The sequence below is a fragment of the Glycine soja genome, chromosome 18 (genome assembly GCF_004193775.1).
Source record: "Glycine soja cultivar W05 chromosome 18, ASM419377v2, whole genome shotgun sequence".
NCBI classification, from domain to species: domain Eukaryota; kingdom Viridiplantae; phylum Streptophyta; class Magnoliopsida; order Fabales; family Fabaceae; genus Glycine; species Glycine soja.
The window spans coordinates 3483178-3555266 of NC_041019.1; the positions used below are offsets into that span (position 1 = coordinate 3483178).

At 29.1% G+C, this 72089-nt stretch overlaps 4 protein-coding genes across 9 annotated transcripts in view; 2 read left to right on the forward strand and 2 right to left on the reverse strand.

Moving 5' to 3' along the window:
- Nucleotides 1-4902: 4902 nt before the first annotated feature.
- Nucleotides 4903-7040, reverse strand: LOC114395205 (nudix hydrolase 18, mitochondrial-like). The gene is made up of 5 exons (XM_028356922.1): nucleotides 6819-7040; nucleotides 6153-6264; nucleotides 5957-6040; nucleotides 5525-5653; nucleotides 4903-5398 (listed from the first exon to the last, which is right to left on the reverse strand). The coding sequence occupies exons 1-5, from the start codon at nucleotides 6914-6916 to the stop codon at nucleotides 5222-5224; spliced, it is 600 nt and encodes a 199-aa protein (XP_028212723.1). The 5' UTR covers nucleotides 6917-7040; the 3' UTR covers nucleotides 4903-5221.
- An 18694-nt stretch (nucleotides 7041-25734) lies between these two features.
- LOC114397637 (condensin complex subunit 3-like) lies at nucleotides 25735-33981 on the reverse strand. The gene is made up of 12 exons (XM_028359779.1): nucleotides 32876-33981; nucleotides 32404-32607; nucleotides 31812-31957; nucleotides 30940-31208; nucleotides 30414-30511; nucleotides 29790-29937; nucleotides 29259-29698; nucleotides 28191-28705; nucleotides 28039-28099; nucleotides 27647-27925; nucleotides 26824-27085; nucleotides 25735-26341 (listed from the first exon to the last, which is right to left on the reverse strand). The coding sequence occupies exons 1-12, from the start codon at nucleotides 33398-33400 to the stop codon at nucleotides 26028-26030; spliced, it is 3261 nt and encodes a 1086-aa protein (XP_028215580.1). The 5' UTR covers nucleotides 33401-33981; the 3' UTR covers nucleotides 25735-26027.
- A 19752-nt stretch (nucleotides 33982-53733) lies between these two features.
- Nucleotides 53734-58119, forward strand: LOC114396645 (glutamine synthetase nodule isozyme). The gene is made up of 12 exons (XM_028358733.1): nucleotides 53734-53953; nucleotides 54863-54902; nucleotides 55009-55112; nucleotides 55240-55288; nucleotides 55568-55674; nucleotides 55791-55878; nucleotides 56235-56363; nucleotides 56543-56617; nucleotides 56706-56759; nucleotides 56918-56955; nucleotides 57064-57223; nucleotides 57644-58119. The coding sequence occupies exons 1-12, from the start codon at nucleotides 53880-53882 to the stop codon at nucleotides 57794-57796; spliced, it is 1071 nt and encodes a 356-aa protein (XP_028214534.1). The 5' UTR covers nucleotides 53734-53879; the 3' UTR covers nucleotides 57797-58119.
- Nucleotides 58120-66302: 8183 nt separating this feature from the next.
- Nucleotides 66303-72089, forward strand: part of LOC114394555 (kinesin light chain 3-like) — an 11952-nt gene continuing 6165 nt past the window's right edge. The window contains exons 1-9 of one of the 6 annotated variants that reach the window (XM_028356171.1): nucleotides 67109-67207; nucleotides 67355-67406; nucleotides 67604-67685; nucleotides 68764-68951; nucleotides 69057-69161; nucleotides 70252-70352; nucleotides 71005-71083; nucleotides 71889-71900; nucleotides 72059-72089. The exon at nucleotides 72059-72089 is cut by the window's right edge and continues 35 nt beyond it. In XM_028356171.1, coding sequence (XP_028211972.1) covers nucleotides 67649-67685; nucleotides 68764-68951; nucleotides 69057-69161; nucleotides 70252-70352; nucleotides 71005-71083; nucleotides 71889-71900; nucleotides 72059-72089 — 553 coding nt within the window. In that variant the 5' untranslated portion in view covers nucleotides 67109-67207; nucleotides 67355-67406; nucleotides 67604-67648. Of the gene's footprint in view, nucleotides 66482-67102; nucleotides 67208-67354; nucleotides 67407-67603; nucleotides 67686-68763; nucleotides 68952-69056; nucleotides 69162-70251; nucleotides 70353-71004; nucleotides 71084-71888; nucleotides 71901-72058 lie in introns of those variants that run through there. The other 5 variants (XM_028356168.1, XM_028356169.1, XM_028356174.1 and 2 more) reach the window with 5 other exon arrangements.

The following is a 72089-nucleotide window of genomic DNA, read 5'->3' on the forward strand; positions in this document are numbered from 1 at the left end:
AACAAAACAATCTGTAAGTTGTCCTGTTAAAAATTGCAAAATGAGTTGATAAACTCAAAGCTCAAAACAAGTTATTTTGGAGTACTAGACCAGAACTACTAAAGTTGAAAATGATGTAACAAAATAGGTCCTAAAATATTGTTACGAAAAATTCTGTCCAAACCAAACTGTTAATGTCACAACAAAAGGCTATTCAGTCCAATGATTATTCACTTGATGACAATTAATGTTCCCCCTTTTTTATTCAGGTTAAGTCCTAAATCCTAACCAATAGACTACACGGTTAAGATCAGACACTTGAAATTTAATGCTTTGATGAGGTCTTGCCCTCACTAGAAAACAAGACCAAAGAAACTCTTCTCACTATTTTCATATATAGTGTTGTTGCCTATCGCATATATGCATGGTTTCTTAGCCCCCAATTGTTCACCATGTTATGTGTATGAAGTGCAGGTGTTTTTCACACAGTTCATAAACACAATGAGTGAGGGAGATAGGAGAGGAAAACGTAGCTTTCAATTTTGTCTTGATAAACTTATGGTGCCTTGTCTTGGTCTCTTACTTTTAGACTCTAACACATGCAGCTTAGCAGTTGCTTCCTGCACTTCCAAGGTTACTTCCTGCACCTCTTTTAAGCTTTCGGAACACCTATTTCGAAATGTAAAATTATATTCTGGAAAGATGTTTTTTGAAATGAAAAATTTACATTCTGAAATAGGCGCAAAAAGCAAATAGGAGGTGTAGGAAATAATTTCCTCCACACTTGCACCGCAAGCCCATAAATTGTCCTTGTCATCTACAACTTGAAGTCATGTAGGCCATCCCACAACTATGCATGCATGGGCCCAAAAAAGTTCAAACCTTCTAATTCAGAAAATAGGACACTCGATCTATATCCAAAAATACATGGCACCCTTCTTCCTCCTCACCTTTGAGTGTATTTGGTAGAATAGATAGAAATAGAGAAAATGAAAATAACAAGAAATAAAGTAAAAATAACGTTAAAAATTGAATTGTTTGATTTAAAAGAAACAGATGAGAAATAAGATAGAAAAACTTAAATAATTGAATAAAAATACAATTCTACCCTTACAATTCTCTTTAGGCAAGTCAAGACCTCATACGCACACTCCAAACCACAACCTTGCGAGACTAGCTGATATGAAGCACCGAACTTATAATGCAATTTTTCAAAAAATTTCCAACTTCTCCATGCTTTACTTTCTCCACACCTCCAATGAACCACCGCACCCCACCTCTCTCTACGCAAGTCAACAACCCACATAAAGACCTAACACTGTGTTCGAGGTTACCACTTTAAATAGCTAGGTATTTTACCCTTTTTATTTTTTCTTTCTAAAAAGAGTAGAATTAACCACTTATGATAATGTATTGCATAACTCCATTGCCAAACACGCTACAGACAAAGGTGTGAGCCAACCTGGGTTGGGCTTACCTCATGTTAAAAAAAGCAACTCGATTTATTTTTTGGGTGAGCAAAAAATTACACAATTATTTGGCTCAACTCAAGTTGGTGGGTTAAGTGAATTAACCTACGAGTTGACTCACTTAGTTGTTTTTAAAAAAGACAAGAGCATGTAGAAAAAAATCATGTTTTAGATAGATTTTTTTATCTAAGAAAAGGTAAATTTTATTTTGGTACGGAAACTCGTGTTTAAATTAATAGATTTTAGATAGAATGTGGTTTTAATAATAAAAAATTATATGAAAAAATCAATTATAAAAAAATTGGCCGAATATTTATCCTAAACAAATGTTAATCACAAACACTTAGTCACTTTTTTTTTACTGCAACACTTAAGTCACTTAATTGCATACTCACATCACATGAATAATTTTTACCATTTATTAAAGATGATTGCTTATTTTCTACACACAATCTGAATACAATAACAAAATCTTAATCTACTAGGTGAAGTTGGTTACATAAATAACATAACACCTTTTCATTGGACTAAAAATATGTCTAAGAAAATACATAATTATTTGGGAGACCAAACCACCTTAATAGATTCTCTCTTCTTTTATTTTTTCAATGGAGGTTACACCAATCTATTTTTTATAAAGTCATTTTGTATTATATTATTTTTTGTATAACCACACATTCATTTTAACATTTTTATTTATGTTATTCTATTTTTTTCTCAGTGTTGTCCCTTTATATTATAACATTCACTACCATATAATATAATTATAGTATAATTATATGACAAAACTTATTTTTAAGTTTAATAGGTACTTTATTATCACAAATAATCTTGAAAGTAGTTAATCGTGTGCTTAAATTTATTTCATCTTTGACGTACAGGTTTGTAATCTTAAAGGAAGAATTTGAAGGAAAAAGAATCAAGATGGTATAAGTGATCCATGATAGTAGTTAGTGGTAGTTAAGAAATGTTATTAGAAGTTTATAGGAGTAGTTAAGTTATTACTAAATTAAAGTTACTTATATAGGTAGAACCTTTATTTATAATTGAAAAATGTCTGAGGGACACCCATTAATCTATTCAACATTTAGAAAGAGGTAAAAAATAGAGAAATAGATAAGTATGATAGGGTCGGTGACGAGATAGAAAGAAACAGTTGTTAATGGGATGTTTAAAATAAAAGAGTATTATATATCATTATTATTTATAATTATCAATTATCAATTGTGCAATATCTCTTATGTAAATGCATGTCGAAGCCTGTCAGTGTTCCCATCATTGCCGAAATCGACCACCACAAATAGTCAAATACGATCCTTCGAACCAAATTGCTCTGATTAATGGAAACTGATGCATAATGTTGCGTTCTTCACCCCTTCTTTTGTTGCCATGTGTAGCTTCCCGAGTATCGTGCTTCAATTGTTCAAAGTATGCTTAAAAAAATAAGTTTCCAGAAAAGACATAAAAATGAGTTTCGGAAATTAAATTTCAAAACATTTTTTTATATAATTTCATTTAGTTATGGTATTTAATTTTTTGAATGATAAAATTAAACACCTGTAAAGGGTCAAGTGAGGCACAAACAAAATCTCTCTTACACAAGATCAATTCTTCACTGGATTTCATCGCCATTGGGTTTGGCCCATGTTTAGAAATTGATGAGCCAAAATGTTGTATAACACAGCCAACCGTTTAAGAATCAACCGATTCATTCAACTCCAAGTTCTCTAACTCGACCTTATCTGACACGTCGTGCTTTTGCATTAATGTCTATCCTTGTTAATATATCTCCTCTAATCTAAAGATGGAACTCAGCATTGTAAGTTAAGCAAATAACCTAACACATTCCATGGAGCATCTTTCAAGATTCTCCTTGTTGTCTCTTTGTATGAAAATGGTATATAAGCTCACCTTTTGATATCATGGTTTTGGACCATCTTGACCCTTTAATAACATGGTCCCAAAAGTAGATTGGGCCTGGTTCTTAAGGTGGGAATGGTTCCATCCGTTGTGCCCACGGAGTGTGTATTTGATGCTCAATCAATTGGTCAACTCATAATTGATTCTCTTCATAAAAGGTGAGCTTATTCAAATTTCAAAGTGCACATTTCCTGAGCTGGCTATTGGGATATATCAAGAGTTTCCTTTGATACTCCTCCACATATTTGCAAAACTTGTATAGTGGGCCATTTATTAGAAGCACAACTTGATCGCTCAGTATTAATGCTAACCTTCGTAACTCTATGCCCCACAATGGTTAAGTACTACCAGCTTTTGTCCCATGAATCGTTCCCTACTTTGTGCCATGCACGTTTCTTCCCCTTGGATTGTCCCATTGGTACAGTATTTGCCAATTGATGTGTGTAAAAAATCAACAATTATTGGATCATTTGGTCAGAGTTTGGTCCATTGTGAATAAATTTTTGGTACTTTTGTCCCTCCTTTCCCTCCCTCCGACCAATACTTCCTCTATGAAGCTCTCGGCAGTGAGTCCAATATTTGGATAATCTCTCTCTTTTTTGGTATAAAGCCATAAAGATCAATTTTATTGATTTAGATTGATCGGCTTTGAATTCCAAGAAAATGGTACTCTTTGTGAACTCTTATGTAAGCAAAAAAAATTTATTAGTAAATCTAACTAATTTCACTCCAATCTAATAATATTATTCCTAAAATATCTTTCATTTAATTACAATTTTATTTTCAAATATGATATCAAATTGGTATCAAATTCAAAAGCACATTTTAAGAATAATCTTATTTTTTAATTGAAATTAATAAAATTAAATTATTTCAACTAAATTTCTTAATCTTAATCAGTGTTAAAATAATAATTTTTTATTATATATGAGTTTAGAGAGAGTACTAAACAACATTCTTTATAACATTAATCAACTTTCAATTATCATTGCTCAATCAACAATTGGAATGAAAAGAATTTTTAAATCGTAGTTATTAAAAGATCTTCATATTCAAGAGGTTATAAAGTTGATTCGTGATGATGAAAGAAAAAAAAAAGAGAGAGAAAAAGGTTCTAAATATCTCTCCACTATTGTCAATAAAAAAAAATCCTCAAATTTAATGTAATGTATTCCAAGATCAAAGTAAAAAAAGGGAACTATTTGTCTACACTTCTATCTTATTGAAGTTATAACTTGGATAATTGGTAGGTATAACAAAAACACATGCTGACACAACTAACTAACAAAAACAAATAGCTTATACACTTAAAATCAAGATGGTATGATCTCAAATAATAGACTAGTTAATATGATCCAGTAATATGTACCAAATGGCGCCAATCCTAAACATTAAAGTTTCTTTGAACAAAGTGTATAAACGATTATCACATCAAATTTTAGTTCATGCCGCACAAAATCTGCCTTCCAGTAAAGGGAAGAGAACTAAAAACCCTCAAACGATAATCAATTAAGTAAATAAGGGGAGTGAAAAGTTGGTATAAAAGTTGGATCTTCTCATTTTTTTAACAAAGCCTTATCCCTGCTTAACATTAGCACAACTATGTTGCTTGAAAAAGAGAGCAATTCGTTTGTGGACTAATGGATATCCACAAGCCTCGCAATAATAATACAGATATAGTAGTGAATTCCCACAAGTAGATGTAAATTCCTTTTCTGAAGGAAAAAAATTTGGGGGAATCACCAATTTCTATGTGATCTATATCTATTATTAATTTATATACTATGATTTGGCTCAATTCTTTAGGATCCTACTCCTCAAAAAAGTTGAGCTCCACCCTCCAAGATGCTACACTATTTACACAAGTCAGATTTGGCATCTCCTTTGCAGTTTATAGAACCAAGAACTTGCTTATTATTATCACGATGATGACCAAGTTGTTTTTGACCCGAGAGACGATTTACAAGTCTGTCTAGAGCTTCCTTCATCCACCAGTGTTGACAAACTTCCCTTGCTTCTGTGACGCTCATCTAAAGGGAAAATTTCAAACACAAATCAGTGACCGTTTCAGAAAAATTACAACCCCACCAACTTATAATAATTATTTAATGTGTTCATGTTTTTCTTTTTGAACGGCTTAATTATTAGTTACTTACCCATATTCTTTGACGAACGTTTTGCTCTGGCCAGAACTCCAATTGCTCTTGAACAAGCAAAGGGAACATGTAGCCTTCATAGAAAGTGTCATGAGTCTTGCTCTTGAAACTCCATTTACCCAATTTACCCTGCACCACCATAAAAAGAAACTCAATAATTAGAAGCTATTTTAGTTTGCAAAGCTTTAAAAAAAAAAAAAAAACTTGATGAAGACATGAAGTTCCATATGTACTCTTACTTATATTCTTCAATTAAAATTGAAGTTTCATCTCAGTAATCCAATTTAAGATTTTAAAAAAATGTTTGTTACACTAATTTTTGAGATAAAACTTCAATTCTGATCCGATAACACGGTACTAAAAATACGTATGAAATTGCATCTAAATTTTTTAATTGCTTTTTTTGCCCAACATTCTGGGTAAATGGCTCACCCCAACAATGCCTCGCACCCCAGCTTCCTCCATGGTTTCTCTCAAAGCTGCCTCCTTTTTTGATTCGTCTAATTCCCAGCCTCCCTGTTGTTTGGTCAACCAAAATAATTTATAAGTGAATAGAGGGAATAAAATAAATGGAAATAATGTTTAATTTGGTTTTTGATTATTGACTAATAATTGGGTGTGGGTCTACCTTTGGGAATAGCATCCCTTTTCCTTTCTGAGAACTAATAACCAGAACTTCCAATTCATCAGAAACATCCAAGCAAGTCTTCTCCCCAATCTTAAATCTGTACGGTATGCATCTGCATGAACATGATTGCAAACACAAATTTAGTGAAAAATCAAAAATAAAAGTACTACTAACCCCATTAACATAAAACTCCATAGAGAAACAATGCAGTTCCCAATTCACCAACTAATTCACTTCAATTCTCTCATTAGAAGGAGATATAAGATTTAACTAGTGGTTGGAGATGGGCAAAGGAAGAAAGAAAAAGTTGCGGATTCAAATTTTTCCAACTGACATTTCTAATAAAAATCAACAAATTAAGATTTACCGATAAAAAAATACACCCTCATTAGAAACTCATTTTCAAATTCTTAGTATCCATATCCACAAACTCATAACCTTTAACTGTTTTACTCTTCTCTTCATCAGTAAACTCATCTTGCCCATATAAGAACAAAGCCTTAGGGAATAAAAAATTGATTTCAAAATTCACCAAAACCAAAATCCCACCATGAATTTTCCCACTTAAAGCAAGCATAGAATTAAAAACATGGATGAGAACAGAATTTATATGAAATCCCATCATCCCAAAATTAAAGAAGAAGAGAGGATAAGGAATAGACGAACCCCACAACTTGGCGACGACCTTTTCTATAACGTTGCAACTCCCTACCGGTACGAGAAACCAATGCCACAACATTTTCTTGGGAAACCACAGCCACCATTTTTAATTTTATTTTTTTTATAAATTTTTTACCTTTTCTAAGGATTTTGGAACAGAGAGTTTAAGGAACTAGAGAAGCAACAACAAACGAAAGCCTGTGTTCAGTAGATAGCACGAGAGGAAGTGAAGAAGGGGACACCTTTTAATAATGGTAACCGGTTAGAGAGAGAGAGAGTGTGTGTCCTCAGAGGAGAGAGAAAATAATTTTGTTTTATTTTATGTTGAAATTATTATTTAAAAAAAAACGGAGAAGGGGAGGGAGTGACGTTGGACGTGGCGCCCACTTGGTACCAGATCTGCCACAAATGCATGCAACCTACGACACGTGTTTATGACGTGTCAGGTGATTTCCTACGTGGCTTTCAATATCGGTTGGCTTCACAACATTTTCTATTTTGTTTCTGAAAGTAATTATAGAAAATTAATTTATTTAAGGAGAAAAAAGAAAGAAAAAAAGCTGCGGTGTTTATCTAGATGTGAAAAAGACTTGTAATTTTAGCTACTACTAGAAGGCACAAGCTGTCACGGCTCGGTTGATTTTCTTTTTTTCCCTGAAAAATCATGAATTTTTTGTGAATTTCATATTTGAGATTGATATTTGATAGTGATTGACACACTCTCGAAAAATTTGAGTTGAAAAATTTCTTGGTTGTTAATGTAACTACCAATTTTATTGGCAATGACTTGTACAATTTATTGTTTATTCGTGTTATATCTAAATAATAATAATAATCATAATAATAAGAGTAATAATATGTTTTAATTAAATTATAATTATAAATGAATAGAAAACTAATGAGTGTTTGGAGCAAATTATGGTTATGATACTTTACATCTATTCATAAACTTCTTAATTATCAACGAGATTTATTTTATAATTTTTGTATTTGTTTTAAATTTTTAAATAAATAATGACAAGTTAGCAACCTATCAGAAGTCAGAACTGCATAAACTTGCAATTTTTAATATAAATATTATTTTTTTTTAGAAATATATAAATGTTTTATTCACTCCTAGGTTCTTGGATAACAATTGTAAGATAATATATTTATGATCTAATAAAATTGTTTATAGACTCTTGAATTAGTGCATATTAATTATTAAAAAAAATAGGAATTCCTATTATGTGATAGTGATACCAATTTAATTTTCGTACTATTATGCATTATTTTAAAAAAAAATATTGTTTCCAGATAGAATCGATGGCATTAATTAACTCTAAAGTTGTATTGATCGAAGCGTATTTTTTGTTGACTGAGATTTTAATTGTACACATATAACACTGTTTTAGTTCGACCCAATTGAGTAAAATAGTGAGGTTCTGATCCGTGTCCTTAATTAAGATATTTGGTTAAAAAATTAAATGGAAAAAAATATTTAGTATAAAAATCATAAGAAAGTGTAAAAAAGTTACGAGCAATCTGATTTTACGTATTTTGATAAAAAAAAAAGATTTATTATTTTAATTTCTTAATTAATTCCTTAAAAACAGAAAATAGTAAATATCTACCAAAAGTATTTCAATCTCAAGTTAGTTGAAATTTTACCTATTAATAATATATAACAAATATTGATCTAGTACTGTGATATTAATTATATTTATAGGATTATGAAATGACTTTAATTTCTTAATATGAGACCTAATGCCTCCGAGAAATAGTTATACACCAGATCAGGAGTGTTTCACTGTGTTCATGTGGATTTATTGCAAAAATCCTAAGTTTAGGTGATAATATTAATTTTAAACAACATTTAATAAATTGGACTGATATAAAACTTTGGATTGAGGTAACTAATTATATGGATTAGTTTTAAACCTCGTGTTGAACAACCGTTAAAAATATTTTAAAATTAATCTATTTTAATTTAACAAACTTCTTAATAACAAAAAATAATTATAAGTAAGTCAAGGGATATATATCTCAGTTAATTAAATAACATAATGTATATGGTGTATATGACTATTGTAAACTTTTTGCGTATGAATTATTTTAAACTTTTTAATATTATCTTTCATTCTTGCTTATTAAGAAAATTATAAGAAGTCATCTAATGATATTTTCTTTCCTCTCTTTTCATTAGTCGTTATTCTAACACATTCATAATTCGTCATGCTTACACATTCATAATTCGTCATGCTTACACATCTAATATTAATTATTATTATTTTTATCAATAACTAAGATTACTTACTTTAGATGTCAAAAAAATAATTACTTGTTTATCTTTTAAAGAGAGGTAGTCACAAAGTGGAATCCATGTTGATGAAAGTTAAATAATATCCTACTATTATATTTTAGGATTTTGAAAACAAAACAATATTTTTTTTAAAAATTTACTGCAATTTTTAAACTTTTATGATATTGAACATTCAAACTCTTCATTTAAAATTTTAAATTAAATTATAGCATATATGATCAAAAAATAAATTTTAACATATTAATTATACGTAAATAAATATTATGTTTTCAAAACACAAAATATAGTATACTTTAAATATCTAAAGAAGTATATATTTTAGAATATTTAAAATATTCCATTATAAAATTAATTTATCACATCTAATAAACTTTTAAGGGAAAAATTATTGTTACTCTAATATGTTTACTATTATATTCTTATAAAATCAAATTTATATATTTTCTCCAACTAGACAAATAGTGCCATATGAACACTACTTGGAGTTCATATACTTTTCTTTAAATTTATAAGTTTTAAAACAAATGTCAAACTAATGGTGTGAAAACTATAGCCTCATTTTAGATAAGATGGATGATCTAGAAGTATGTTAGTCGTTTGATTACAAAGAAACTTGTTTAGCGAAATAGGATAGAGGAATATTGGACAAGGTTTAGAATTGAGAAAGATATAACAAGTGCATATATTTTTATTTAAAAGATAAATAAAACAGAGAAAAACATGGTAGATAGTAGAATAGCTTATAGGCCAAGTAGCTAGCTAGATCATGATTATAGATTGCATGGAAATTTTTTAGCAAAATCAGTTTGAAAAATATTATACTCGATCAGTTTGGTCCAGATATTGAATTTATCATGTAACTCGCTCATAGAAATACTATAAATATATTTTTAATTTTTTTAGCACATAGTCTTTTATAGGTTAAAATTTGCTTGAAATGAAAAAAATATAAGTCGGATCCTATGTATCTTTTGGTCTTAATTCTCCGATTGATTAAAAAAAATTCTGATTAATTTAGAATTCAGTTAAGAGAGATAAGTAAAAATAAGTAAAGTCTGATCAAAAATTATTTTTATTAATGATCAAATTCAAATATTATCAAAATAGTTTAACCTTAATTTCTACACATTGATCATTTCAGCACATAGTATGTATTTAATTTTTTTTATTAGTTTTGTAATTTTTAATAAATTTTAACTAATAAGAGATTAATTTTTTTGTGAGAATGAAAAGAATAGATATTGATTATTATAGGCAAAAATTATATATATTAACCATTATATTTTGATTATCAATCATCAATATTAAAACATATAAGTCACGTCGGTTTTTTTAAAAAAAATCACATGATTATTTTAAGTGATAATGTGACTTTAAATTTTAATTATTTATGTAAAAAAAATTAATTTTTAACTAATTTTGTGCAACATAAATTAAGTCTAACCACGCAATTTATAAATTCTATGCGTGACATCTTTATTAATTTTCTCATTCTTTTGAAATATTAATATAAATACTTAAACTTAAATTTGCAATACATATATATACTTTGTATTGCTCTTGCCGGAGTAAAGTTCTTTCATTCTAAAGTTTGTTTTCAAAGCTTTAGACTCTTGATTCTTTAATTGGTTTATTCTTGTCAGTTTTATAAAATCTAATCCACAAAAACCTGAATGAATGATGTAATAAAAAAGAAGAAAAGTAAAAAAAAAATAGTGATATACTATAAAATAAATTTAATTGAAACATAATGATAATATAAATGTTTTTATATTATTTCCTCCTATCTTTTTTTATAAGAAATAATTTTTAATGTATTTTACACTAAAATTTATTTTTTTTATAAAAAGGACCAAAAGTAATATTATTCAATTATAAATGTCATATAATTGAAAATTATTTTTTTAATATTTATATTAAAATTTATATTTAAAATGATATATTAAAATTAAACTCGTATGAAATTTTGAATGCTGCAAAATTGTGGTTAAGAAATTAAAAATAAAAAGTTTTTACTGAGAAAATATAATTGTGTACTCTTTCATAATTTTCAATACAACCATTTCAATAGATGAATTTTTTTTTTTATTATTCTTTAATAAGTGTTCTTAGTTAATTAGCAGAACTCATTCTGAAAAACAAAACTCAACCCAAATAACACGGAGTAGCATGCATATAGGTAGTTAAGTTTTAATGCCAAAGATCCTATCAAAGATTATTATGTTGGGATAATGTGCACCTTTAGCTAGATTAGTTAATTAATGTAATTTTTTTAACCATGTTCTTCTTTAGACTTGAGACATTAAATTAAATTTATGCATGCATATAGGGATGGGGGACAAATACAAGGCAGACAAGGACCCGCCTCTAGGTACCATAATGGCCTAATAGTTAAGTGTTAATTATATATAGAAATTGACAAGAAAAGAAAAATAAGAGAACAAAACAGCAATTTGGTGATGAGAAGGCTTGTGCGGCAAGAATGACATTTAGTAGGTATGAACTAGCTCCTCATCCTTATTTTGAACTACATATTAGGAAATATGAGATAGGTCATGAATTTTGTCTTAAAATTCAGGTTGCAGTGTACCCAGTAAATGTCTTGGCCTTGCACATGTCTAAATCACAAGGATTTAAGTACTCTAGTAGACAGTATAATTTTGTGAATTGCCCAGATGTCTCGCTTTTTCAATACATTCGTTTGCTTAATATTTTTATAGCATATTACCATTAAAATCAAGGGAGAGAGGTTAACAAAAAAAAATTAATTTGCTTCTTTGTAAATTTCTCATTTCTTTTAGTTGTTAAGAAGTGGTAGATATATATCAGATTTGGGAAAATGACGTGGTAGGAAGGATTGAGAATAGTTTCACATTTTAATTAAAACTATGTATTATAGTACTAATTAAGTTAGTTTGACTAGCTTGTTTATATGATATGAATCTATTTTAAGATGGCTCTCATGATAAGTTACTTAAAAACTTAGTAATAAGGTTTCTAAATAGAACATACAAGTTTCTCTTTCTCCCATAATTTTTGTTTTCTTAGAAGACCATAATATTATAATGTGTTTTGTGTATATTGTGTGGTTTCTTCTTTATGGAAATATATTGTGTATATTGTGTGATTTTTAAAGAATAATGATGATTTTTATATAATTATCTTCAAAATCATACCAATGGTAATTATTAAATCAACAACTATATACTTAGTTTCATGAATGTTTAATTATTTGTTGATTATTACTTAGATAATATTATAATTATAAATATGCAGTTTTTCATATTAAAATTAATATTTATAATTAGAAAACTATTTTATATGTTACTAATATTTATTGATTATTAGTAAGATATAAAATAGTTTTCTAATTATAAATATTGATTATAATATTATATAATAATATTTATTGATTATTAGTAATATTGATAATATCATAATATTGATTTAATTTATCTAAAATTTATTTGCAGGTAATTCAACATTTAACATCGGTATTGATGTAAGCAACGATATAGAAATATGTAATTTTTAGTCTTAGAAACTACATATTTTCACATTATTCTTGACATCAGCATCGATGTGGAAGTAGACATATTCTACATCGTTTATCAAGAGACGACCGACTTAGAAGATATAATTTCTACATCGGTGGTGGACTGAGGACCGATGTAAAAAACGTTATATTTTTACAACGGTGAATTTTGGAACGATGTTGAAACATAACACTAATAACGTCGTATTCTACATCGGTTAAGCACTGATGTAGAATGTTGTTTTTAACCGATGTAGAAAACGCGCTTTGTAGTACTGATCGGAGGGTCCTATAGAGGAAAACAAGAGGACACTAAGAAGCAGACGGACCACTCAAACTCATTAATTATTTGCTTTGTGTTTCAAGTGTGAAAGTGTTGAATCCAAATCTAGAGTTGTGTTTGCATATGTCGTTGTCATCCCCAGCATCATATTTAATCCTCTCTTATCAAATTCCTCCCATCATTTCAATTATGGATAGAGTGTTGTTCATCACCAATAAAATAAAATACAGAGAAAACTCCCAACCTCTCTTTTATTTTCATTTTTTCTCCAAAATAAATATTATCCTTTTTCGGATGTGATTTTCAAAGATATCAGTGCATTTAATGGATCAACGTAGACTGTTTCTGAATCATATGGTTAGCTGAAAACTTAATTAACAAATTATAGAATTAAAAAATGAAGAGTTTAAGAATGAAAATTGGTAAATTAATTAATTAAATGAAAATTATTTACTAATAAATTTTAATGATTAACTGTTACAAATAAAGTTGCCTTAAAAGTGATGTTTATATTTGGATCATGTGGCCAACTCAGCATGAAGGATTGAGTCTCACACATCCATTTAAGCATTTTAGCCATAGCTTCAATGGTTGATGGGTTGTGGCCTGTCCAACCAACTCAACTCTATAAAGGGTTGAATCACATATAAGCACGTAGACAACAACATATACTCACATTGCCAGACAACGCACCGTATCCTTAACATGTCAGGGACATAAAACATTTTGCATACAGGCATGTCACCTCGAATACATGTGTAAAGGATTATTGGTGGACCTCACATATAAATAAAGAGAGTTTCATGGTTAGATCCAAAACCTTGAATGTAAAGTGTAAATTTTTTCCTATTTTGATTTTGCATAGATTTATTTTTAAGGAATATCTAAATGCATAAAATGCAGGTCAACACAATTCTTGCCTAAACCCAGATGCATGCTAAGTTCTCCCTATATTTTTGGAAAAATTAATAAAGGACTTATTATTTATTTATACTTTAATTAATTAGTAAAATATGATTTAATTTTAAATTTTTATTTTCAATGATCTTTATAGGCATAAAACAAACATTACCCACTCCAGGGGTTAATTAGCAATATAGACATATGACAGATTGCAGGTTTAGTCTCTACTTGTATTTTTGGGTGAAGTAAATATAAGTATTTATGTGAGTGTTTAAAAAACTCTAAAACTTTTCTTGTCTTAAATTGAAGTGTCATTTCCTTTACCTAAATTTTCATTGAAAAAAAAATCATACATTTTTTACCTTACATTATGACATGCACATATAGAAATAAAAATATAAACACGAGGATCAAAATCATAAAAAAAAAAAAGAATTATATAATGATCAACATTGTAATTTAGCTGATGACGTGTAAAAACAAAATTTAGGTTTGGCCGTTGGCCTTAATGATGTGCCAATTCAACTGACGATGACGTGTAGAAACAAACTGCTTTCATTTCAAACTTCACCGTGCATGTAACACAAGGTGAACCTTTTCGGCTCCCTATGACTATAACAAGCCCATAGAAAAGTTGTTTTGTAAAAAGAGTCGATTTCCTTAAAAACAATGGCTGATGAGAATGAGACAAACACTGCTTTCATTTCAAAAAATACTTCAAACAAAAGCTATTCATTCATGCATGTAATACAAAGTGAAACTTTTTTGGCATCGATCGTTATAACAAGCCCACAGAATGTTGTTTTACAAATTAAATGAGTCGAATTTCTTAAAAACAATGGCTGAGAATGAAACAAGGACAGTTGTCACGGTTCTAATCAAAGCTGATGATAATATGTTAACTTGTCATACGAATTACGTTTTCCATCTATCCAAATGCTAATACACTTTCTTTACATTGAAGTGTTAATCACGCCAAGCATCTGCATATGACTCTAATGGAAATGTTTTGTAAAATGAAGAAGACATCAAGAACAAAAAAGCAACGTTGTGAAATCTGGACTGGTTCAGCAAGTTTAGTTAAATATATATATATATATATATTTTTTGCAATTCCAATTATTCGATTAAAACCCAATCCAACCAGTTTTCTAATTTTTGTTTTGACTTCAATCGATATATTTAATATTTAATAGGTGACCCAATTTATCAAAGAAATTAGCAACTATATATTCACATTCTTTTAAGTTTTAACCACGTTGGATCAAGTAACAATCATATACAATTTTTTCTACGAATTAAACCCATTTGTTTTAGGGTTCAATCCAACTCTAATAAGTAATAATTCATTTGACCTTATCAAATGGGATGTTAGCCCTCTCCCAGCATATATAGTCTGTAATCTTTTAGAAGTAAACCTTTATTTTAGTCTGATTTAAATATACCAGTCTTGTTAAGATATATAGGATGTTGGCCTACAACCAACCATCCCCCCTTCTAGGACTTATCTTGATTTTAATACTATCAATGATCACTGCTATAAGTAAATTTATAAATTAGTTTATATATAACTCTTTCTATATTAAGCCCATAATATAAACGTTACAATTTAATGGAACAAAAAATTAATAATATCTTCAGCTTCTGCAAGACAGGAATTGTAAGTACCATTCCTAAACTTGAAAGGTGCCTAAATTTTAGCTGTCATGTGGACGTGGTTGGTGGATCGGTGGCATTTTTTATATGTATAGATACAAATTAAATTAGAAGAACAGAACAAACTATAGGTCAATTTAATTTTCAATTAAATCTCCTTGGTGGAAATTTATTTTTTAATTTAACATACAAAAATAAGAGTTAGGTACGTGTATTAATTAAATATATTGGCTTCCAAGTCCATTTAAATACTATGTTTGAGATATGTTATTTCCCAAATATTGAATAATTAATTTATGTATTCCTTTTACATGTAACACAATAAAACTTAATTTGACTAATACATGTAAATGGAAAATGTTTAGAAGTCATCTTGAAATGAGGTGCATGTAGTGTTCCTTTAGGTTTGAGGGAGGAATATTAGTAACATACATTCACACTTTATTATTGGTGAAGTTAACATTTATTAAAAATTATGAGTAAAGATCATTAAAAAAGATTAATAAATATAAAAAAATACTTCTAATAAATTTCAATCACTAATAAAGATTATGTTTAAAAGAGTATATTGAAAAATGTATATTTGCTAAAGTTTCTTGTTTTAGCATACTCTAGAACCTCGTGTAGAAATGTGAGACAAAAATGAGGATCTTAGTTAGCTATAAGCATTTTTTTCCCCTTTTTGGGTAAGATACAAAATCACATCGGTCTCATTATATCGCACTATCTTCAATCAACAATAAGGGAAACAAAAAGAGTCTGCCGTGAAAAAAAAATGAAGAAAAATCCATTTGTGATGATCATATTGATATTAAGTTTTCTAGAAGATAAAGATTGAAAAGTAGTGAGAAAATTGAAGTCAACCCTTTAATTTGAGGATACTTGGTTCTGGCGACACCGCACATTGTATCTTCAAGACTGCGACTTGATATGGTTGGACGGTGAACCAATTGCTCCGCATTATATCCAAACGGAAGTCTTCAGAAACATGAAATTGACTCAATCTAATAAACAATGCAATAAGCCAATAATTCACCAGTGTCAGTGTCACTCTTTTTTTATATGTAAAAATATAAAAAAAAATATCACAAAATTTATATTATTTGCATATCTTATTTAATCAATTCAACTAAATTTCCTTAATACTTCAACCAAAGTAGAAGAAAAACAGGTTAAACCAAAAATTATTATTTGCGGTCATACACAATGCAATAAGCCAATAATTCACCAGTGTCATTCTTTTTTTTTATATGTAAAAATAAAAATATTAAAAATTTATATTATTTATGCATCTTATTCAATCAACTAACTAAATTCTCTTGATAGTTTGAACCAAAGAAGAAGAGAAACAGGTTAAGCCAAAAATTATTGTTTGCGGAGGATCTTTTAAAATTTATACAGGCTCACTAAAGATATATTAATATCATTTATTTGTAATTTAATATAAATTATTAATTAAAGTGTTATATTTTGTTTTTTTTCTTCATAAATACAAATGTTAACAAATTAAATCATGTAGTGTTTCTTTTGTGAAGAACAAAATCATGCATATTTATTTTAATATTTAGAGGTTATCAAACGACCGTTTAATTAAAAATATATATTTTTTGGTAAAACGTGGGTCGAGCTGCGAAATTAGGTCATTTATAAATTTCTCAACCAATATGATTAATAAACTGTGGAAATATTCCTTGCATAATGTCTTATTTGTAAATAAATAAGTGATGGCATGAAAAATATGGTGAACTTGAAATATAATACTGGTTAGTAGTAGTATATATTATCTATGTAATCATCTACAAGTGTTAAGTGTTTTTATAAATTTTATAGTCTAATTAAATTGTTTTTATTAAAATATTTACATGCCCATAATATAATGTATTATTATAATGTTAATTAAGAGTTCGACGCACACAATAATAATTGATAAAAGCCCATATTTGAATGTGTAGAAATAGAATAGTTCCACATTAATAACAAATTAAGTGAAAAGTTTCAACTTTTACAATATTTTATTAATAAATATACTACTTTTTTATTTCAACCTATCGACTCATTGAATAGTTAATTTTTTTTTTGTATAATCATTATAATGTACTCATTGTGTTACTCTTTTGGTTAGAAAAGAAGGGTTTTCTGAAGAAAAAATGTTTTTAATTTCCTCAGCAATTCAAAGTAGCTAGAAATCCTATCAGGGGAGAACGTGGGGAAAAAAACAATGGTAATAGTTGAAAATTTCTGAGCTGTGTGAGGTAGAGTAGACTGTGTGTATCACACCATTGTTCTCGAAAGTTAATCATATCATTATAGAGCACCAGAAATTATCACTTTGAAGGCGTGAAAAATGAAAGAAAGTAATCGATCATCACCAAACACTTAAATGTAAACTAATAATCAAAATTATTATTCCTTTCTTGTACATTCGCACATGCATGATATGTGTATGTACATAATATGTATTTATTAGGTATAAGTATTAATGTTATTATTAGTTAAAAATAAAATTCTAAAATATTAAATTATTTTTTTAGTTTCTCAAAAATATTTTTATTTGAAAGTAATTTTGTTCAATACATATTGAAACATTAAATATAGACATTTCTACAAATAAATTTGTCACATTGATTCAAAATATGTAAAAGTCATGCATACTTTTTTATGAATACTGATAGGATATTTCAATTTTCAATTAGTATGTGCATGAATTGAATATTCGTTAATAGTAGTGAGCAACATGACACATTTCTTCTTTCTACGTACTCTAGTGGTTGCAGTGATATATGAATATTTGTCCTTTTATGTAAGCATTGGAAATGGTCGAATTTCACGACTCTATCAAAATTGGCCAATAGCATGCATGCATCTCTAAGCGCCACCTTCCTAGAAAATTATCCACCAATAACATATTTCTGTTTACACACTTTCTATTACACCAAACTATTATTATCCTCTCTGTTTGAAAATAAGTATTTTCTTAGATTATTTTAAATTAATTAATAAATAAAAGAAAATAATATTAGCATTAGATTCAAAAATTAAAGTAAAATTTATTAAAGATATTTGTGAAAAACAAAAATTAATGTTACATTAAAAAATTAAATACAAAATTTGTTTTTATACAAATTTTTAATTTATGAAGAAAAAAAATAGTATTATTGCGATTTTTATGCATGCTTGGATTCATAGCTATTACTTCTGTTTCTTTTTTGTCTTTTATTTTAAGATTGTTGCGTAAAAATTAAGAAATATAATAAAATTTCTTGATTTTAATAACATGGTTATAAAGTTTTCTATTTCAATTTTTTTTCCACTTCATAATAAATACATGTGTAAATTAATTAAAAATAAAAAAAATCAGGATATAACAGATAAAAATTAAATTTTATAAATGATTGATTAATAGGAACAATTTTTTTTCAAAAATTCCACAATTAAAAAGTAAGAGAAGGAGTAATAAAAAATACACTAGTCATATTCCCATCATTTCCTTTTTAAAGTGTGCAAATACGCACATACTTTCACTATTACTTTTGGTCTTTGGCGTAAGCCAGCAACGGTTGAAAGTTTCTTAGCTTAAAAACAATAGCGGTGGCAAACAAACCGGAGAGAGTCACGTCCGTTATATTTGAATTTCTTTGTCTTTTCTTCTGTTTACACTCGCCAATGTTCTCCAAGTGCAAGAATCGTTGAAGTTCACATACACTATGATGGTTGTTGATCATTGACATTAATCTTACAAAGTCCCACCAAAATTAACCACTATTTCGGCGTTAATTAATTTGCAAACTTGAGGATATGAGGGTTGGTATTATTTTAACTTTTTTTTAAGGGGACATTATTTTAACTTATCTCATAGTTTTTAGTGTTCATCAATTATAATATTTTGTGACTAATTATAATATTATACTAGTATGATCCATACTCATAAAAAAAATACTAGTATGATCAAAGTCAAGAAAGGATAGTTAATGTTTGAGATTAAGTTAATAATAATGGTTAAATATTTAAATTTGTCTTTGAATTTATTAAGCGTCGATAAATAAGTCTTTGAAAAATAAAAATAAAAAATCTTGTCTCTAAACATGCAAAAAATATGAGAAATTCATCGCGTTGTTAAGTCTTTTTCATTAACTCTAACAGTCATGCCTATGTGACACTTCTAATGATGACATAACAAGTAATGATTGACACGTGTCATCCACGTAATTATCATGTGTCAAAAAGTTAATTTTTTTAATTTGGTCTTTGAACTTAATTACTTGTTATCATTTTAATCCATGAATTTAAGTACTCACTGATATCTTGGTCCGTAAACTTATCTTGGTCCGTAAACTTAACTCGTACTGTCATTTTGGTCTCAGATCTTCTACACAATCAAGTTATTATTTTATATGTTATTAATATGTATAGAATGTTAAATTAATTAATCTATTTTATATAACAATGTTAATGAAGAAAAGACATTTAAAAAAAAAAAACTTGACCATCATGAAAGGAAGAAAAATGAAAGTGTTAAAACCATTTCCTTTCATACCATTTTGATGGGACAAGTGTAGTGCATCTTGCCCCTACTTTTTTTCAATCTTTACATTTTGTACATCATTGTTCAAGTGTTAAATATTAGACCCATTATAAGTTGAAAATATAATTCACCAATTATATTCTTAATGGAAAACATAATCGTCATATGTCATGTTGGAATATACAATATATATGACCTATAAAATTGAATAAAAAATATAATTCACTCATTATATTAATCATATCAGAATATAAAAAATAAAAGAAAATATGATAAAAGGTGAAAAATAAAAAATAACTAAGTTCATCGATTGAATAAAATAATTCATCTTATATCTCTTTACTTTTAATTTTCTCTTTAATTAAATAAATGCATTGAATTTTAAAAACAAATTATATATATATATATATATATATATATATATATATTAATTTGATTCTTATTTTCAGTTGTTATTTGTTGTTTGTCATTGTTATAATATTAATTATTTGTTAGAATTATAATTTAATAACATATAATAAATGAATTAATAGTGATTTTTAAATATAAAATATAATATTTTTAATTTCTATAGTTGATAATTATTTTTTATTTAATTGTTATTATTGTAAACAAATGTTATGTATTATCATGCTAATTAAAAATTTAAAAATACTTTTAAGAATCAAAATAATAATAGGAAGTTAAGTTGAAAGACTAAAACATCAATAAATAATTAAATTCATGTATCAAAATGTTAATAAATAACTTCACTGATCAAAATGATAATTATTAATCAGAGATCAAATTAAAAAATTATTTTTTTATACGTAAATAACACTTAACAATCATAAATAGTCACGTCATCACTAATAGTATCATATAATTACGTTTGTTTAAGTTAATGAAAAAAATTAATAATAAAACTAACTTATCACACTTTTTATAAAAATTTAAATTTTTTTATCTTTCAAGTATCTAACAGTCGGTGTCTAGTAAATTTAAAGATAAATTTAGATATTTATCCTAATAATAATAGTACCATGAATTATTATTAATCTTAAGCCTTAATGGAATGGTCAATGCGAGAATAATGCTAGCTCTCGTGCGTGAATAAGATTCCCTGTTGCCATTAATTGCATTGTTACAAATAAGAATGCAGAATCTTCCGCAAGTGCGCATGTTTAGCAACGAATCAGCAAAGTTGTATTTTATGGTTCTTAGTGTCCTTAGCAACCAAAAAATAAATTTATTTTATAAATTATAAAAGAATGTAAGAAAATATAAATAATATAATTTTTTATCTTTCAATAAAAATATTTTTACTTTGAAACATTAAATCAATATCCTTAAAATAATAATTAACACTTACCTTATTTTATTTTAGGAACACACATCACACAATTAATTGGTTTGTGTGTGGTGGATGCTGACAATGCCAAGGTTATTAAACTTAAGAGTTTATTTAGATGTGTGAGAGTTTCATAAATTCGACTTGTAAATTCAACTCGTAGACTCGTAAGAGTTTATTTCATGTAAAAACAATAAAATATTTATAAATAATGTACCAATTAAACATTTCAAAAGTATAATAAATCAAAATAGTAAATCATAAATTTCAGAATACTTAAATAACCAAGTCTAGTAATGCATCACTATTAGATAATAACTTGTCGATGTTATAGTAGTGATAGATTATTCTCATTGAGGATTTGATGTTATTAGATATATTATTAAAGGTGAGAATTTTTATATTTGAGAATAACATACTAAATGACGGTATATTGAACATGGACAGAAAATAATCCAAAATGACTTATATTTTGGTATAATTTTTTTGACTTGCTGACTCGTTGACTCGAAAATCTAACGAGTTTATAGAGTCTACTCAGAATCTAATAAAAATGAATTTACTTAAGAATCAATTCAAAGAGAATAAATAAACTCATAAGAATTAACAAGTTAACTAAGAGTTGGATAAACATGAAAAGTGCTGCCTATAACCTAACAAACGATCTTTGATACGATTCATCGTGCGCTCAAACATTATATATATTCAAGTACTATTTTGCTTTACCTACTTACGTCTTACTCTATCATGTAAAAACAAAAAAAGCTCAAAACATGCACCTTAAAATAAGTTTCAAAACATATTTTGAACCTTATAGTATACTTTCAAAGCATTTTAAAATAAATTTTGCTAACATGAGTAAGAAATTAAAATAAAATATATTTATTATAAAAATATAAAAGAACATAAAATATTTTTATTTTTATTTCCTTAGTGTCATTCACTAATATGATAATACAACATTGTAATGGTAAGGCCTAAGCTTCATCACAGTTTAGGAGGATTCCTTGGAGATAATTTTCTTTTGACAAAATTTTAAGTTAGTATTATTATTTTTAATTAAAATTAGAGTTTATATCAATAACATACACAGTAAGGTTGACATTTAAAGGATAGTATTAATTATCAAGATGGAATTTTAATTTTAATTAAAGAAGAACAAGAAAAATATCAAAATGAAGTCACTTGTACAGTTCCCAAGTTGCCTTTTTATTTGCTTTCAAACTTTAGCTTACATCATAACTAAAGCAAAGGTGAGTGTGGCCAGTTCAAAATATTGTTAGTGCATTGATAGCATTTTTATTGGCAAATGAATTCAAGCTTTAAAAGAAAAGGCGAGGGTGGCGAATATATTGCAACTGTGTTAATATGAACTTTTCTTTCAATTTGGAGGATTCTGTCAAGTAATAACATAATCCAAGGACCAACTCGGATATATAGTTTCAATGCTAATTGCTAGAAGATCTGGGTAATTTGTACAAAGCTATTAGAAACAAGAATTTAACTCCTCTAAAATAAATAATATATTTTAAAATAAGATAAAGTGTATTTATATTCATTAATTAAAAACATAATTAAAATTGAGATAAAAATATGTGCATTATAATATATTATGAATTTGATATAATTCTAATAATTATGAATATATTTTATTTTTTAAAGTGTATCCCTTTACTTTAAAAAAACTAGATCACGAAAAAGAAAAAATACATCACCATGTTATTGTATGATTTGAAAATATAATAGTAGTAAGAAATATAAGGACAGCTTTGTGTAAGTTTTGTGCTATATCTAGATCTCTAGGCCATGAGGACCCTTTTCTAGCTATAGACTAGGGAGCAAATTGCGTATTGTCTTCACTATTTCCTTCTAAATTCCTGGAGCAGCACATTATATTTCCAGTCAGACAGCACCATTATTATAAATTTTCAATGTAATTAATGAATTCCCCCGACAATGCACAAGCTATTGAACAAAATATCAATGGTCTGTGTTACATATAAATACTCAACAATAACAGGCCAAACTCGTACTATTATAACAACCCATGTGTATGCTGGGATTTCATCATGCCTTACTTGAAGTTTGAAGCATATATATGCTCATATGCAGATGAAGTTATATCAAACTATATATTAATTCGTATTTTTGATAGATACTCAATGAAATTATTATCCATATGTTTTTTTTATTATAACTAGTATGTTAAATTATATATTAATTGCACCACACATATTGTTCACGGAAACAAAGGTCGTAGCAAAGATAATAAGAAAAACCCTTTTTTTTCTAACAATTATTAATTCTTCATTCCCGCGTAAAATATGCGGTAAAATTAATTGACACTACACGTACGCAATTTCCAAGGAGGAAATAATTCAGACTGTGATCACAATACGAGATTTAGTGCATTCATGTGGTAATATGGAATTCTTACTTACACGCAAAGGATTGTACTTCTTTAAGTTATGGACATTGGACAGTGATATTAATTGTTTCCATCTCCAATCCCTATTCATTTTTGTGGTTATTGCTTTCCAATTGTAACCCTTGGAGTTTCCGTTTTATGGTTTAGCCTATTACTCTATTGAACTCACTTTTGTATCATCTACGTTATTTTAGGTCATAAAAAGAAGAAAATGAAAGGGAAAACCATGGGGACCACGTATTGTACAGAGAGGCAAATTGTCCATTTGAAAGACTTAGGTATAGAGGTCAATACCCCACATTTAATTAATTGTTTGCCCACGTTATTTTCTTTCATTTATTTAACAATTTCCTTTTCTTTTGATCCTTACACTTTTTAGGTGCTCAAGCTGCATTATGAAAATGGAAATTGCCCCACTGGTGTGGTGTGAATGGTGTCCACAAAGGAATGGTTGGGAGGGCAAAGGTTCCATGTTTATGGGGTTTGGATGTGCTCTCCATGACATCAACCACTAGTAACCCTAGACGAAACGTCATTAGAGGATTTTTTTTGGCCAACTTATGCAACCTTATAAAGAAATCTAAAATATTGTGATTATTTTCCCTTTCTTTTTTCGGTGCTTAAGATTTGTGGGAGGTGTTGCCCAATTTTCTCGTCTGGTTATATACAACATCGACATGACGACATTATTATATGGGACCACGCATGAGGCAAGATACATCATCTGGCATGGGTGCTTCAATTCGGTCCATTCAACCATAAGCTTGCATTAAATGTGATAAAAAAATGCTTTAAAATAATTGTTACTGTATTTTTTAATATAATATTAACTATGTTTTTTCACTTGCATTTTTTATAATATTAATTGGCATGGGTTACAAAAATAAAAAATAAATTAATGATAGTAAAATTAATTTTGTAAAAATAAAAATCATTTGTTTGTTAGTTTTTTTTTTTGGGTCAGTATATAATAACCTAAGATAATAATTAAATAAAATTGGGAATATTGTTTGTCCTGCATTCACATTTGGATTGAATAATTTTTCTCTCTTAATCAAATATTATTGGTCTTTGGAACCACATTTACATTCATACTTTGATTCAATTATACAACTTGTCTTTCTTTCCCCCTCATTAATCTATGACACCATAACCAATAACATGGTCTCATGTGTTCTTGTTTAGCCGAAATTGAATATAAGAAGCCCAATAATTAGCATGGTATATTCTTTAATCTAAACATGAAATAATTAGTAGTACTATAATCAGTAGCTTGACTTCGTCTTTAGCGGTTTAGCCTATACATGTTATTAAACACAATTCGATTATCGACTCAATCAAGTTATTATATTATTGGATTATTGAATATATAAGAAACCAGCTGAATTGGCTTAATGATCATTTCGCATATATTTATAGATGAGCATGTGTGGGTGCCACATTAGGCCTGCGCACGTTAAAACGGTTTTAGGGGTGCAGAGGGAGTTCTCTAATTGAGGGTGTTTTGCAATGGGTGCTCTATTTATTGGTACTAGTGGGCTGTAAACTGTAACTATACATTTTATGTTTGCAGCACTTTTTATTTTAAACTTGGAATATCTTGTGTTCTGTTTCTATTTCAGTCAATAATACATAGTTTTTGCTTATAAAGAAAATCATATTGTGCATTTAATTTTAAATATCACATGATATTTAATTTCAAAAATCACATTTGAATGTCGATTTTAATTAAATTTTTATTTTTATTCTTACATCTCTCACATATTAGATTAAAAATGTAGCAGCAAATGTATCTAAAAACAAAAGTAGCAGCAAACTTATGAAGTATTCACTTTATTGATAGCTTGCCAAACCTGATCTTCAGCAAGATCCAGTTCATGGGACCAATCCACATAAGCTTACATATATTTTTTTCTCTTTAAAAGATCACAAGTATGGAAATCAATACTGCTTAAGCAATTGCTTGAAACTACTAACATCGGATTTCACACAAGCATAATTCTAATGAAAGGCAATCCAATGAGAAATGAGAGTGCCAACAGAGTCACCAGTAATTTCTACACACAAGAAATTCATTCACTCCGCATTGCGATACTATTACAGTTATATATATACTTACGATAAAATGCAAGGTGAACTATTGATGCGCTCTTTCTGTACAGAACCTGCAATCTAAGTAATCAAACAATACAACAACATGATGCTAGCAACGTAAAGATCATTAGATGTATCATGTTAAGCAAATATTTAACTGAACTAATCCGATGCATCATAATCTTCTGCTGTCACATCAGAGTCTTCTTCATCTAGTTCTTCCATTTCATCAATTTTGAGCGATCTAGTAGCAGAAGACATCTTTTTCATTGCTGCCGTTTTGCTTGCTCTTTGTGAGCGACTTTGTACAGTGTGTTGGGTGGTAGGAACTACAGAAGGTGAATCTTCATCAGAACTTTCTTCTTCAATCCTTACCCTTCTCCTAGAACGTGTGGGCCTAGTTGCGGGTGCAGCTGGTGTTTGCGGCATTGACACAGAACCATCCAAATCCAGGTCGCAGTCAAGTTCCAATTTCCCTTCAATATATAAGATGAGAAGGAACACATTAGAAGTAAAAAAGGTTTTCAAGGGGGATCCAAACAACACAAGTAAAAAATCATTGCACAAGGGCCAAAGCCATTGGTTCGCTAAGATATTCAATAGGCAAATGAATTAAGTATATCAAAAATTAAGATTAAAATTTACTTCCTAATACTGCATTTCTTTTTTCTGATGTATTAGTCAAATCTTGTATCATGGAAAATGAAAGGGAAATGTAAAACATGTGAACAAGTGATCTTTCAAGTTATTGATTTTATTTAAAGCTAGCTTGTTCACTTTCTTGATTGAACAAACCCCCTTTTCCCCCACGATACATCATCATATCATAATAATAACAACTAGAATCCGTACAGGGCTCAATCATCATTTGAGGCTTAAGACAGTTGCAACACAATCGTACCAAAGGCTAGGTATTTTTTCATTTCAAACAAATTAGAAGAGAAAAATAAAGAATTACCCAAAATAAGATTAACTTCATCTTGCATCAATTCCTGATCTGGTTGACTATCTACTGTCATGAGACGTTCAGACATGCGTTTCAATTCCTTAACAAGATCCTTCTCTGAAGATGCACATTCAATCACGCGACATAAAAGTCTCTTCATAAATTTTACTGGCCCTTGTTCTGATATCCGAAATTGAAGCAAAACAAGTATTCTACATAAAGCCGACACATATGCCTTCTCAGCAGCTGTCTTCTTCGATTGAAAGCTTGTCACCTTAACAAAGTAAGGGGTAAGAAGCAAAAAGAAATAGAACAACAAACAGTCGTTAATTGAATTTGAATCGTGCAGCATTTTCATTGAAGTGTTAACCATCTGATAAAATTTATGTCGTTTCATTAAGTGAGTGTTTCCTTCAATACTTAACTATAAATTAGGAAATGCCGAGGCTATTGGAAGTCAAGCATCAATGAGCACAAAGTTAAAACTTAATTTCATGTAACTCATGCCAGAGCTCAATAAGAAGTGTCACGCTTAGTACTTCAGAAAGGTGGACGAATTTCCAAGGTTAGACAACGAACAATGCTCATTATTTTAATCTTAAGACGATGTGTTTCACATCAAATGATCCAATCCAATATCAACTGATGCCTATATACAATGAATGCTTATTAGAAGTAGTTTCTATATCACATTTAGAACGTAGCAAATAAAGCAGAATTCTAAGGACTATCACTATCGATTCATTCTAAGATGAAGCCTTATGCCAATTGCCGGGTGAACAAAAAAGCAAGTATTAGCATATCTTTAAATAACTTCAAATTTGTGGATGATTACCTCTACGGCTAAGCGTAGTGCGAGCCCCTCCTCTCCACATTCAAATGGAAGTTCCACACAACTATCTATGACTTGTGGATGTTCCGTGTTAGTATTTTCACAATCTGGTTGAATCTCTTTACCGTATAAGGGAATCTGCACCATCTGCAGCATAAATCGGGAAGCTTGAACAGCACGCTTACGCATCTGCGACACCATAAAAGTAGAACCCGAAGAATTGCCGAAAATTCCTGGCCACATTGAACGCATTGCTGGAATGAAACTCTTCGTTATGCAACTCTGTATTTATAGGAATAAAACAATTAAGGCGTTATCTCTGCATTCAAATAAAGTGAAAACTAAGGATGGTGGACAAGGTTATACACAGAAAATATGATATAAGTGATGCTTGCCTTATGATTGGCTGAGAGACATGGGTAAAGCTCAAAAAAAACAGATAAGCATTGCTGCAATCTGGCAACAAGCGACAAATTAAATCTTAATGAGCAGCCAGTACAGTGCAAGAATAATATAAACATGGTAGGGGGAGAAGAACAGATCTCACCTGTGCAAGTGTTCCGACACGTCACTGAAATACAAGTAAATGAGCTTTGATAAAATAACAGGATGCAAAGAAGCTGGTATGCTTGGATAGTTGTTACTTAAGAGAAGAATTTTGGCAAACCCCTCTCCAAGTATAGCATGAACGCACTCATCTTCGTTGCTAGGTAAAGGACTCGCCCAGTCATCATTTTCAAAGCCGCCATATAAGATATCGAGCGTCCCAACATCTAATTCCCTTTCTGAATCAGAAAAATTCACAGGAGAAAAAGTCGTCTTCTCACTGTTTAATTGGCATGGAATACTGAGGTTTAACATCTTGTCAACTTCTTGAGGACCATACCACATCACAAGATCAATTAATGCCTTACATGCTTCTATACTGATTGAATGTGGCCCCTTAATATATGAAATTCTCAACTGTTTCAAAAGTTCTGCACTTGGTTTCCTTTCCAAAAGTCCAAAAAGGCCAAGGCATCTGATTGCAATCCTTTGCACATCCAAGTGAGATTGTTTCGCCTGCGTATTTAATTTCACACATCAGTAAACAATTAGCAACCAATGCCCTCAAAAAGGTACCAGTATGGGCTGATTTGTCCCTCATCAAGCCATTTTCTAAATAGCTAGACAAAATTCATTGGAAATTTAATGCCTAATACATACATGAAATGTATGTATTGTGGTATATGTATGTACAGACTATATATCATTTTCTAAGTTTTCTTAATAATTCGTTTAATATCACGTCAACATTAAGTATTATTATCATAATTCCCCTACCCATAAGGAACCGAACTGAAGGAATAACATCAATAAATGAGGCATTCAATAACTATTTAAAATTGGATAGATTAGTAAATTTATGTTGTAGCTATGAGTCACATTTTTTCTAAATTTTCGCCTAATTTTAATTCTGGCTAAAGATTGACCAAGTTACTCGACAAATTTTAGATGATGCAAGAATCAATTCCTGTCGAAATAAATCTGCTAAAATTTATTAATATAAACAACATCAACAACAAAAAAGTTAGCTAAATGCCTAAAAACAATAGAGAATGCAACAATTTATTACCCCAGGTAGTAGTAACGATTGGAGTAGCTCATCAGGTCCAATAGCCTTGCCCTGAAGAAAGCGAAGTGATTTTGCATTTTTAAGCAAAAGACCAGTAAGAGAGAGGCTGTGCATCCACTGCACATAATCTGCTGTTCTCTCCCTGCAAGGTTGGGCGAGCTCTTCTATTATTGCTAGAATAACTTCTTCAAATTCACCAGGAGCAGCATGGACTTTCCTTGCTAAACTGGCTACAGCTTCAGCCCAGTCATTGTCTCCACCAAAACTTAATCCATCTCCAAGAACAACTATATTCCCTTCATCATCATCCTCATGCTCAGGAGGCTTGCACATAAGCTCATGCAGAAATGCACCAGCAGTCTTTCTATTTGTAACATCAGAAAAATCAAACATTGCACCAAGCAAAAGCAGCTGCCGGCATGCAAAGCGATGGTTTGATCCTGAAGATATTAGATTAGTCAATAGACCACTTAAGTATGAATTATACGGTTTTGCTGTGTATCAGTGTCATCCATATAAACTTATACTTACCAGCATTAGTATGAGCTCTGACCAATTCTATATATTCACCAACTGTTGCAGGAAGAATTTTTTCTAGAAGGTCATTTTTATCTGATGCTTCTGCTGCATATACTTCTGCTTCAGTACCCATTGTTGCTGCAGCATCAGAGCCTTTGGCCTATTGGGACACAATTCATTATCCTTAGTGGTTTCAAAACAAAGAAGAAAACCATGATAATTGTAAATTAAATTCCAAATGTATAATATCAACACATGATGAAACAAGTCAGAATTTTGACAAAAGAAAAGCATTATTATTTTATAATTTCTTAATAGCACATTCTTGCTACCAGTAACATGCATTGATATGCTAGCGGAATAAAAAATGTAGAGAGCTTTATTCAAATTACAATTAGAAATACAGATTAAAGATTAACTCCAGAAATCAGGATCATCTTCCTGTTAGTATTTCAAAATATAGTCACCAAATAACAGTGGTATGTTGACATCTTATATCAGCTTTGCACTAATTTTTGCATTTAGTCACTAATCTATAATAAACAGAGTGAGACAAAACATGCCTCTGCTTCTTTCTTGGGTTGCACTTATAAAGATAACTAAATGTGAAAATTGGATATATTCCTTTTGACTCACATGTGCCTCTGACTGTAAATGCTCGCAAACAGTTCTCCAATAAAGAGCAGCCTCTGCTTCCATCGGCTGAATGCTTGGTGGGCAATGAACCGAATCCCCTACAATTTAAATGAGAAACAATAAAGTATGCTACACAATAGCCAGCTAGATTTAATCTAATTTCCACCTAGCTGTTAAAAAATAATTGGTTAGCTTCTCATAATAGCATTCAAGAAACTAGATTCCTGGAGGCAAAAAAATAGCAGAAGTTGTGAAAGTACCAGATGGTGCAGGGACACAGTCACAGCTTCAGTCTATATATTTGACCGACCCAACCATTTCTATAAATCTTTTTGCTTTTTGAACTCATGTTTGTGAAATAGTTAGACGTCAAATATACGAAAACTTGATTATTTAGCATCGTAACAAACATGACATGTCAACCGAGTCGTTTTGATAGATTTAATCATGAAATATGTAACAACTCTCAATGGTTAAAAATAAATTTAAAATAAAAAAAAAATTAAACTGCAAATATTTAGCTAACCTTCTGTTCTGTCACCATTTGATGATATGTACTGCTGGATACTTGCACCATTCTGTAGTTCTACTAAACCAGCTTTAAGAAGCGCTTCCATTACAGACTCACTAACTGATTCGTAGGTTTCAACATCAAGATACTTCAAAAGTTCTATAGGATCACCATTACAACACTTCATGAGCCATTCATCTTTCAATAGTTTAAAACATTCTTTTGAGACAGCAACAGACCGGTCAGCAAGTCCTCTCCGAAGAATTACTGTCCTGAGTTTAATGCTACAGAAACCAGGCAAATGAGAGGGAAAAGGGTTAGACAAGGGTACTTAGGTAAATTTATTGTGGAAAAATGTTTGAAGAGATTGCAATCATAATAGTAAGATATCCACCCTTTGTGACTGTAATTATAGGATTCTATAACACTACATGATATATAAATTTATTTTATAAAAAAGGATAATAATCTTCAAATATACATTAAAACAGGGGGCATACACAAAGAAGACAAATTATACCAATTACAATTTATTAGTGTAGTGACAATAGATGAGAGGTTACAGAAGAGGACATGCATAGAAGACATGGAAAATATTAGTCTTTGTACAATGGAAGAAAACATTGAGATCTTCTAACTTGTTGTGTGGATTTTAGAAAGTGACCGTAGCCACTAGTTAGAAAAAATAAATGGAGTGATTATCACTTACGATTTTACTATCCATTATCCATGTGCTTGCATTAATGAAAACATAGATCATTGGTTTTAATTTTTCAACAGTGTAAACCCCTTCACATCAGAGGATCAAATCCTAGGTGGAAACTAGTATATACAACGTGAGACGATAGCGATAGAATTATTATTACTTTACTATAGGGGAACTTTACCTTAAGCTTTGAAGAGGAAATTTATTAGCTAGAACACGGTATGCTGCTTTGCGTACAGATTCACTCACATCCAAGGTACAATCAATGATAACTTGAGAGGTTGCACTAGAAGGAGGCAAAGATAACACAATCATCTTACGAACATCCTGCACACCATTTCAAAATCAATAATGGGAATATTACATCTCTGCATATATATTTAGTATTAAGATGTGTACCAGCAATCCTAAAATGTTCTGTGCAGATATTTTCCATTCAAAGACACTACACAAGATTAGAGACTCCGAAATTAATTTAATGAAATTTTCATATCGATATAGACCAAATCCAAAATATATCCCTTTTAGTCAAATATTTAAAGTAACAGAAAATCAAAATTTAATGTACCCAAAGAATCATAAGGTGCAGGGGAAATCTCTGAAATAATCGTGAAACAATGGTCATGTTACAACACAATCCAAGGCCTTGCTAATATGAGAAGTCAATGGCCAACAGAATGTACCTAATATAATCTAATAGTAACCTATTAAAAACCCTAAAGACAAAACAGCACAATTGATACAAATTCACATGATCCAATTGGGACACTCACCGCATTCTGTTCCAATGGAAGCACCTCGAGGAACAAACCAAGGATGTCACTATTCACAGAGTCATTCACAAAGCGCGAAAGCGCTCTAACCGCAAAAGTACGTACAACAGGGATCTTGTCTCGCACCCTCACCTTCATCCACTCTATCACCTCATCCCATATCTCATTGCTCACTTCAGCATCATCTGGAAGACGCAATATTATCTACAATTCAACCAATCGGAGAAATTAACAGTAGTTTAAATTATCACTGTACACTCAAATCTTCCGTGTAATCCTAAAGGAACTAAACCAGGAAATTGTAAGCGTTTTTCACCTTAGTATCAGACCTCATACAACTTTCACTTCTTTCACTAATTTTGTAAAATTTCATGTTGCAAAATATACTAATATGAATAAAATTTTGTGACATTTTGCGAAATTAGAGATTAAATATTTGCTCAGAAACTGAGAGAAATGGAGAATTTGATACCTCGGAAACGATCTGGCAGGCTCGGAACCTGGCGGTTTTGTTTGATGCTGCGGCGGCAGCCAGGAGGAACTTGAGGAAGTGGTCGAGGAAGTCACCGGAGGCAGCAGCGGTGGCGGCGAAGGCGGAGACGAAGGAGACGATACGGTCGGCAGAGGCGAGGCGCCTCTGGAAGTCGAAGAGAGGAGTTATGGTTTTGGAGAAGCCGGAGAAGAAGTGCGAATGAGAAGAGGATTTGGATCGGAGGAGCGACAATTCCTTGAGCTTTCGGTTGTGCGTGGCGTATGAGGTTCGGGCCTCGTCCATAATCGCGGCGATTTTCAGCATCAGTCGCTTCGCCTCTTCTGCGTCGTTCTCCTCCGTGACTCTCTCTTCTCGAACGGCCATGGTGAAGATGAAGTGAATGTGAAAAGGAGTGTGTGAATGAATTCTGAACTCTGAACGGAATCTCAATCGTGGCGTTTTGGTTTTGAATTTGAGCGGGAGTTGGCGTTTTAGTTTATTTGGGCCGTTACGGCTCACATACATGGACAAGGCATTTATATCTTGTAACTTCCATTTCGCATCCTACACCTCCCAAAGACCGCAACGAACAAAAATATCTCTTTACTAGGTGCACCCATTCTAGAATGGTTATTCTTAAATACGAAAAAATATATTCTAGAATAAAGGTTTTCGTATTATTTTGAAAACGTATCCTATTTCGGAATAATCATTCCAGAATAGGCAACAAGACCTCATTTCCTTCTTCAAGCTCCAATCCTAGATCGTCCAGCGTCGTGCAAGTCTTGTTCCTCATCTAAACTTTGTAGAAATCAAAATGGAAACCTTGGATCTGGTTTTTCTTATTCAAGGAGGTGGACCTCTCGTAGGACCTCCACCAGCAAACCACCCTCACCAATGACGAGCGCTACTTCATCACCCATGTCCTTGCCTTCTTCGTCGCCTCTGATGTCATCGACCTCAAAAACTCTCACCTCCTCCAATGGCATCGTGCTTGGGCAGCTTAGGAAAGAGGAGAGCAAGTATTAGGACCGAGGATATTTTTTACCATTAAAACTTTTTAAGAGGTATAGAATTCATATTGGGAGTTACATACTACAAATCCCCATGGACAATAATAAAACAGCCCAAGAAAAAAAGTATCCCTCTATCCACCTTTGTTAAATTCTGGCACACATGAAAAACTATAGTGCCATTTTATGAGATTAAAGTTAATTAATTACAGCTTACATTCTTCGTAATTATAAAATTATTTGTGTCTCCCTTACACGCTTCTCCTTGCTTTGTATTTTTATATATGCATTGATAACTGTAAAATCTGAACTAAATTGATAGTTATTTTTGGTTAATAATGATAATAATTTTTTATTTTATTAGTTTTTAATGAAATAACGAATAAATTAACATTTGTATAATTTTTTATTAGCAAAAGTCAAAAGAAGAAGAATTGAAGTGCTTTAGAGGAAAATTGATAAAAAAAAAATGTAGAAGAAAAAGCATTAAAGAAGAGTTGAAAGAATTGGACAGCTCGCTCAGGGTGCAATCCAAGCTCAGCACGCGACTCTCGCTTAGCGGGCAAAGTCAGGCTCAACGCGCAAGCTAGGCTTAGCGCAGAAAGGCCCACGAGGAAAAGCCCAAGACGCGCTTAGCGCGAAATCGGCGTGAAAAAGTAAACTACCCCATGCCTATAAAAGGAGTAGAAAGTAGAAGGAAAAGACAGACCGAGTCTCAGAGCTATAGCCTGAGCTTATCCCTTAAGGGAAACTCTCTTCCTTAGTTATTTCCTTTTTTTCTTGCTATTAGTCATCCAATCCCTTCCTCCATTAGTCCTTAAAGTGTAAAGTCTCACATGGATATGAGAGACTAAACTCCTTTTTTGTTGGGAGCCTAGAGGCCAAACTCTTGTAATGTAATTATTTCCTATTATCTATTTAATGTAATTTTGTTTCTACTATTACTCTATGTGCTTTTCAGTTATTATGGTTTGATCACCCATATAATGTTTAGAGGGTAATGCATTGAAAAATAATTATTTTCTAAAGAATTAGGGAAGTGTATCTAAATAAATTCATTGGTATAAATAGATTGACATTTATTTTGCTCAAGAATTTTTGCATCTCTTATCTTAATGCAATTTTGTTATTTTATCTCTATAAAGAAAGTTGGGGAAAATGATGAATAAACTAGGTCCTTCGTGCGAGGAAACCGAAAATAAGGTAATTATGTAGATTCCGGTGGAAACATAGATTTCATAATTAGAGAAAAAATCTACTACATTATATTATAAGTAGTTTTGGCATATTAGACCTCAACATCATCACATTCTATTAAATTATTTTTTATTTTTCGTGTTATCTTTCTCTTTGACTTACTTTAAATTTCACACTTCTAATTCTCTATTTCTTTCTTCTTGTATTTCTTCTCATTGTTTAATAATTGGATTTGATCACTAAGTACAATCCAAGTTCATATGGATTTGACACTGGACTTCCATTTTAATCTTTACTTATTATAATAAAATTGGTACACTTGCTAATAAGTTAACATGCACACATATAATATAAAGATTTGTTTATATCTTTATTCAATCACATATTATAATAAATGATAAGTTGATTGAATTTTATAATTAATTAGGTGATGGGTTCATGTTGAACCAATATTTTTTGAAGAAAATATAGAAAAATAGAAAGAGAAGTGAAAAATAATAATTTTAAATATTGTTCGGCCAACACGTAAAAGATTGGACAGCTTTTATAATACTATAGATGAGTATTCCATAATGACACATCTTGTGTTTGTACTATTAATAGCTGTCATTGAAACAAATGCTACCTAACCTTTACATATTGTTATAAACATATTCATTCAATACAATTATCTTCACATGGAATCGTTGCTAAATTTTTTTAAATTTCAGTTTCAACACTCATTTGAACTAATTATCGGATTGTCCTATTTTTGTTGAATCATCGTTAGAATCTAAAATACTAAAGTGATTTTCCATTAATTAGAAATTAATAGAACATAAATTAAACACTAACTCAACTCAAAACCTTAAGCTATTTGATGTATAATTCCTTACCATTCACTTATATGCTACTCAATATTACCTTTACATCTAATGTAAAATTTTAGTCACGGTGACATACGCCAAACAACTTGCTATGCTATTTGGTAACCTCTGTCTATGAAACTCGAGTACTTCAACTTTTATTCCCTGCATATAATAAGCACTCTTCTGACATCATCAACGATAACACCCTAAAACTTTTACTCTTTCAAATTGAACCAACACAAATAAAAATCATTAGAACTAATATTGTCATCACAATCAAAACGCGGCGACGATTAAATACAACATATATCAACCTAAACATTAGTCTCAATTATCTACAAAGTACGACAGTTTTTTTAACTCTTCTATAGGATATGTATTGTAGCTATATTTGACATGTTCAGATTTGAACAGGTGTTAATTATTTAAAAGTAATGATGATATAGTTATCGTTGATTTATCTATTTAAAAAGTGCATGATGATATTAACCAGGTAGATATAGCCTAACTAGCTACGTTGTTTACAATCACTTAAGCTTTGTTCATTACTCACATTAAAAACTGATGTCGGTCAAGGACAAAGTATGATCTGCACTTGAGCTCTATCCAAAAGGGTACTTTTCTAGTGGTCCGTGATCGACACAGTTATAAGTTTTACTTTTTAATTAACATTTTAGTGGTCCATGTTCTACGGAATCTTCACATCGGAGCATAGTTGACAAATAACTAGGAAGTGTAAATGGGAACTTTAAGTTGGATCAGGGAAAAAATAAACAAGTTGTTTAAGTTTAACGCATTTATTTAAATAAGTCTAATGGAAGACTTGAGTTTTTTTGTTTTTAAAAAATGGAAAAGTGTGTTTTCAGTATATATTTTTAGTCAAATTTGATTTTGAACCATTTACTTTTAAATTAATGAATTTAATCTTTTAATTTTATAAAATACGTGAATTTAATTCCTACTCATATTTAAACTTAATGTATTCACCTTTTTATCATCACAAACTTAGAGAAGTAACTAAATTCACATTTTTTTTACATTGAAGGACTAAAATTATCAATTTGAAATGCAAACACCAAAAATCAAGTTTGATTGAAAGTATATGAATCAAAAATATATATATTTTTAAAAAGTAAAGCTTGAACTTAGCTTTTTTAAATATTTTATTATTTTTAGATGGAATTTAAATTTATCAATTTAATATTTAACAAAAAAATGTTATTAAGTGATAATTTATAAATAGAATTATGTGCTTAACATGTAACATGTGGAATTCAAATATTGCACACTATCACATTTTTCATATTCCAATAAATAAATTCATACCTTTTTTAACTACTTAAAAACTTTAAAATTAGTTTTACTTCAAAATTTATTTTAAGACTCTTAACATACAATGAAGATTCCAATCCTCACGTACATTTGTGTGTGAAATTTTTTGTTAAAAAAAAGTAAACTAGTTAATGGATTTCCATGTACTTGGAAAGACTAGCTTCAAATTTTTAATTAGAAGATATTATCAGTAATATATATCCAATATAATAATAAAAATAGATAAAAGATCAATTTCGTTCTTAAAAGTAATAATTCTTACAAATTTTTATGTTGTCACTTTAATTTCTAAATTTAATATTTATTAACGTTTTAATCCTCAAAAATATGTTAATATTATATTATCACTTAAATCACACAGTTTTTTATAAGAAAAAAAAAGCTGATCTAACGTTTTTTTTTTTTAATTTGGACTAAAACAAGTGACAAAATATATTTTTTAGAATTTTTTTATTTTACTATTTTTAAGAACTAAAATAATGTGTCTGGTACTTTTAAGAACAAAATTAGTCATGTACACAATGAAAAATACATGTGGTTGATGATTACATTTTGCAGAAAAATGAACTGTGTAACAGGCTATATCAGTAGCTGTATCAAGCTACACACATTGTAGATGGACACAAGAAGCAAAGCCTGGCGTGGCACTAGATGCCACACACTCAATAACAAGAGAGAGGCTGTTTCACGAGGTGAAACCCTAAGATAAGAACAAAGCCATTTTGGTGCTTTTAAGTCTCCAAGATTTTCATTCTTTTTTTTTTTTTTGCCATCAACAATGACAAGAACAAAGCCATTTTGGTGATTTCAATAAACCCTATGATAAACACAAAAAAGTTTTGTTGTAATTTACACTAGGCATGCATAGCGATCGAGTCGCCCCAGACATTTTGTATCCGAAAATGAAAGCCAAGCTGAGTTCTTTAATATTCCGCATAGGCCAGAAGATGAAAAAAGTTAGATGGTTATTAATTTAATATAGTACTATTACAGTAGATTTATGCTAATTAATCATAGTTCAGTGACAAAGATGAGTATAGATGAACGAACAATAAATGAGCCTGCTATGGATGGATGGAGGAAATATAACTCAATTATAGAATATGGTACGTACCTACGTTATTATACATTTTTTAATATTTATTCGATTTTTACCCATAAAAAAAAATGATTCCGCTCTAGTTTTATGCCATTGGTATGTTCATGGCGTCATTCTAGTGTTGACTTAGCTAATAATAATGATAAAAAAAAAAAAAAGAGAGGCCAACTAATTCTTCTTCCGTTTTGATGGCGTCATTCTAGTTTTAACGACACATGTATTATAAGAAATATAATTAATTTGTTAAATTTTAAATAAAATATTAGCTAACAGTCTAATGACTCATTTATTTTTTCTATATACGATTCCCACTAAAATATTGATTAAGGGTGGTTTTTAAAAAAATATATATAATATTAATTTTATAAAATAATATCTATTTTGAAATAATTTTTTCTTTAAAATATCATATAATTTATAACGGATGGAGTATATGTTAGTTAGTAGCTGAATTTTCTTTTAGTCTAGAAAATAATGTGGACTTTGGAAAGGCATGCTTGACTATATTGGTGCTGGTGCCATTAATTAATTAAAGTGTATATATGTACAAAATGATGACAATATTAATTGAAGTATAATTAGCTAGCCATGCCGCTTTCTCTCATTGTTTCAAATTTCCAATGTAATTAAGCTGAGTGCATATACTAGATTACGTTATTTGTCTTTCTCATCCTTTCATCATCACTTTCGTCACCAATTCGTAGAAAAATATCTTTTATTGGTTTCCCATTATATATAAAAATCCTCAAAGAGAAGTTCAGAATCATGTTGTATCGGTCATAGGACGTCTATCAGATGCTTTCATTCTCCAATGGCATAAAATAATTTCTCATCCAGAAAAAGAAAAAAAAACATATATGATGCCATCATTAGTTTATTGAAAGAATCATATAATTTGCTTAGATATTGATTCAATGAAGTAAGAAGTTATTAATTTAAGGTAGTTTTGAACGAAGAAGATGGGCCATGTCACCTTATGCGGCGCAGTTCATGCAAGTTTACTAATTAGTTGATAATTAAAAATTTTATGTGATGTTAGGACTAGACGTAGCTAATGTATTATCGAGTAATTCATGTTATTGTCAAATTAACAGCAATATGAGCTCAATGACAATGGAATAATTCACATAATATATGGAAGAGTGGGCGATGAACAAATCTGTCCTTTGAAGACAACCAAATAACATTCAATGAGACCCAATATTTCAACGTATTTTAGCATGAGGTTTTACATATTTTAAGATTTGAAGAATATAAAATTCTCGCAGTTGACAAAGAATAATTGTATATAACATTTTCTAAACAATTGTATATAACATTTTATCATTTAAGCTAGCTCTTTAAGTAAGAGATTTCCTACCTTATTCTATTATAAACACTTTGATTCTATTATCAAGATTCTTTTTATCTTTATAATCAAAACCTTTTGAATCACCTAATTAAATTGTTTTATTTACAAGAATCAAATATAATAAAATTTACAGATATCTATGTTGAATCAATTAAGTTAAACTCATTTATATATATATACACATATATACACACTCTAGAATTATATAAGAATTTGCATATGAATAAAATCAATTCTTAATTTGGAGTAACAAACAACCACGACAAGATAGTGTGTATTGCAAATTGACCCATACAACAGTTCTAATGAAAAAATACATGACGTTTATATGATGCAAAGAAAACCACTCACAACCTTCAACTTAAATAGAAAACTAAAAGGTCAATTTTCATCCCAATATAAAACAATGGGTCGATTCCTTATATTTTCTTCTGTAAACCTGAATCAATAATAACTTCGTGACATACTGTGGATCTCAACCACTAAGGAGTGAATTAGTTTAAACGGTTTTTCAAATATAAAAAATTTAAGCTTTCATTGAAATAGTATTTTATAATTCGTGCATTAATTAATCTTAACCATTATTCCGGTCCAATACCAGATGACTCTTAGTGAATGGTGAAACTTGAAACAGTCAGGTGCAAAGCTGCTTTGGAAAAAAATAATAAGAATGTAAGATATCCCAATGTCAATCATAAACGGGTAAAATATAATTTATAATGAAATAAAAAAAAAACTCTTCATGGGATATTCTCTAGTTTCTACAAGTTAGTTGAGTACCTAGCTAAAAATATTTGTGATTTAGGGATGAGTTTTTTTAAACTTAAAAATTAATTTTAAAATAAACATTTTTTTATAAGTATTCTTTTTTAAAAAAAATAGATAAGATTTGTTTCTTAAAATAAAAAAAAAATTTAAAAAACACACTAAAAATAAAAAATTATTTATTTTATTAAAATAAGTTTTTATTTAAACTAAAAAATTTAAATAAACTGACTCATAATAATCTTTCAAGTGAGTATATATTAATAGTTTTAATATACTATGGCACAGTACTGTCCAGTAGTTTTAGAAGAGATTTCCTATTTTATTATTTTTTTCATATAAAAAAATAAAATATATTGAAACCTGAACTGATGATTAGTTTACAATCTAAATTTAAAATATCAATTTATACATTTGGTTTCTAGACTTTATTTAATTTGATATATTCAAAATAGATAACATAAGAGTATATAACTAATAGTCAACCCACTCTTGTCCGTTGCACCTAACGTGTGACACTGCGGGGGGTGAATTTGAGAGTTGTGGGTTGTGGTATGAGAAAAAAAAAGTTAATAATAAAATTTATAATAATATTCACTCCCGTGAAAAGTTTTTTAAATTTTAGCTTTTATAAATTTTAATTGTATTTTTTATATTGTTTTAAAAATGATAAGTTTATTATGACATATTAATGTCGGTAGCATAAAATGTCAACTACTTTAGACTCAATAACATTTTTTAAATTTTTTGTAAAAGTTTCATATTTTATAAGCAAATGAATTTTTTGATCTTTTATCTTCTTTTTTTCAATTTAATCTTTTATCTTCTTTTTCCAGTTTAATCTTTTATCTTTTAAAAAGTTTGTTTTTTCATTTTTTTTTTTTCAGTTTAATCATTCGGTTCATTTAAAATTAATATGTTAATCATTTAATAATAAACTTTTTCAGTCAAAAATTAAGTGGCTGAAAAGGGAAGAAAACTAAACTAAAAAAATTATTTTTAAATGATTAACAAAGTCAATCTTAAATAAATTCAAGGATCAAAATAAACAAAAAAAATAAGATAACATATTAAATAATTTTTTAAAAAGATAAAGTATTAAATTGAAAAAAAAATAAGATAAAAAATTAAATTGAATTTTTTAAAAGATAAAAAATCAATATGGACAAAAAAAAAATAAGATAAAGGACCAGCCTATTTTATAACTTGTTAGAATTTTATTCTTTATTTTTTGTAGGATGAATATTCATTTTATATATTTAAAATTATAGTATATATACAAATATATTATATTATAATGAAAATTCATAATAAATAAGCATCTTTAATAAATTATATTCTGGATTAAATTTAATCATTGAAATTAAAAAAAAACTATTTAAAATGGCTAGATTAGAAGAGATAAATAGTTAGACTTGTTGCATTGTTACATGAATTAATGTGTGGAATGCAGTTCTAAAAAAGAGGAACAAAATGAATATAGATAATGACTAATTCAAAGAGGGAGTTCTCACTTTCTAAGTTGTATATTCTAATTTATAATATATAGTATGATAGTAAATTGTTTTGTTTTATTAGTTTTTTAACATTTTAGAAAATTAAATCTATTATATCACAAAGAGAAAATATGATATGCGTCTAAATGTAATTTTAACAAATTATTATATATGATAAGTTTATTTTTTTATAATAATTATTTTAAAAGAGATACTAATAATAATTTATAATTGAATGATAATATAAAATTATTTTATATTATTATAACCATTAAAATTTGTCTCAAATAAGGTTATTTTCTCTTATAATTTTTAATTGAAATAAAATTTTCCTTTTAAAGTTACAAAAATACTTGTATTTCGCAGTTTATAATAATATTTTTCAAGCACAGTAATATTTTTTATTTTGACAAAATATATTTTCTATAATTGTCTTTGAAGATATTATATTTCTCACTTTAATACATAGTTATTCTCTCTTATACTAAATTATACACCCATCTCTACTGACAAATTTGAGTATATGGCATTGTAGTTTATTTTTACTTTTTTTTTAATGTCATTAGCTTCTTTTAAAAAATATTATGATCAAAATGTCTTTTACACTAACACACTATCATTTCCTTAAAGATCTAAGTATTGTACCATCTTTTTTTGTGTGTGTTAAATTATATACTTCCATTCATTGACAAACGCAAACATATTACATTTTACTCTATTATAAAAAAAAATGTCAAACATAATTTTATGATTATAATATCTTTTAAACTCTAATACTTTGAAATTTTTAAATATTACAGTTTTCTCTTTTTTATTTTAAAAATATACAATTTTTCCATAAAAATTTAAAATGTACCACGATTTCACTGTTTTTATAGTTTTATAAAAAAAAAAAATTTTAATGAAAAATGATTATCTGAACTGAAAAGCATTTGTTAATACATTTCTCCATTTTTTCGACAAAAATATGTTACTAAAATATTTGATTCTTACAATATACATTTTTTTTTAAAAAAAATTCTTTACTTTCCAGTGATGAAATTCGCATCACCTGTTATATTATAGATGTTGGTGCAGTATATAACAAACAAATTGTTCTAATACTTTCTTACAAGTGTTTGATAATAAAAGATAATGAGAAGAAACATTGCTTAGTTTTATAATTTATTCGTAAGTAGAAGGTAAAAAAAAAAAATAGAATAAGAGTGAATTAATATAAAAAAAAAATGTTTGCTCTTTATAATCAAAACACCTTTCACCTTTCTAACCATGTGCTAACTTTTTATTTCAGACATTTTTCATCCTCTTTTTTATTTTTTTTTCTCCAATTTCCTTTTTCCTTTCCTAGTTTTTATATAGATCATGCATATCTTTCAAGAGAATCTCCTTTTTTCTTCACTATTCCTTTGCTTGCTTTTTACTTTTTTTTTCTCTTCTTATTATTTCTTATAAAAAGTAAAAAAAAATGTTAAATTATTATTATTTGTTCGAAAGGAAAAATGAAAAATTAAGCAATTTTAAAGCATAAATTAAGAAAAATACTCATTAATGGAAAAAAATAAGGAAGGGGAGTTTTTTAAAACATTTTTAAAGCATAAAATAATAAAAATAAATAGATAATTTTATGTTAAAAATAATCATAGTGACACTAGCACACTATTTTTCAACTTTTCAATGCACTTTCTATTATTGATTAAGATTTATTATAAATCATAATTTTTATTACTTAATGAGCCCCTCACTTAATTTTTTATTTTATAATAAAATAAATTTTAGTTAATGATAATTATAGAGTATGTTTAAAACACTCCTCTTATTTTATAACTCAAATTTTTAATAAACAAATACTTTTAAATATAAAGATTATATTATAAGTAAATTTTGTGATAAAAAATTAATATACAAACTATAATTTAGATTTATGATAAATATTTTATATTCTGATAAAATTTTATTTTTAAGTATTGGTATTTTTTTTTTAAATATTGAAATTAAATTTAAAAATAAAGATGAAAAATGATATATTAAAAGAGATAAGAGGTAAAAAAAATTCCCGAAAAATACTTTCATTCAAGAAAAACTTTTCGAAACACTTTCAGTAAAAAAAACTTAAAAATACTCTCATTCAAAATAGTTATTCTACTTTATATAGAAACAGAATTTAAAAAATATACTTATTTTATTTTCTTTATTGGGAAAAAATATGAAAATATTAATTTTTTATTTTTCTTTTTTTTCTTTCCAAATATGACATTTTTAATTTATTTTTATTCCTTCAATTTTGTTTTGTCGTCGTTTTACTTTTCATCTAAATGAAGTGTATATATATTAATTTCTTTCTTTCCTTTTTCCAGGAAGCTTCTATTTATATTACTTCGTCTTCGTGTAATAATCTAACGTAGAGAAGAACTAATGCTTGGTGGTGGCCAGGTGGGTGATCTTTGCCGGACACTGAAATCTTTGTGGATGGATGTAATTTGGTCAAATACGATAAATTAAAGATACTTATATATATATATATATATATATATTCTAACTAACACAACTTAGAAGAAAAGATAATTTTAACAATCATTATACCGAAGAAAAAAAATGTAACGCTGACTATCGTGTTGGCGAGCTGTAGCATCTATGCTTGCAGACATTCCCCATCTACCTTCAGTTTAGCAAACCTTTTAGAAAAGTAAGTAGTTCACGAATTTGATATCGAAGCAATTAATTATATTAGAGTTTAAGTGCATGTCTCCTTTACTGGACAAATTGTTGTGGGCATAAATTTTAAAGCAAATCCAATAACCAAAGTTAAATGAGCGCATAAGAAATAATCTTGATCTATTGACAAACTTAAGTTTCACCTCACCAATCATTAGCCAAACATACCCCAAGTGTGTTTGGTTCGAATTCAATTAGGTGCTTTGGCTATATTTTTGTGTTAAATTCTTATAGAAGACACAAAATCTACTTCACATGAAACTATGAGGCAGGTCTAATAAGCCTATGTTTGAGTAAGCTTTTGTAACGTTCAAAATGATATTTGTGGACAAATAAGAGGGTAATTACTTTTGTATTAGTTCATTGGATTAGTATTGAAATGTATGTTGTTGTACATTGAATGACAACTCGAACATGTTTTAACTATGTGTTTGAAAAACAATTAGATTGAATGTAATTGACGTCTTCTCCCATTTAAAAAAAGAATTTATTATAAATAGTCATTTTTATTTCGGAATGTATAGAACGTTGATAAATTTATTTTTGAAAGATAAAAATTCAAAATTTAGTCATCGTGAAAAAGGTGTGACAAATTCATCCATATGTAACTTTTGTTCAATACTGTTAATGAAATAACTTATATGACACGTTAAGGGACGAATTTGTAAGCGCTCTACATGTTTAAGAATGAAAATGGTTATTTACCCAAAATATGATTTAATCTTTGTCTTTCCTTCTCTTTAATCGTTACAAGCATAACATTACAATTAACATTTAAAAAAAAACCAAAAAATAAACATAAATTAGAATAAATATAATAATAAGCATAATATCGACTAATAAGCATAATTTATCTGTTACTTTAGAATTTATATTCTGATAACATTAAGTAGTGACAAAATCAAGTTGGGTCTTATTTTTTTGTAAGTATTAACCTAATGATGGTACATTTTTGTTTGAGTCTCATATTTTGGATAAAGTACTGTCACATTAGAAATTTCAAAGCAATATACATATTATGTTTATTAATCAATATTATACTTATTATTATGGTTGTTCTAACTTATACTTGTTTTGTTAATTGTAATGTTATGCTTGCAACGATTAAAAAGGAGAAAAGATGAAAATTAAATTATATTTTAGGTAAATAACTATTTTCTCTCCTGAATGTATAGAACGCTGACAAATTTGTTCTTGAATATGACACATAAATTTTTTCATTAACGATAACCGATAAAAGTTAATAAATAAATGAATTTATCCCATTTTTTTACTTGCGAAAATAAATTTATTAGCACTTTATATATTTAAAGATGAAAACAACTATTCTGAAGAATTTATTTTGTGTGGTATTTTGTTACTCCATTATCTTAGGCATTGAAATTTCTACATGAGACTAGTACTACTCTTGCATAAAATTTTAACCAAGCACATACGGTTATGTTTAGTAGGAACAAAAGAAATAGGTAAAAAAATAAAGTAGATTTAGGCATCTTTATTTTAGGAGAGATAGAGAAAAAGAAGAAGAAAAAAACATTTTCAAACGTGTTGGACTGGTTCTCTTTTATTTTAAACATTTTCTCTATTTCCTCTCCATTTTCTTAATTTATACACTATTTTCCTTTTTTACAAACAGGGTGTGCTCGATGTCTTTCAGCATCTCTTTAACCCAAGTCACTACAACCCACCATTACTATTTTCTCGATAATTTTCTTCAATAAAAATCATGATAAAAATATAGTAATATTATCAAGTACTAGTATGATCATTCTCCTGTTTTTTTCAACTTAACATAATTCGGTCAAAGAAAATAAAAGTTAATCCTTATATACTAGAATAATTTTAGACTTTATAGATTTTTGTTTGAGTGGCGGTGGGACGTGGCAAGGATTCCGCGTTGTGAACTGGGATTGGATGAGAATCTCGAGACAAGATGGGTCCCGCACGTTTATAACAGCGTATTATTGAAGGATGGGCCACTTGCTGTAAGGACACGTGTCGGTAAAAACCCTCGGACTCAGTGGTGACGTCCTTAGCCGTACACTCACGTGTGACGGAATCCCCTGCCTCAAAAATCAAAATCCCAACTTTCATCACTCCTTTAAACACGACACACTGCATAGTTAACAGCTTACTACCAACAAGTTCTAACAGTTAATAGATTATTATATTTCTCAGAGTGTTCTATTGATTAAGGAATTAAATATATATTTATATATATACTGAAAATTATAAGAAAATATAAAAAAATTATAAATAATATAATATAATTTTTATGTCAGTAAAAGTATTATTATTTTAAATTTTTTAATCAGTGTTTTAAGAATATTAATTAATATTTATTAATTTCTTTAATATGATGATAAGAGTTTGATTTTTAATTATGTATATAAAAAAGATTCTATAGAAAGAGATAAAATTTATTTTAATGATGTGCATATCTTGATATCTTACTTTCGATTAAAAAACTCTCATAAAAAAAATACCAATCTACCACCAACCCTTAATAAAATAAAATAAGTTAGCACCACCGCAATTATCGATTGGTCTAGTGTTCACTTTTATCTGGTCGAGACTTGAACTCATCCTATTGGCCACTTCCTTTTGTCCATCTCTCTTTGCTCACTTTTCAACCCTCGTGATTGTCACGTTGCTTTGCATTTTTAAAGATCTTTCTTTGATAATATCTCTCGACAAAGAAATCAATCTAGAAGATATAACATTTTATATGTCCAATTCTTGTTTATTTTTTAAATTTTTGAATGACGGGTAGTGACTAACATGTGGTTAGATTAAGTAGAGATGGATTTGAATTTAAAAAAAAATGAATTCATGTTTTTTTGGATAAAAAACATATTTGAGGATTTTTTTTTTTACTTTGAGGAATTTTTTTTTACTAAAATTGACTAGTCGACTTTTTCACCGATAGTTGTTGACAAAATTAATTGACATTTTATATCAATAATATGATAATCCACCAAAATATATAATAAAAGTGTATAATTTTTTATGCAATGTTTTAAATATAAATTGCATAAATTATCGATATTTATAGTAATTATTTTAAAAATTAGTTGATGGGTGCAAATTATTTACAATGACAACGTACAAAAAATAAATTCAATGAACTTTTTCTTTTTTTTGTTGCAAATTTAATTTAATTTAATTTTTATCCATTGTTTATATAAAAAAAATACACTATCAACTAATAACAAATAATTGTTAGTATTATATTTAAAATAATTATTATAAAAATAATACACTAATCATATATAACATTTTATGATTAAATCACATTCTAATGTTTTTATACTTTCAAAACATACATTAAATATCTATTGTTTTTAATAACTTATATTTCATTCTCTTCAATTAAAATGTATATAAATACATGCTAACCAACTACTCCGAGTTTACAAAAAATATATTTTAACTAGAAAAAAAAGCTTGAGCCTTATAAAACGTAATGGTTAAAAATGATAATGATGTAACATGGGTGTTTTTTTAATTATTATTTAAATAATTAGTCTTATATTACACCATTCGACAGCCTTTCCACACTAGGGGGAAAAGGTGTATACCGCATGCATGATCATGTTAAATATTTAATTGAAGTAATAATGAAAAGATATAAACATGTTGCATTGGGCTTTTTAACGCATATAATTAAACTGAGTGGGTTCTAAAGCTGAGGAACTAAATGATATATTAGTTAAATAAAACAATAAATACTTTAATTAATTTCACATAACATTAAAAGGATGAGTGATTTAGCTTATGCGTGTGTCGTTTAACTAATATTTTTCTATGTAAAGTTTCTGATAAAATGGGCCTTTAGTAAAAGTGGATATTCTAATTTTCTTGATCGATATAATTAAATTATATTTTCAAGAAACTTATAACTGAATCAAGATTAACATGACTGACAATTTAAGCTTAATGTACGTATTTGGAAATCCAGAGACCATCCAACAAATATAATTAAGATAAGAGGAGAATTTTATTTTTATTAAAAAAATAAATATATCTTCTAAAATATGTAATATTAGAAAAATATAAGAAAAAATCATATATTTTTTTATTTATATTATTTTATAAAAGAAATGATCAAAGTTAAGATAAACAAACTCTTAATTCAACCTGTTTTTTTTTATACTTACATATTTTTGTGTCGCTAACTTGAGAACTCATAGAAGAACACTTCCCAAATTTGATAAGAATAAGGTATATTTTACAAAATTTCCTCCTAAACACTTATAAAAATAAAGAAATAAAATGAATCAAAAATTTATTAAATGTTAAAATTTAAATTATACATTTCATTCTTTGAGAAATTAGATAAAAGAATTTCAAAAAATATATTAATTAATTTTAACATATGAAATAAGTTTTATTGATTTTATTGTTCTTAGATGTTAGCTGAAAATTTTATTTCAACTAAACCTAATTAAGAAATGTTTAAAAAGAATGTCGGGTAGGTGAAAGTCATCAGCGTTGGATGAGATGATGATTGGGAAAAACATTCCCTTAAATGATCACTTGAGAATGATTCAGTTATACTCCAATTGCATGTTCTTGTCCCGATGACATTCGTAAAATAGGAAAAGAAAAAAAAAAGATTATGCATAGAAATAATTTATTAGATCTGGACTCTACGATATAAGTAAAGCTTATATTTGAATTTTTGATAATACATTTTTTTAGTGACTAAAATTTTGATAATACATTAAAGTATTATACCTCGTACTAGAATGTCACTAATTATAATTTGTCTCCATCGATCATTATGCCAACTGGCAATTATATATAAAATTATAATCATGCCATTTTATATGTGGTATTAATGGTTGAAAGCTCACAATTTATAAAATATCATGTAAAAATATATTTTTTAAATTTTTTTTTAAAGAAATTAAGTTAAACAAAATAAATTTTTTTATTTAAAAATTGAATTTTATATTAAATTATTTTAAAAAATAAAATACATTAAACTAATTGAATCGAAGTTTCTAATTATTTTTGTTAAAACTAAATCAACTTTACTCAAAATCCAATTACATGTGATTTTTTTAAAAATGTACAGTTATTAGAAAAATAGAAATTGAATTAATTATTTTTATATAAGGTTAATTGCAGAAGATCATAAAAGTTTTTTTTGGTACTGATCACAAAAGTTTTTTTTGTTATCTAAATAAAAGTGTTTTTTTTCGTAGCTTGTCCATGTACCACAAAAATAGCACTTTGAACATGTTTACATAGCATTTATTTTCTTTAGGTACAATGATATTTCAAGTCAGCATGGAGAAAATATTTTCAAAGCGAGTGTTCCAGGGTGCATGTATTTGATTTTTCCTAGAGGCTTTTAGTGCTCTTTGATCTATCATTCACGAAAAAAAATGATTTTGTTCTTTCATTTTAAATTATTTTATAAAATTATTTTTAAAAAATAATATTTAAAGAATATGTATAGAGGAAGATATAAAAGTGTAAAAAGAAAAATATAAATAACAGAAGATTGAAATTAAAAAACTAAAATAATTTAAATGTTTTGTTTTTTATTTTAAAACTAAGATATTAATTTTAAAATAATTAGTATTTTAGTTAATGTATTGCATAGGATAAATATTTATTATTGTATAACAAATGTTTCTTTGATATATAAACTATATTATGATTTTTTTAACCCAAATTATATTTTTTAAATTCACAATAAATAAATATTTTTTAATATATTTAAATTATTTTTAAATTTACATTGAATACTTAAATTATCACATAGTGTTATTTTAAACTCTTGACAATTTCATTAAAAAAATACTGAAATTCAAATTAGAGACAAAAATAAAAAATAATGGATGAAAATAATTAGATGATAAAGAATACAAAATATACATATAAAGACAAAAAAAAAGAATAATTTAAAATATATAAACAAAAATTGTTTGGCTAGTTGAAAGAATAATGTGTGAAAATGAGCCTCTAACAAAGATAAGAGATAAAATATTAAAAACATCTCATTGAGAAAATAAACAGAGTGAAAGTTCCACATTTATTCTATTAGTTCTTATTAAATTAAATATCCTTACAAAAAAAACTAATCTTACAAAACAATTAACTATCTAAAAATAGTGAATATTTTATATTTATAAAATAATCTACAAAGAATAATATTTTTAAAAGTAATGCAGCATTACATTACTAAATAATTATAAAATATGTAATTATAATTTTTTTACAGAAGTTATAATTAATTTTAAAGATTAAATTTAATAAAAATATAAATTATAGGACTTAGTTTTTTCTAAAGCAAAAAAAAATGAAAACAATCTAGATAATATATTATAGTACTTTTTAATCATTAATAAGAAGATCAATAACTAATGATTGCAATGAAATCAATTACATACTTAATTTTTGATTTTATAATTAATGATTTTTTTATCAACAAATATTAATTATTAATTATATAAATTAAACCCGCCATCAACCTTATAATTAATGATTATTAGTGTGTTTTAATCTCCAAAGTCCAAAGTGTACTACCCTCACTTTAGAGGATATAAATATCAAATTATAATTGTTAAAAAATTCAAATAAAAAATCTGATTCAATTAACCGAAAAGAAATACCTGGCTATATATTGCTTAATTCCCCCAAAAGAAATACCTTACTATATAAAATTTGCAAATTGAGTATTTATTGAAGAAAGCAAGAGAATAATATATTAATACAAAATTTTAAAAATAAACCATTGATTTTTGTCTAAAATCTTTGGTATTTAAAATCACTAGATTTTGATTCCTACGTTGCACCGGATAAACAAGATATTTAATTTTCTATAATATATAATTTGCTAAATTTATCTCTTTATACTTTCATCAAATTATTCATCCCCATTTATTATTCTTTTTTCATACTTTTTATGTTTGTAAAATAAAACATTCAATAAATTATTTAAACCAGGAAAGAGAATTTCATAAAATTTACATTCAAATTAAAATTATTATAAGAAAAAATATAAATTCACCTTAATAATTTAGATATTGATGTAATTACCGACAAATTGTCCATTCTCTGAATAAAGTGAAATTTCGTACTTGCTTTTATATAAAAATATCATGTGTGTGTTATGTTTTATATGTAAATTTTATTTTAATATGTTGACATATGCATATGAATGTCTAAAAGAAAATTAATTTTTTTCAGGTACACAGAATAAAAATCACGAATAATTTATTAGCTTAAAAATTAATTTAGACACTAATATTTTGTGTGAAGAAAAGCACATGATTATATTGATTTAATTTGATTTTTTTGATCTCTAATTAAATATATCAATAAATTTTACCTTTGATTGAACAAAAAAAAATTAATAGAAAAGTTTATCCCTTTGAATTTAGTGTAAAATTTTCTACCAGATTTTATAAAAAAAAGTTGATCTTTGTGTGTTATATTTTATATGATAATTTACGCGTAAATTTCTATTTGTACTTTCATAAAATTAAAATATTCAGTTAAATATAAATTTCTTTTAATATTTTCATGAAAAACATTCCTCATCAGTTGTTACATTTTTTAATATTTTCCATTGTTGTAAAACTAAATATTCAACAGGGTATTTAGGTTAAGAAATAAAAAACTATAAAAAATAATTTTAAATTAAAATTATTATACTAAAAAATCAACATATTAATGTGACTTTAAGTAAATTATTTTTCCTATGAATTAAGTGAAAATTTCTATTTGTTTTTATAAAAAGAAACATAATTATGTGTTATGTTATATATATGATTTTTATTTTAACATATTCACATGTACATATCAATGTCTTAAAGAAAATTAAAGTTTGTCCAGATAGAAAAAAATCATAAAAAATAATTTATGTGAGGAGATAATAAATAAATGAATAATTTTGCGTGGAAAAAATCATATTGATTGCTTGATTATGTTGATTTAATTTGTTTTTTTTTCATGCACTATATATTAATTATGTAAACGAATTCTTAGCTTTAATTAGACAAAAAAATTTAGTTAAAAAGTTTATCCTTGTGAATTTAGTATAAATTTTTGCACTTATTACTTTTAAAAAAATTCATCCGATGTACTTTCGTTTATATAAAACTTTTTAAAATTATATACATATCAATGTATAAAATAAATTTAAAATTTGTCCATCTAAAATAAAATCTTGAATAATTTATTTAGGTAAAAAATAATAAATAAAAATGAATAATTATTAGCATAAAATTTAATTTTAAAAATTAAATTCAAGTGAAAAAATAACCGTGATTAAGTTGATTTAATTTTATTTATTATGTGTAGTTAAATATATATTAATTATGCAAAAGAAATTTGAGTTTTGATTGGATAAAATTTTTATCAAAATTCAAATTTCTTTTGAATAGATTAATCTTAATACATTGTCTATAGACATTTTTTAAGAATTGTCATTAATATTTATTTTGATAATTTTTTGAAGATATTTTAGTTAATTTTTAATTTTTTTATTAGCTGAAAAAATTTGTTTGATTATTCGATAAATATATTTTTTAATAATTTCTTAGTAACTTATAACATTTTTTAAAATATTGCTTAAAGTAATATTTTTTAAAATGCTAGATTCTATTTGTTAATTTTTTATATTTTTATTTTATTCTTAATATATTTATCCAATTTTTTTAGTTATCTTTTTTAAATAAATCATTATTTTTTTATTTTTTTATCATTTTATATTTTTAATTTAGTTTTATCAAACATTAATCATGTAAGAAATTAGTTGTTTAACGTCTAACTTGTTACTTATCTAACTTTTTAGTTAATTTTGTTAAACATAATCCTTCATGACCCTTTATTTAATAATTTTTTATTTAAAGTATCTGGTTTAGTTGCTTAAATAATAATGTACATGAATTTATTATAATTCACTTACACGATTCTTAAGTTTTACGGTAAAAAATTAAGCTGCTAAAAGAAGAAAACATTAAAAATTTAAAATAGTTAATAATGATTCAGTGTAGAAATGATTTGATTGGAAAAACCTATTGGTAGAGTCAATTACGTATTGAATCTGAAGGTTCTATAAAAGCCCACACCCCTGCTTCGCTGTTCTCACATTTTCTACGTATTGAATCTCAAGATTCTAAGAGAGATTTTGCTGCTCTTTGAAGAAGGGTGTTTGCTTGATTTTGGTGATGTCGCTGCTCTCAGATCTCATCAACCTTAACCTCTCAGACACTACTGAGAAGGTGATCGCAGAGTACATATGGTTAGTCTCTTTCTCTGTTTCTCTGTCTCACGCAGTTTTTTTCTTTGGTTCTATACGAACACAAACAAACACAACAACATGGGAGTATGTTATGTTTGTGTCTGCATGATTTTTTACGTGTGCAGGAACTTTTTTTCTGGGATGAAAAAAATGTTTCTCATGTTGTGTGTGGTTTGTTTTTACTAATCTTTTATTTGATCAGTGACACTTGTTGGGTCTAACGGAAGAGATTACTCTGTTTCTCTCGTCACATGAACAGAACAAAGTTTGCAATTTTTCTGATGAAAAAATGCGAGGAACCAAAAAAATAAAATCTTTTATTTGATCAATCACTCCACTCTACTCTATACTACTACCTGCTTTTGTTCCGACCCTTAAAAAATGACCCTAGAGAAGTTTGATTCCAGAGTTCTGAATTCATGATATCTCTCTTGAGTATTACAAGAGTGGAAATTATTTTTTCTTCTATGATTTCCCCTGTTTTTTGTTTCTTTTTTGTGGTTGTTCCAATTTTTTTTACCTACCTTTTCTGTTTATGAGATGTATGTTATTCTCTCTCAAATTTTCAGCCTCCTTTTTGATATTTTTTTGGGGGTAGTTTCCCTTTTGAAGGGGTAAATCTAAGAGTGTTTCCTCTGTTTTGACTCTGTCTTTGGTGGTTATGCTATTACTTGGTTTTGTTTGGTATTTGATCACTTCAAAGATGACTTTGCTTGTTTGATAGGAATTAATTTGAGAAAGGAAGAGTCTTTTTCCTTTTTTCTTTCTTTGTTGCTTGCTTCAATAAAATACATCCTAAATTATTCTTCATGCTCACTACCAAATGAAAGCAACTTGATTGACCTTTTTTTTTTGGGATATAAATTTTCCCTTTTGATGAATTCTAACATTTTATTTTCACCATGGTAGGATCGGTGGATCAGGAATGGACCTGAGGAGCAAAGCAAGGGTAATTCACTTTTTTTTTGTAGCAAACTATAAAATTGAAAATTTTCAATTGTTATGTTTAATGTTACTAATGCAAGTTTAATTTTTTTTTTTTTTTTGGCATATAGACTCTCCCAGGACCAGTTAGCGACCCTTCAAAGCTTCCCAAGTGGAACTATGATGGTTCCAGCACAGGCCAAGCTCCTGGAGAAGACAGTGAAGTGATTATATAGTATGGTTTTTTAATCCTACCTAATCACTTTTTTTCCCCCAACCAACACTACAAATTTGTAATTTTTCTTTTCTTTTCATTTTTTTTATATTCCATTCTTTACTTATTTGGGATTGATTCAATACAGCCCACAAGCCATTTTCAGGGATCCATTCAGAAGGGGCAACAATATCTTGGTGAGTTTCTTTTTGCCTTTACACCTTGGTTTTCCTAAAAAGTGTAATTTTGATACACTTTTAATGTGTAAAGATTACCGCGACAACCATTCCAGAAAATACTCAAGACATGATTCTTAAAGTAATTATTACAAAGATCAACAATTATATCATTCATTAATTGGGGTAACAATGTAAAAAATCTTTACGTAATTAAATTACTTTTCAACTGTCTGTAGTAGTTAACCTTGTTTCCATGGTGCATAATACTCTTTGTTTTTCAACTTTGATTCACTCTAGGTTATCTGTGATGCTTACACTCCAGCTGGAGAACCCATTCCCACTAACAAGAGGCACGATGCTGCCAAGGTTTTCAGCCATCCTGATGTTGTTGCTGAAGAGACATGGTATCTATTGCTGTTTGTAATAACATTTTCCCACTAGTTTATATATATATATATATATATATATATATATATATATATATATATATTGACCAACTATTGCATGATTTTTTGGTTAGGTATGGTATTGAGCAGGAATACACCTTGTTGCAGAAAGATATCCAATGGCCTCTTGGGTGGCCTGTTGGTGGTTTCCCTGGACCACAGGTGAATGAATACTAACTTTCATTAATGTTTTAATTCTTAGGGTTGTTACTTTACACATACAAATTCATATTGTCCATTTCACACATTAACTCAACTTATCAGTTTTAACACTTATTGGGACTCTAAATGGAACAATGATTCTAATCACTTGACAATGTCAAACCCTGTCAATAACCCTACCTTTTTAAATTTGTTAGAACCATAATTTTTTTATGAAAGATCGATCACCCAATTTAAGCTTGTATTTTTGGTGACTTTTATTGAAAATCATATTGTTTCCTTATTTATAGCTTATACAGCTGTTCTACTTTTATTTAGGTATAACATTGTTGTTTTATTTGTATTTTATTCAACAGGGTCCATACTACTGTGGTGTTGGCGCTGACAAGGCTTTTGGCCGTGACATTGTTGACGCACATTACAAAGCCTGTCTTTATGCTGGCATCAACATCAGTGGAATTAATGGAGAAGTGATGCCCGGTCAGGTAATAATAATAAGTTTGAAAACAAAGTATGTACTTATTTCTTTCACTCTTCTCCAATCACTTAACCAACGATATATCTCCCTTATTTTGATACTAATAATAATTGGTTACCCTTAATATTTTCATATTTGTTTTCTCTAATTTTGTTTCTTTTAAATTTTAATTCAATATGTATGTAGTGGGAATTCCAAGTTGGACCTTCAGTTGGAATCTCAGCTGGTGACGAGGTGTGGGCAGCTCGTTACATCTTGGAGGTAGGTAGCACATGATTAAATAATAGTGTTACTGTACCTATCTTAACATTGCAACTAACATTCTTTATTTTTCTATGGTAACTAATAGAGGATCACTGAGATTGCTGGTGTGGTGGTTTCCTTTGATCCCAAGCCAATTCAGGTTAATTTTTTTCTAATTTTCTCCCCTTTATGATTAACTTATTTTCCCATCACATTTGCTCCAACCCCATGAAAAAGCTTAGGCCAAAACTTAGGCCTTGTATTTATTTACTTTTGTTGGAATGTTGACTATTGTCATTTGGGGTGCTACAAAACTAGGGTGATTGGAATGGTGCTGGTGCTCACACAAACTACAGGTAAGCTTTTTTACTTCAACAGAAGGACTAAATTAAAATTAAATCTCTTTGCTTTTCATGCTTGACAAGTGCATAATAGTAATAATAGTATTATTAATAATGTTGCAGCACTAAGTCCATGAGAAATGATGGTGGCTATGAAGTGATCAAAACCGCCATTGAGAAGTTGGGGAAGAGACACAAGGAGCACATTGCTGCTTATGGAGAAGGCAACGAGCGTCGTTTGACAGGGCGCCACGAAACCGCTGACATCAACACCTTCTTATGGGTAAGAAACAAAAATCAAATGACCATAACATGTTCCTTTGAACCAAACATTATGGACCCTTTGTACCAAAACAAAATTTTAGGGGACCCTTTGAGAAGATATTTTTTTGTTTTTATTTTAACTTACCAAATGTTACTTTCTTTTCATTTGCATGATTGGTAACATGGTTGAACTCACCATAATTTTTTGAAGTAACAAATAGTTGTTACTGCGTCGATTTCCCCGTGATTTTTTTTTCTCAACATGGATTTCTACTACCAGTATAGACAAACCATCACTTAATTGTCTGTGTCATTTTTGTAATTAAGCGTGAAAATAGAAAGAAAAAAAATCCTGTACCAAATTGTCACTAGTTTTGTCATTGTTTAGACTTTAGATCAATTTATAATAAGGTGTTTATATTATTTGATTATTGTTCAGGGAGTTGCAAACCGTGGAGCTTCAGTTAGGGTTGGGAGGGACACAGAGAAAGCAGGGAAGGGATATTTTGAGGACAGAAGGCCAGCTTCTAACATGGACCCATATGTGGTTACTTCCATGATTGCAGACACAACCATTCTGTGGAAGCCATGAGCAAAACTTGCATGTTGTCTCCCTTTGGATGGAACAAGGAACAAGGAACAAGGAACAAGGAACAGTTATGCTTTTCTAAGTAGGGTTTGGTCCTTTTTATTTTTTACCTTTTGATTTTTCTAGGATTTCGATTTGTGGCTACTTTGGTTGGTGCAACCAACTGCCAAGGGTTGTTCATTGTTTTCTATTCCTTTCCCTCGTTTTCCGATTGTTACAATAATAATAATAATAATGTAATATGGTTATTTTCAGTCTCAAACAAAAGTAATGCTGATTGTGAAGTATAATAATATATGAAATTGTCATGTCCATTGGAGTTGGGATTTGTTGCTGTTGCTGTATTTCTCTCGTGGTATAATTTGATTTGTGAACATAAATTTACAGTTGAGAGATTACGAGATAAATGAGATAACGGTATAAAATTAACATTAAATATTATAGTGAATTGAAAAAGATAAATTTACAAAGGAAAATGTGAGACTGGCAACGCTTGTAACGGAAAAAAAAAATGTAAATAATATGCGTTTATGGTTTTGAATGATCACTATAAGTGCTATCAAATATTTGTTTCGTTTTTTTTATATAATTTAAATGCTGTCTAAATCATCTTATCATTATTTGAAGTGCTATCTAAGTTATTTTTTTAAGGAGAAAAAATAAAATAAGCATATTTATAAAAATTAACAAAAAATATTATAAGGATAAAAATAATAAAATACTAAATTATTAGGACTCAAAAGTTAAGCCTATAAATTATATTATATCAAAATTATAATAAATAAATATCTTTAAATATATAAATTATATTTTTGATTTACCATGAAGAAATTGAATTATAATATCAAGTTTTTTAGCCATTGATAATTTTTTTTAAAAAAACCCATCAAAATTCAATTTGAAATATAGATAAATTGAAAGACATACACGTGGTTAAAAATATTAAATATACAAATAAAATTATGGTAATTTGAGATGTTTTAGAATTTTTTTTACTATTTCTTGTGAAGGGTTTCTTTTGTTTATGTTTAATTTTTTTTAAAAAAAAAGTGGACAAAGATATTGGTCTCAATTGAAAATTTAATTATTGGCATAATTCTTTTTTTTTACCGTCGCCTAACAACAACAAAATATTACCGTTTCAAATCTGAAAAAAATGTACAAATTGTATCTATCAATTGCCATGTCTTTAATACCATTGTGACAAAGAATTTGTTTTAATGTTATGGCAATAACCACTATAAATATAGGTCTAATTTCTATCATTTTGTAACTAATTTTTAAATTCTATTTTTTTATTCTTATCTAGTCTCAATCTTCTTTATTCTATCTGAAATGGATTTCAATTAATTTACTTATCGACCATACTATAATTATATGCTAAACCAATCACTCCTTAACAATGAAAATTCTTAAAATCCATACTATTGTATGTATCCACGACCCCCAACAACTCCAACACATAGTATAGATCTCCTTCATCCAATGTGGAGCCACCTATTGGTGAAATTTCTCAAAATCCATAGTCTTTTATGTATCCATCGCCCCCAACCAACCCAAACTTGTTATAGGCCTTCTTTATCCAATGTTGAGCCCCCTAACAAGAAGTAGAATCACCAATCGATCTAGAAAATATTCAACTAAATGAAGGAGAAGAAAATTCAAGTCAGAAAAAATTCCATAAAACATTTTCAATAAAAGAGGACGTGATTCTCATCCGATTGTGGCTTAATGTGTCAAAGGATTCAATTATAAAATAGATTAATCATTATCCTGATACTAGGCAAGAATCAAGGAAGCGTATAGCAACGATGAAAAGTGCAGGGAGTTTACGGAAAAAGGAGTCACTCAATTGAAATCTCGATTGAACCAAATCCACCCGCTAGTTCAAAAGTTTGATGGTTGCTACAAACAAGTAGTTAATCATAGAAGAAGTGGGAGTTCAAAGAAAGATCTTATGACTAATGCACATATGATTTACTCGCAGGATACCGATAAAAAAATTGAAGTTGAACATGCCTGGTTGTTGTTGAAAGAGGAATGAAAATTCGATGCGGAATTTATGGGAAAGTCTTCAAAGAGAACCAATGTTTTTGCTTCAGGTGGTTACTCATTGTCTTTTAACCTAAATGCACCTAATGAAGTTGAAGAGTATGACACAACATCACCAATGTCTCGCTTAATAGGAGAAAGAGCATAAAAAAGGAGGCCAATGTTGTGACTATATTAGGCAAAAACATGGATTTTAAATAAATAGGCCAATGTTGTGTTTGTTATTTAATTTTAGTTGTCTAGGCTAATGTTGTGTTTGTTATTTAATTTTAGTTGTGTAGGTCATTGTTATATTTTTATTTTAAATTCAATTGTCGTGTAATATTTTTCATGGACCTCAGTTTCATTATGGAAAACTAGTTGTTGCAAAATTAGTCATTGGAAAACTAGTTGTTACAAGACTAACCGTTGAAAAATTAGCCATTACAAAAGTAGTCATTAGAAAACTAATCGTTATGAATCATGCTACATAAATTGTGTAATCTTTTCTAATTCTCATATCTTCTCATAAAAATCACATACTATTCTTCTTTGATTTCCAACACTTCAATTATGCATATAATGGATCCAAACATTGATTTAGATACGCTTTTAGATCAAATGGTAGATGAGGAACTTGAAGACAAGATCTAAGAATAAGTCATTAGGTTGATACTTGAGACCCAACAATAAGTCGATAACACTTGTAGGCATAGCTGAGAAGAAAAGTGGTACGTTGGAATCATGAGGAAGAACATGATCAATTGTTCAATGAGTATTTCTCTAAAAAATCTTGTATACGCAGAGATTTCGTTCTAAAGAAGGTTTCAGATGTGAATGCATGTGCTTCTTCGAGTTGTAAAGGCCTTCAACAATCATCATGAGTATTTTCAAACAAGGGTAGATGTAGCGCGTAGAAAAGAAAAGGCCTACCATCGTTGTAAAAATGCATTGTTGATCTTCATATATTGGCTTACGGCTCACTCATTGACGATGTGAGTGAGTATATTTGGATTGTTGAAACCACTACAGTGAAATGCTTACAGAGATTTGTATTAGGAATCTATGCAATACTTTGTGATGAGTACTTGAGGACGCTTAATAACAAAGACTACTACAAATAGGAGTGGGACGTGACTTTTCAGGTATGTTATGTTCCATTCATTATATGCACTAGGAATGAATTGTCTAGTGGTGTGGAAAGACCAATTTTATCAAGGTGATCATGCCAATCCAATAATCATTCTTGAAGTCGTGACATCACAAGACTTGTGAATTTGACATGCATTTTTTGACACTGCGTGTTCAAATAATGATATCAGTGTGCTAAATGCATCGAATGTGTTTAATGAAGTTTTGTGAGAACGTGTGTCTGCAATGCAATACATAGTGAATGAAACCCAATATGATATGAAATACTATCTAGCAGATGATATTTATTCAGACTTTGCAATATAATTTTATTAACATTACATATTTTCCATCGCTATGTATTTTTGTTGTTATTTTTAATGTCATTGTGTTTAATTATCTGTCATTATGTAAAATGTATTTCATCGTTATGTATTTCTTTTCAATGTTATGTAATTTTCATTGTTTCTTAATTGAATATTATTATGAATTGTGTATTGTTCATTATTTTAAACTTATTATAAAAAAATGAATAGAGTAAATTTTCATCAATTTATTAATATCTAATATTTTTACATAATAATTAAAAAATAAATTAATTATTTTATTTAAATCATAATTAAGTAAAAATAAAAAATAAGAAATTATGAATTTTTTATTGTTTCTTGAAGTTTCTTACTATTAGAAAAAATTGGATATGGATTTCTTAAGGATGATATGACATCGTGGGATCACACAATTTCTCAAAACTTGTGCTAAGAAATCTCATAAAAACTATTATTAAAGATACCCCAAGACCATCTTTATCGACCATGTGTCATATCTATTGAAATTTATTATATTTTTTTTTAGGTGCCATTAAATCATATTGCCTCTTAGAAGTATTAACTTGGGCCTGTCAAGTTGGACCAAGAAAACTTTCTTTCAATCTGGGGAGTTGCTACGTGCACCCAGCATTATTGCTGGGGCACCCAACAAACAGTGAAGTGGCGAAATTGCCCTTCAACAATTCCTCTTTTGGAAGAAGTTTTTCCAGAAAAAAACTTCTTCCGGAAGAAGAATTTGTAACTTCCGGAAGTACCCACAAACTACTTCCGGAAGAACGTCATCCGGAAGAACCTTCTTCCGGAAGTTACCTTTTTTTAAAAAAAAAATTATTTGGTAATAATTTACTTTTAATGGATAAACTAAATTATAAAATAATTAATATTATTATACATAAATAATTAAATAATTAGTGAACGTATGTAATGACGAAATAAGAATTTGCATTTTATAATAATAAGTAAAAATAAAATAATATTTAATGCGTATGTAATGACGATTTTGCCCTTGTGTAATTTTCTTTAAATTAACGCGTACACGCTTCTTTTTACTGCGCTTTCGCTTTCTTCTCTGCTTTGTTTCTTCCATTTTGGTTGCTTGCTGTTGTTTCGGTGGTCCCTTTTGCAGTTTCCATTGGTGGTCCCGTGAAGTATTTGGAGATTCGGTGGTCGCGTGTTTCGTATTTGAAGTTTTGTTAGTGGTTGTTCTTCCTATTTCGTCGGAGGTACGCTTTTATGAGTATTTTTTTTATTTTCCGGCTAGTTTTTAGGGAAGAAAAACAGTAAAAAAAGTGTATTCGAAAGAAATTTTAGGCACTGAGGCCCATTCCGGAAGAAGTGCTTCCGGAAAACTTCCGGAAGCACTTCTTCCGGAATGGGCCTCAGTGACTTCCGGAAGAAGGTCTTCCGGAATGTTAAATTATTAGCATAACATAACATAAAAACATGTTTAAATCATAATCGAACCTAACATATTAATAAACACAAAATTTACCTGAAGTAGCGTCAAGTACCCCGCAAGTTGTCGGGTGGTGGTCCTATAGCCTCATCTAACTGGTCATACATATGAACCAGCGCCGCAACCCCCCAAGCGTAACCACCACTATGAGCGAGGTCCCGGAAAGCGTCAAGGTGGACCACATGCATGTATGTTGCACTCTTATTAGCAAAAAGAGTGCAACCGACAAGGTGCAGCAGATAAGCGCGAGCTGCGACAATCCACCACCGGGCCTGACATCTGGTCTCATAAATGTCACGAACCCATCCTAATCGTACATATGCTCCACGTGTGAGTGCTGTCTCAGCTCTGGCCTCCTCCGCAGACACTTCCAGCAACTCCGTAAGCAAGAATCTGGCCTCCTCCGTAGAAAGAGCGTGGAAACTGTGCAAGGCGCCAGTGATGGACAAATGTAGGATGGACGACACATCATCCAATGTGATCGTCAGCTCTCCTACAAGAAGGTGGAAGGTGCTAGTCTCACTGTGCCACCTCTCCACAAATGCGGATATAAGTCCAGGATCGTCAGTAATAACTGAACAATCTATCAGTGGACTTAATCCTGTGGCAGCCACCAGGCCTTCAATCTCAGGCACTGGCCTCCCAATCAGTGTCACCTTCCTCTAATGTGACACTAGCTTCAAATCAGGACGTTTCTGATTTGAAGTACAAATTATACAATTATTAAAAAAAATTAATCATAAACAAATAAATAAACAATGACAAATAATTAACAAATTAAAATACCTGTCCACTCCACACGGCATGTGCAACATGCTCGGCAAATGATGTGAGCACTGACGGGTCACGTGGACCACCAGGGAATCCCTCTGCAGCATCATCACCATCTGACCCCTCACCACTATCAGCACCCTGTGCGTTCGCACGCATCTCAGGTGCCTCCGTAGGCTGCTCAGGGACATCATCAGTCATGTCAGCGACGTCCTCAGCCATATCACGTCCCTCCGTAGTCATCTGATGAGCGCGTAGCCTACGGGCTGAGGCAGTAGGCCTACGCCTCTCGGGAACATCGCCAGCATCCTCGTCAGCAGCTCTATCTCTGCCTACAACTCTACCTATGACACGACCTAAACCTCGTGTTCTGGCCATGATCTGTAAATCATGTCGAACACATATTTTTTTCGGTCAAAATATACACAATTTTCTTTATAAAAAAACAACTTTATTTATAAACAAATAAGACTAACTTAAATCAAATTATTTTCACACATACACAACCTAATTTTAAAAAAAAAATTAAACAACTTCATTTATATAAAAAAAACAACTAATGTAAAAAAAATTTATTAATAAACATGCACAACTTAATTTAAAAAAAAAAATTAAACAACTTCATTTATAAAAAAAAACACAACTAATATAAAAATAATTCATTACTAAACATCCACAACTTAATTTTAAAAAAAAATTAAACAACTTTATTTATAAAAAAAACACAACTAATGTAAAAAAAATTAATTAGTAAACATCCAACTCTTAATTTAAAAATAAAATAAGAAACTTCATTTCTAAAAAAAATACAACTAAATTACTTAGTAAACATCCACAAGTTAATTTTTTTTTAAAAAAATAAACAACTTCATTTATAAAAAAAAAAAACACAACTAATATAAAAATAATTCATTACTAAACATCCACAACTTAATTTTAAAAAAAAATTAAACAACTAATGTAAAAAAAATTATTTAGTAAACAACCACAATTTTTTTAGAAAATAAAATACTTCATTTATAATAAAAAAACTAATTAATTATAAAAAATTAGTATTTTTATAAAACTTCCAAAACACACAACTTTAATTATAAAAATAGACAACTTCATTTTTTAAGAAAAAACACTAATTTTAAAAAATAAACAATAAAAAAAACAAACACAACTATTTTTATAAAAAAAAATAATTTACAAATTAAAATTTAATAAAAATACACAATTTAAATTATAAAAAAAACATGACATCAAAAACTCAAACCTCATTTTTCATAAAATCTAAAAAATAAAATAACCAAAATAAATAAAATAATTCATTTAAAAAAAACAAAACAATTTCTGTTTAAAAAAATTTTAAAAAAAAAGCAAAAGAAAAAAAACAAAAAAACCACTTCCGGAAGAACCACCGGAAGAAGTGGTTCTTCCGGAAAGGTCTTCCGGAAATTTGAAAGTTCTTCCGTAGGAGCGCGTCTTCCGGAATTCTTCCGGATGAACCACTTCTTCCGGAAAGTTCCCGGAAGAGGTTTTCCGGGAGTCTTCCGAAAGAAGTGTTCTTCCGGAAGACGTTTGGTTACTTCCGGAAGAACACTTCTTCTGGAAACTTTCCGGAAAATGTTCTTCCGGAAGAACCCCTAACGGGTCTTCCGGAAGACTTCGTCGTCAGCCTTTTCCGTCATTTTTTCCGGCGTACTCTCGTCTTCTCTCCTCTCGTCTTCTACCCTAAGGTTAGTATCCTAAGGTTCCATTGCTATGCTAAGGTTCCATTGCTATCCTAAGGTTCCATTGCTATGCTAACAGTGATGCACATTACAAGCAAAGGGTAAGGGGAAGGGGAACTAACCTGTTCGCGGAGAAGAAGAAGAAAGCCTTGGCGCGCCTCGCGAAGAAGAAGCTTCACGGAGAAGAGAAGAAGAAGCAGGTTCCGGGAGAGAAGAAGAAGCTGTTCCGGGAGAGAAGAAGAAGCTGTTTGAAACAGTGTCTTCCGGAAATTACATTCGCGCTTTTTATAATTTTATTTTAAAGGGCAAAATGATAGTTTCAATAAATTGTTGGGTGCACCTAACAACTCCCTTCTAAAATTAAAAAAATAATTAATTTAAGAAATACTTTACTCTCTACAAATATTTTGCTGACACTAACACATAACAATTTATTACTGGGAAAGCCACAACAACTTACCAATCCAAATAAAAAAAATATCTAGTTTGTTTGTTTTTTGTTGAATGAGAATAATTAATCAAGCTTTTCCTTAAAAGTTACAAACTCATTATATTAAGAGTTTAAAGATGATATTCTGTTATTCAATAGTGAATTATTATTGAAATAAATTTTAAATTAATTGTTATGAAAACCTATAAACTTACCACACACATGTTGATATACTGACTTTCATCTCTTATATTATTTTTCAATAATAAAAAAATCGTTTGTGACCTCTCAAATATGAAATTAACTATCAAATAAGATAAATATTAAGAAAAAAATGCGTTTTAGTTCTTTTATTTTTGGTGAAATTTGGTTAAGGACTCAAGATCTTTTATACTTTGTTATTGATGAATTTGACCTTTAAACTTTAATTTTTTTGACAACTTAGGCTTCGAGTAAAATAAAATGAATAATAAGATTATTTTTTTTAAACAATTAGCTAAAAATTAACATATTAAAATTAAAATTACGTAATAAAGGAAAGTCAATCTGGTGGTACTAACAAAAAAAAAAATCTTGTTGATAACAAAACTAAATAAAATAAAATAAAATATTTTAGCCTTAAATAAAAAAGAAAAAAGAAAAAGCATTAAGCTTAAACCCACACCAAAACTCTTTGAACTCTGCAGCATCTACCCGATCTGTTTGCAATCTTCGGTGGAAAATAAAAGATGTCTCTGCGTGTGGCGGCAGTTAATTTGCTAAAAAAACTTCGCTTTCCTGCTTCCCATGTCTTCCCTGCTTCCACAGTAACCACAAATGCATTTTCCGGTACGCAAAACCATTTAAATTTTGATGACACCCCTTACATTCATTCAATTATTACTAGTCTCTTTTGGGTTTGTTTGTTTTTCACTTGTTTATTAAAATCTTATGATGATTGGGGTCACACCTTTTATTTTTATTTTTTTGAATTTTAGATGATGGATTGTGTATAAATGAGTGGCATATTATGCACAAGAAATAGTTGTGAAGGTTGCACTCTTATAGCATGATGATGTTAATTGCCAGGGAAAACTTGTGGCAAATCAAAATGGGAACTTTGGTACATGACATTGCATCTTTCTAGTTTATACTAATTCCTAAAAAGGAGTTCCCTTCTTTAGTGTCCATTCTGAGTCTGGTGTTTATTGGAATTGAAAATGGAACAGAAAATTGTTACTTCAGATTTCCCACAAAACACCTTGTACCCACTTCCCAATTTTAAGCAATGGAACTTTTTTTTGTCTCCCTTCGACATTGAAATTTCTATATATTTACAGGTTTTGCACCCATCATTGTTGACTTTTGCTCCATAGGCAGATTCGTGGTTGATTAATTGTGCATGGACAATGATTTTATTATCCTGCAAGGAAGATGATATTTACCTATTCTTACTTTCTTTTTATGTTATTCCAGGTAAACTCAAACTTTCCCGTTGGTATCAAGCTGGTGAACATGGTTGGAGGATAGATCTTAGGGATCCTTGTCTATGGATTGTTATATCTGGACATGTAGGTATGTTTTTTTTACCTCTCTTGAGCCATGTTTTCTAACAACTAGCATATAAACTGTTATATTTTCATTTAATCATTTTCAAATTGTAATGATACTACATCTGTAATTCTGTGATAATTGTTCCTGTTGTATTCCTATCTTTTGCAGCCATAAAAATCAATTTTATATTTGTTATGGAGAGAGCCCATCCATTTGATAGGTAGATAGTAAAGTTGAATCCGTTTCATTTTTAAATCTGGATCAAGGGGAAAGTTTCTGATATTTTTAAATGTTAATTCCTTAATCTTTTTTTTTCTTTGCCTTTATTTATTTATTGTTCTACTAGCTTCTATTTCATATGCTTATAGAACAATGCCACAGAAGTCTTAATCAGCTTCCTTTCCTATATTGTTAAAGAAAACTGGTTCACCCAAGACCAAAAAAGGTTAGGTTTGTAGGTGCATGTCCAAAGATAGGATCCGGCAGAACAACTCAAAAGGTAAAGAAGTATCGTTAATTTCTTCATAATTGTTCCAAGTTTGAAGTACCATTTGTACAAATAAGAATCCCTCCAATCACATGATTTCTTCTTCATATAGATAGATCCCATGATCCTAAACCGATCTTACCTGAGATCGGAAATCCCAAGTTTGTTCTAAAATTATGAAACATAAGTTTTTGGAATTGAATCTATAATCCAAATTTTTTTGAGTATGACGAAAGGATCTATGGAGAGATATATAGAAAGTTTATTTCTAATCGTAACTAAATCTTCCATTTTTTGTATAGTAGAGATTGAAGCAAAATAGCTAGGCTTCAAGCTTGAAGCATGGATAAAGCATGCGCTTACTCCTATGTTAACATTTGATTTAATTAAGATAGTAAGGACTGTGAGAATTGAAATCCTCTGACAACTCTTTGATACGGTGTAAAGGAAACAATTCACCCAAAACTTTTACGATGTTAAAGCATGGAGAGAATGGGTTTTTGAAGTTTGAGTAAACAACTTAAGTGCTTATTTAATAGAAGTTTATGATGTGAGCTTATTTAGATAAGCTTCACCATGAAGCCTAATGAAAAAAAGCTAATGATATAATGTTGGAATGAAGTTAATGTGAAATGTCTTGAGCCAAGTTATTAGGTGAAAACACAAATGTTTTGTATTGATGCCTCTAATGTGCACGCTGCCTTACTCAAGAGACCTTTTGGTTTACAATGCTTAGACCCACCTACCCTGTATTGAAGTCCATATTTTTATCAGAAGGTGGGTGCAACAAGGATTGAACTCTAGATCACTTGGTCATAGATTTTCTGATACCTTGTCTTGAGCCAATTATCCCAAAAGCTTAAGTGAAGACATGTGAATGATTATATTTGGACATCTCTAAGACTCTAACGACAAATTTTAAGGCCATGATCTACTTGATATGCGATTTAAATCATTTAACCTGATGAATATTTGTTGAGAACTTTATCCCATGGAAAACTATTTAATATTGTAGCACTCATTATCAACATTGAAAATTGTAAACATTATTCTCGTATAATTTAAATTGACTAATCTGATTTTTGTGCAGCAATGACATTAGGAATTAGTGCCAGCACTGTATTTGCTGAAGATGCAACAACTGAAGCATATCCTGATAATGACCCAGGGGGTGACTTAATTGGATTAAGAAAAATTGAGGATGGCTCTGTAGTATCAAACATACATACAGCAAAGTGGAGAGTCTTTACAGATAAAGCGAGAGAATTTTTTCTACAGGCATGCTGTTTCTTCATGTTTCTTATTTAGTTCTATTATACACCTCAACTAGTGGGAAAATTGTTGTTGTTGTTGACTATTTATTATTTGTCCATTTTCTGCCAGGGAAAACTAGATGAAGCTGAAAAACTCTTCCTTTCTGCTATAGAAGAAGCTAAAGAAGGTTTCGGCGAGAAAGATCCGCATGTTGCTTCTGCATGCAACAATCTGGTCATTTTACTTGCAGTTGATGATTGTTTCTTAATTTATTATATTTTCAATAAAGGAGTTTTATAGGAGAGAAAAAGGTAAGACTACAACTAGGGGAGACAAGGTTACCTCCTACTTAAAGAAACTAAAAGAAAAGAGATCTAGAGTGTTATTATTTATGTATGCAGTAAAGCTTTCCAAGCTCACTGCATATCCGACAGGATACTCTCCATGAAAGCAATAATCAGAGCATCTCATAATGGCTGAAAATACAATCTTCTACTTCTTGGAAACACTTCTCGAGTCTGTTCCTTTCTTTTCTTTTTCAAAACGTATTTTTAATCTTCTAGTTCTTTGGTGTGTGTTGGAGATCTCACATCGATTAGGATATAACCAAAATAATGTATATAAGTGAGGGACAAGCGATACCTAATGAGCTAGCTGGTCGAGTAAGACTCAAATTCAAATTCTAAAGTGGTTTCAAAGCCTATTCTAGCAAATTGTTGGACTCGTGTTAATGGGTCTAGGATAAGCTCTGATACCATTTTAGAATGTGAGTTTGGGCTTAACTCAACCCAAAAACAAGCTTATAGGGTGAGAATTGCCTCCCACTTATACACACACATACTTTATCTTGGCCTTATCTCTAGTCAATGTGGGACTTGGATTTTTCCCATTACACCCCTTCATGCCCAACACTATTGGGCTTGGTGGTTGGATGACATGGTAGGTGGCCCGTTTTAATGGATCTAGGATAGACTCTGATATCATATAGGAATTATTTACTGTGTAATGTTGTATTGTGTGTCACACATGCTATTCTGATTTATAATGAATCAATAGTACAATATAAGTAAACATAATAATGACTGTAATCCCTAATTATCAGCTGATATATTTCCCTATTTATTGTGATCAAATCATATCTTTAACCGGGGACAACCCTCACCTCATGAGTTAGCTTCTTGCAATGTTAGTCATCTTGTTTTCTTTTTTGTAAATCAGTTGAATTGGTTGATTATTCATGAACATGATGCTTTGTTCTTTAGGCTAGTTGAGAAAGTAAATAACTCTGATAATGCACAACTCATTTTGATTATTATTATTTCAGGCAGAATTGTACAGGGTCAAAAAGGCATTTGACAAAGCAGAACCATTGTATTTGGAAGCTATCAACATATTAGAGGAATCTTTTGGTCCTGATGATGTACGGTAGGGTGCAATTACTGTGCTACCATCATAAATAATGTTTCATCTACTTTCAATTGTATAAGTTTAGCATCATTACTAGGAACCAAAAATGTGTATACAATAAATGAATAGAAATGATATGATATAGAGCTTGCATAAATAAATATGAAAGTTTCATCTTACTCTCATTGCAACAAATAAATGAAAACACTGCATTAAGCTTTGTGGAATTAGGAAACTCATCAAGATTTCCTCTGTCTGCTCTAAAGATCAGACAACAACAGCAACAACAAAGCCTTGTCCTACTAGTTGGATACATGAATCACACGGCGAAAGATCAACTTGCTGACATTTTCACAAAATTCGGACCTAGCATAAAATATATATTTGATAAATTGAATGCATAGGATATAATATTTGGTATAATTAAGGAATATTAGGAAAATCCTTCCTCTTTCCATTATTTCTCTAGATATATTGATTCTAATTCCTAAATTTATGGGATTGATTCTCTAAACCCTGTTTATAAATATGGTATTGTTATCATGGAATAAACACAACATTCCTTATTTAGGGTAAAAATGTATTTAAACTATATATGTGTGTGTGTAGCCTTTAGTATGATGAATTTAATTGGGCCTGGTGGCTTCAATTTGAACCTTTTATCATGCAGGGTTGGGGTCGCTGTTCACAACCTTGGGCAGTTTTACCTTGGACAGCGGAAGTTGGAAGAAGCTCGTGTTAGCTATGAGGTAACTTGTTGAATTCAACAATCTTGGTTTTGGTGATGTGTTCCCCGCCCCCCCCCCCCCCCCCATTATTGCATAGAGGATAACTTTATTCAACAATTCTAATTAATCCCTGTCAGCTTTACCCTACACATATAACTGTCCTGTACTTTCAACTATGGCAATTAAACCCCACAAATTACGTTTCAGGGACACTTTGTAATCTGGTTCCTTGGGGCATTACTTTCTTTAGGAAAACACCATTGCCATTACCAACCATGCAATGTTTTTCTACACCAAATTGATAAGATCTAAGCCTCACTGTTTCTTGGGTCCACAACAAACTTCACAACTGAACACATGGTCTCTTCTCTTCTCTCCTACTTGTGGCTAAAGAGAATCTCTTAATGAAGACAAAAGTTAGATAAAAGCCCTTAATAAGTTGGATAAAAACCCTTAATAAGTATTAAGTTAATAAGTTCTACACGAAAAGGTCCTGAATAAGGGTTAAATGATCACCTAAAGAAATGAAAAAGCACTCTTTGAATTTTCTAAGCAGTTGGGAATCTTTTGAATGTGGATGTCTTTGACCATTACTCATTCTATTTTTTGCGTCATTATGTAATGAACCAAATTTCATCATTTCTGGATCCTGAATGTTGGTATTTTTGTTTGTTCATTTTTGGTTATTCCCCTTTTCCTCTCTCACATGTAATCTGTTTGTGACACTGACATGGTTTCATATTGTAGTTACTAGTTAGTCTTATTCCTTATGTTCTTTCAGTTCTAGTGACCACTTTTCTCCTTTTATTTTTTGTTTTTTTGACAGCGTGCTTTGAAGGTATGGATGACCTCTTATTGTTATCAGGGAGAGACAATTATTTTTTTCTGTATATCACTTTGTATTTCATTGTTATTTCTTGTCGTCATTTCTGTGGTTGATGATTGAGGCCGTATGTTGTCTTGATTTTTAGTATGTGATAATGACTATTTATTCAGATAAAAAGGCGTGTTCTGGGGTATGGCCATT

Excerpts from the sequence above, each read along its gene's own strand:
- LOC114397637 (XM_028359779.1), bottom strand. The coding sequence starts at position 33,400 with ATGTATGTGAGCCGTAACGGCCCAAATAAACTAAAACGCCAACTCCCG. Across the intron at positions 29,699-29,789 it reads CAGAGCTCATACTAATGCTG|GATCAAACCATCGCTTTGCA; the intron begins GTAAGTATAAGT and ends TAATATCTTCAG. Across the intron at positions 26,342-26,823 it reads TGAAGTTAATCTTATTTTGG|GGAAATTGGAACTTGACTGC; the intron begins GTAATTCTTTAT and ends TATATATTGAAG.
- LOC114395205 (XM_028356922.1), bottom strand. The coding sequence starts at position 6,916 with ATGGTGGCTGTGGTTTCCCAAGAAAATGTTGTGGCATTGGTTTCTCGT. Across the intron at positions 6,041-6,152 it reads AAGGGATGCTATTCCCAAAG|GGAGGCTGGGAATTAGACGA; the intron begins GTAGACCCACAC and ends ACCAAACAACAG. Across the intron at positions 5,399-5,524 it reads ACGTTCGTCAAAGAATATGG|ATGAGCGTCACAGAAGCAAG; the intron begins GTAAGTAACTAA and ends TTTTCCCTTTAG.
- LOC114396645 (XM_028358733.1), top strand. The coding sequence starts at position 53,880 with ATGTCGCTGCTCTCAGATCTCATCAACCTTAACCTCTCAGACACTACT. Across the intron at positions 55,113-55,239 it reads GACAGTGAAGTGATTATATA|CCCACAAGCCATTTTCAGGG; the intron begins GTATGGTTTTTT and ends GATTCAATACAG. Across the intron at positions 56,364-56,542 it reads GAGAAGTGATGCCCGGTCAG|TGGGAATTCCAAGTTGGACC; the intron begins GTAATAATAATA and ends ATATGTATGTAG.